We start from the raw sequence: 72,089 nt of genomic DNA on the forward strand, positions 1-72,089 counted from the left end.
TATATGTTCAGAAACTTTGCTCTTTACAGTATATTCTGATATACTCTGAATAAAGCTCCTCTTACTTCTGAGTTAATATAGCCCTTTCCTGCAGGGGGCACTCCAGCTACCTGCAACATACTACATGTATTTGATGTAATGAATCTGTAAGGCTCTTTTTCACAGTTGTTTTGAAGCCCCAGCTCTTTCTCTCAGCCTTAAAAGGTTTTTGTTTGAAAAGAATTATGTTGTAGTCTGAATGTGTGAATAGAGTATCCGGAAGATCAAATTTGCTTTTATTCAACATGTGGGCATCTTTTGTGTGGATTCGCATGATGTAATCTCTTAATTTATGCCCTTTTCTTGTCCTGCTGGTGAGTGTTATGACTATACAGAGGAGGATAATGATGAAGTTTTTAGTAAACATGTAATCTTAGATTCTCACTTCCCATTCCATTTCCCTTTTTTCAAAAATGAAGAAAACATAATGGATATTTATAGTACTTGAGAGGTGATATCATCAAGGTGATATCATCCACCAACACACCCACTCACTTATCAAACCTGCAGTCTGCAAAAGAGACATGTTTCACACTTGGTGAAATCCTCTGAAACTCTACAGGTGTAATACTTGGTACAAGTGAAATGATTCTTTGAAATGGTTTTCCTGAAACCAACCTGTTAACTAAGTACACCACACTGACTCACACACGCATATAAGTGCCCACTGACTCATGCTGTCCCTGCTAATCTGTAATTCTGTGTAAGTGCAATGGGCAGCGAACAAACAACAGGCTTGACCTGACCCAAAGAAGTGTAGTTTGTCAGTGTACCGAGGTCACACAGTGGGTGATTGTATGGTTGGAAAATAAAACAAAGCTTTCTGAATGAATGTGGGAGCTGGAGAGGGCAGCCTGTCTGTCTGTCTGCCTCTATACTTCTGCCTTTACTCATCCTTCTCTCGAACAGCACTTCCTCTCACCCCATGTATATCTGGATGGCTGTTAGTGGAGATAATGTGGTTGAACTTTTCCGTATTATGTAACTTTGACATCTGTTAACAATTGTCATTTGGATATCTAATGCCTAAAGGGTGACAGGTTATTAAATGCATTAGTGAAAAAGCTTTTAACCCTTTACTGTGGAAATAATGGATTGAAGCTGATAATAAAGGTATTTGTCATCCAGAGTTTATCCTGGACTAAACATCTACCAGATGGATTTGTCAAAGAGATGTTTTTTAATGAATTTTATGTGATAAATTGTCATAAAATCAGTCAGACATCCATGTACTCCTCAGGATGAGTTCTGACAATTTTGGCGATCCTCAGATTTTTCATCTCGCACCACCATCAGGTCAGAATTTCCATTCATCTTCAACCTTCAAAACCAATCAAGTTCCCATCAGCCTCAGCTGTTCCTCGTGAGCAGTGCTAATCAGCAAATGTTAGCATGCTAAACTAAGATGGTGAACAAAAAAACAAAAACAAACATGATTTCTATGATACATAGTTGAAAACTCAGCCCTCTGGTAGTGCTACATTATCCAAGAGACTACTGTGTTTCTATGCAGAACTTCTATGAAGAACTTGAAAGAAAAATCTAAATGGGGAACACAGGGAATGGAAAATATCTTAAGAACCAGCAACTTCTTCCTCTTCACATCTCTATAGACTTAAATATAGCTTTACTATGTCAAAAATATCACTCAGGCTCCTCATAAAACCTGACTGTGTTTGACAGATATTTTTGAAATGCCCTTATCTTAAAGAACAGGTTTGGTGATTTTCTGGATGTCTCTTATTGTCAGCAAATCCAATGAAAAGACCAAAGTGATGATAGGTTTGTCTGTCTGTTAAAGCGTCCTGACTGTGGCTCACAGCCCCCAGCCCATTTGTTCCCTTTGAAAAAAATGGGTCACAAATAAAGTAATTTCCTTCAACAGCCAGGCACTGTCACTGTCATTTTAACACACATTAAAGTGTCTTTTCAGCCATGGATTAATACAAATTTGGTGCACTATTGAGTATTTATGGCAGCAGAGCGGTGTACATGAGGTCGTCTCAAAACTCCCAACAGTCCCCATGTTGATGGTTATGAAGAAACATGTCACCCAGAGCAACGGTGTGGCTCATTATGGGTTTTTTAAAAAAAGTTTTTGGTCAACAAAGTTTTGGTCAACAATGGAGCACTATGGCAGAATAAGATGTATCAGGCTTTACAGAGTCAATATGGGTAAGTAGAATCTATTCATTGTTGTTTGTAGTCTTTCCACTTGAAAGTCAGTGTTAGTCTACATGATATAGAGGCCAAACAGCTACAGTAGCCAAACAATTCAAGCTTTGTAACCTCCGTCGAATCTGTCTGCTAGTAAATTTTCATTGCCTGACCTCACTCAAAACTGTGTGCTTTTTCCTTTGTATTCAAAAAAGCTGTGATGGTGTATTACAGGGCTGACATTTCACCGCTGGCCTTTTTCTATGCTGGCCTTTAAATTTGCTGTTTGTGTGTCTTTGTCCTGTGTCTAACTGTGTGTTAGGTCAGATTAACAAATGGTAAGGCCGGTGGCAGGCTGAATAACAGCATTAACCAGAGGACAATGGGAGCGTGGGACTAAGCCCTTTCACAACCTGTCTGACAGCTTGTAGCGTTGATGTCATCCTCTGACTCAGGCTGTTACCACCGCCGCTGTCACCCTGGACGCTTGGATGCATGACATCACCAAATGACACATATCACTCTCCACTACTGCCACTCTGCTTTCATTTCTCTCCTTTTGCACCCCCCCAACTCCACCTCCTTTGTCTCCAGTCATTTGCATACTCATCAGCTTTCCTGCATTGAAGGCTTCCACTTTGTCAGTCTGTGAACAAGGAGGGGAAGAGCATGAAAGGACATCATTAGTTTTCCAAGGAGACTTAGATAAAGGGAGAGAAAATAGGAGGACAAAGACTGTTGGCTCATGTGATTAAAAAAAGGAGTTGGTGATATTGGCTGGAGTTGGCAGAATAACAAAAATATGTTTTTCAGTGAAAACCATGTATCTCTAAATTTGGTGAGTTTCAAGAATTAAGCACACCTTTATGGGCTGAGACTGTTCTCCTATTAAAAACCTATTGCATTATCTACACTGTCACTGTCAACACTGTCTCATGAAAAGCATATGTTTTGGAAATAACAGTTTTTTACAGGACAGAGATAAAATACAGCCCATTGTGAGCTTTGGTTTGTTAAAAGGTTTAGCTCCCATTCACACACCAGGAAAATGAGACACAAACAATAACTGATCATAAATGTTGACCATCAACCATGGAAACAGTAGCTGGACCAAAAAACTCCCCACTTGAGTCTAGCTTTTTCCGGAGCTTTCAACCACATTTCACAGTTTTCATCTGCAGTTTGCTCAGTTGTCATCATGTGACCTAAGCATTGTCGGTTTGGTTATGAGATTACAGGTAATGGCACGTATGTGGATAGATTATGCCTCCAGTCTCTGGCCTTTGAACTCTGCTGATGAAGACCATGAGATGCAGATGAAAGTGCCACAAAAAAGCTAGTAAGTGGACACACAGTTGAGATTTTTACAATAAAAATATCAGTTATATTAGTGCAAAGCTTAACAAAGCTATACAGTGACACTTTGCTCTAATTGCCCCTATTTAACACTCATAAGTAGAATGCAGACATTTCATGAATGGTTTAAAAACAGCTACATTACAGTGTAGTATGACGAATTTAATAAATGTTCATACAAAGCTTATGAATACTAAACGGGGATTTAAAATTAAGTGTAATAATCAATGGTTAAAGCTATGAAAGGCAACTTTACACTTTCTAGTCCAAACACTCTGAACAGGGGTAATAGCCTTAAAATTCACACTGTAATACTCTGAAATCTTGGATGGTCAGTAAATACATAATATACCAACCAATTTACCAATCAAGTCAATTTGTGACACTTCACAGTCATCCAAAGCAAACTGAAGGCATGAGAGAAATGTTGAATATCTGGTGTGTCTGTTGTTTGGTTACAGCAGCCAGTTTGTATTTCACCCCTAGTTTAGCCTACGTTTCATCAGTTCGTCAGATCCTGTTCATCACTTCCTGTTTGCATGAACGTGTACATGCCACACTCCAGAATATGATATATAATAAACTACAGCATGCGTCACTGTCAGTTTCACTGAAGATGGCCTGACGGGTTTATAGTCACACAATCTCCACTACTACAACCACTTGTCATACAGGTCCAGCATACACTATGTAAAGCAGCTGTAATGATGTCAGTCTGATGTTATCACAATGATGTTTAGATCAAGGAAGAAATTCCACTGCATGCAAATGAATTTTCATATATGTCAAGTGAATAACAAGTTAAGGTTAGGTTAGGTCACCTCAAGTTTACAAAGTTTAGAATTGAAAAAGCTTGTGAAGTCTCAAAAAAAAAAAAAAAAAAAAAAAAAAAAAATATATATATATATATATATATATATATATATATATATATATATATATATATATATATATATAGTATATATAAATAAAAAAACTTTCATTAATTGAATCCAAGTTAAATGTCTGTTTACTATTAACTGATCAGATGTGTTATTCAACAGCCAATTCAGGAAAAGTTTTACAGTTGCTATTCTATACACCTGATGTCTGGAAAGTCTTTCCAGGCAAAATCATTCTCTGTCACACAGGAAGTGAAGCGTTTTACATTTCTGACAGCTGCAACAGCTTGTGTCGAATAAAACAGGGAGGTGTTAGCATGAGACGCATTAGCCGTTGAGATAAGCAGAGAAACTCACTCACTCTCGTTCCACAACTTTTTTCATTAAAGATGCTAAAATCTCATCGTTTCACATTTAAACAAAGCCAGATGATTGTGTATGGGTGTTTGAGCAAGAGGTGTGTGATTCAAGGCTTGTTTTACACAGTCTCTCATTAATTTACAGTATTATTATTATTGCAGATAAAGTCCAGAGCAGTCTGTTCCCAAAGCACGGAGACAGCTGCCAGCGGAGGGTAAACCTCAGCCTCCTCTGGGACAGCCGCGCAGAGCTAAAAGGCCCTGGCTCCCACACAGCCATGCAGCAGGTGACCCCCTGTCCTAGAAACAGTTGCTATTTAGACGTGATTAGCAACGGGTGCAGAGAGAGTCATTGTTATTTATATTGTGTTATCCCTGTGTTTGTTTCAGAGGTTGAGGGCAGCAAGTACTTCTGATAACTTGCGCTCTACTTGAGGGTCATGGCTGAGAGGTTTGGTTTATAACCTCTGAGAAGCCGTTTAATAAACAGACACTCACAGTGGTGGGTGATGGGTATAAATATCAGGGGTGGGGGGACGACATCATCTAATACCCTCAGTCGTGTAAATCCATCCATGTGTATGATATGCTTCCATTCTGGGATAAGGTCAGAATTAAATTGGGCCTCCACTGCAGGCAGAATGACAATATTTGCTATTCTTGAGATCATTATCTCACATTTCATCAGAAGCATGAGTAAACCAAAATTGCGAGTGCTCGCACAGCCATTGTACATATACATCAAGCACTACAGTATATCAAGATTAGGGAAGTTCATCATTGACTTTATGCACTATATGCGCAAGTGTATACGTGAGCAAGTGAGAGCAAATGTTTAAATTTTTTCATCTTTAACTAAACAATATTTGGTTGTTGCTAAGTGACCGTGAGGATGAGTCACCCCTCCTCAGGCGAAGGGACATGCCAACTTGAATGAATAATACTGAGCAGACGAGCCCAACTCAGAGAAAATAGGGTTGTTATGAGTTCAGTGATGGAGCTGTTATTGTTAGGTGTAAACCATACCTCTCTTGGTAATCTGTCACAGTGACTGGCCTCCTCTCCAAGGCAACACTTAAAGACACATTTGTGCTTTTAGCAGGTAATTTTTTTCTTTAATTTTCACTGCCTACAATCATAAGCTAATATCAGTGGTTCTATGCCCTCAGTGGAAACTCCCCTTAGGGTTTTGAGATGGTTTTGGAGGAGGTGGGTATCACAAGTTTCTGAAATGTGTTAAAAATGTATGCCATAATTATAATGTGACTTTCTTAACACATGGGCACATTGATGTCAGTCATTTTTGTGGTTTTAGAACCTCTTGGGATTCTTTTAAAATGCAATTTAATTTGTTCCTGTAATGCAAAGATCTGCTCTCTCTCTCTCTCTCTGGTTTGTTTTATCCCTCATTTGATAACCACATTTCTGTTCATTTTCATTTTGTGTTATAGAAAAAATAGATTTTGCTAGATTGTCCTGTAGACTTTCAAGTTAAATTCAAATGAAACCAGATATTTCTCATGAAAATTGGCAAGTGCTTGCTGCTGAAATTTCACAGTTGCAGTCAAAACACAAATACTGAAAGATGTTAAAATGGCAGTTGAAACCACAGCGCTGAAAGACATTCAAGAGTAGAAACTAAAAGGAGATAGCAGATGAAGTTTCAGCTTAACTGTTAACACTAAAAGCTGAATAGTAGAACCTGAGTCAGAAATCACAAGAGGTGAAGTTTTGGGGCTTTTTTTTGTTGACAGTTAAACGTGAGGACTTGACACCTGAAGTGACCTGAAGTGTAAGCACTGATAGGGGTTGTTTAATTCTGATTTTGTGGCATATTCATTTTGTTGTATTGCTGCCTATCTTGACCAGGACAATCTTGAAAATAAAGGACTTCCTTGTTAAACAAAGGTTAAATAGATTTGTTGTCAGAATTTGATTTGTTGTATAGTGCCATGTAAATATCTTTTAATTGTTATAATAATGAATTAATAGTTTTTTAATGCTCTGTAGTCCAGTATCCAGACATGTGTTGGTGTGCAGGTGTCTTGGTGTCTGGATTTGAAATCTTAGATGCGTTAACCAGTTTACACATTGGGTACAGACACAGATCTTATCGCATCTTCATTTATTACATGACTATTTTAGGGTTTTCTCACCATGTGATGTTTCAAACCTAAACTACACATCAAAGTGTTGAACTCGTGTTTGTCACATGCTGTCAGCTTGTACAAAAGTTTACACAGGAAATGGTCTTTCCAACCAGTAAAATCAAAAAATAAACAAAGGCAGTCGCGGTGTGACAGTATTTCAGGGGGAGGCACCATAATGCATCGACAGACTGGGCTGACAGTTTTTTTTTCTTTCTTGGGCTCTCAAAGCTCAGACAGTTTGTACAATGATAGTCACGCAGCCCCAGCATTAATGATGAACAGAATGTTACTTTGGAAAGCTGTGTCAGTGCTTGGTTGAGATCTCACTCATTCAATTAAATTGCCTAATGAAGCTAATGAAATGGATTTAAAATGACAGTCAGAGAGATAATCATCCCATCAAGTTTCCAGAGGTTGTTTGAAGCTGTCTGTTGTTCTGTGTTACAGACTGAACAGACTTGAAGCAGATAAATATGCAGAAAGTAAAGGGCCATAGGTCGACAGGCTGTTGAATCTTTGGCAGTGTCCGTCCTCGCCATCGCTGGACATGTTGCTTTTCAAGCTGTTGAGTCTGCAGTAGGCCCATCTGTGCCATTCCCTCATAGAAACCATCAGTAGCAACATTTTCCCCATTTCTTAAGTCCTCAGCATTGAAAGAGAGATGAAGTTAATGGCCAGATGGGATGAAGTCCTGGGAGCGAGGGGGGAAGTCTTTTGCATATTAAAGACTAAAAACAGCAATTAGTAAATGGGCTGATTTGTAATTCAAACATAGTCCCCTAGGCCTTCGCTAAATGAATGTATGTATGACAACCGGTTTCCAAGGTTACATAAGGTTGAGCTCTTCCTGTGCTGCTCTAAATGTGACATTGAGGCTGCACCTTGCTGAAGACAGGAAGTGGTTTGGGTCTTTGATCTGGGCCAGCGAATATCGCACCACGATCACTCACATTTTCCATGCTGAGCAACAGCAACAAAAAAAAAAAAAAAAAAAGAAAAAGAAAAAGAAAGGGGGGGCTAACCACTTTGACTGTGTTTTACATCAAAGTTTGACATCTCATATCATGTGTGTGATCTCTAAACAGATACACAACACCACACACTGTCATGTTTTCCATGGGTTGACATTTATAAAGGATATACAGTCAACTCAATCCAGTTCAAGATCTCGCAAAAGGGAGAAAAGGGTTGTAAAATGAGGTTTCCCATCCTGTTGAACATTCAAAATGAATACTAAAAGGCTTATAACATCTATAAAGATTTTATCTGTGGAAATCATTTTTACATCCACCCTCTCACAGTTACCTGTGACAACACGACTGAGAAGTTACTGGTATTTATGTAATTTGGGATCTTTCCATATTTGTTTAAATGTAAAAACACAGATGGTTAAATTGTGTCAGTTCATGTATGATATTTGAACACAGATCAGTTAGACATTGTGGCTAGTTTAACTTGATAATTACATGGTAACAGAATAAGTTTATATTTAGCCAAGCTGTAAAACATGTTATTGACTTTACAACCTTTGTATGCAAGCCCTGTCCTCTAGAATTTCTGTCTCTCTACCACTTACTTGCAACAGTCAATATGTTTTGAAAGAAACACAATGCAAAAAAATAATGGCCTTCCCATCATTAACAGCTGTACTTAGTTGTCTTACAACATACACTTTTGCAAAAGAGTATTCACTTGAAGTCATAGAAGTGTGATGAAACATTTCTAAGGTAAATACTCAAAGCAACTGGTGACATTTTGAGAAAAACATGGAAAAACTAAAGCAACTTTGAGTTACTTTAATGACTTTACCCAAGAACAATCATTACCAAACATAACCAAAGTGCTTTTGTAGCCAAAATCTAATCACACGTGGGATTCAAGATATGAATGGGGGTCTAACCTAAACCTCATCTTACAGTATTCTTGCCAATGGACACAATTCAGGCATTTTTCCCTCATAACATATTCATAAAAACAAGTTCTTAACATGTGAATGTAATTTCTCAGAGACAGGTTTGACAGAAGGTTGTTTTGTTTCAGAAATCTTTCATCTACAGTAATAAGAGCTTCTAGGAACTGGCATCACTTCCAGGTAACTGCGCTTCATTGTTCTTGATCATCATCACTAACATGTCATCATAATAACCATAACCTCCTGATAGAAGCACCCATCTCTGATCAAATCATGTTCACGGTTTTGATGGTGTAAACTTGGTTCTCGGTAATCCTTCTGGTCTTTTGTGACGCAGCCCACTCATTCGCTCTAAGCTGAAAACGAGCTCCTTATTGCTGTAGATCCAAAAACTCTTGGTAAAACACAAGAGAGAGAATATTATGGTGTCAGCTTGACAAACATTTGGCCAGATGAAACCAGCCACACAGGCAGAACTGGTTGAATTTACATAACTGCTCAGGTCACACAGCATCCAGTGTTTGAATTCCCAACAGATCTCTGAAATGTTTGCTCTAAGTGTCTGCTTCTCATTTATCACCTTGTATTTCAAACCTTTCCACATATATATACTTCCTATTCTTATATCATTATCGCCCTTCTCCTGATACTACTCACTTTAGTTACATAATATAATATAAACATCAGTGTTGCAGTGTGTTGATGACTCTACATGTCATCATTATGTTGTGAAAGCCATGTTTCTCCAAAACTTTTTATGAGCCAAGAAAAATTATGCTGTTTCCAGCTTTGTGACAATACAGTTTTCAAAAAATCCAGAGGACTTTCAAATAGTTTATTTAGTGTTGGGATGTTTTTAAACCTATAAAGTCAATGGTGGAAGAACTACTCATCCTTTACTTAAGTCAATGTACCAATACCAATGTAAAAGTACTCTGTTACAAGTAAAAGTCCTGCATTCAAAATCCTACTTGACTAAATGTAGACTCATATTACTAGCTAAATGTATTTCAAGTTCTTCACTGATATATTATTCTCTCTTACTATTAGATTGTTAATAGTGGTGAATCAATGTGTAACCAGCACTTTACTGCTGTAGTTGGTTGAAGTGGAGCTATAGTTTGAACTGCTTTAAAGAGTAGTAGTGTAGGGTAGTGGTTTCCAACCTTAGGGTCAGTAAAAGGGTCACAAAATTAATTAATAGCAAAGGAAAGAAAAAAAAAATTAATATACAAATTGCTATTTATTTTAGTAAGTAAGTAGCCAGTGATCACAGCTGTTTGACAAATGTAGTGGAGTAAAAAGTGAAATATTTCTCTCTGAAATGTTGTGATGTGGAAGTATGAAGTGCCATAAACTGCGCGATAAGTCACGTACTTATCGCACATTACATTACTTAATTCATCAGTTCATCTGAAAACTTCAAACTCACTAGATTTGAAGATACATAGTGTTGACTGGACAGTGATGATGTGTCACTTTATTTCCATATATACAGCCAAAATAACACCTGGGCTCTGAAGATTTTGTTTTTATTCTTCAAACTAAATAATAATTTCACATTTACCTTTTGGATTGTACTGAATTTTCAAATCATTTTGCCAACTTCATTAAAAATCACTGTGGTCAAACAAACACCTTTCTGAGTCTCCTCTAAAGACACAAGGTACTTATTCATTTACCCTTTATCACACAGTGAAACAGGAGTCACTGGGAATCCAATCTGAATAGGCTTTGATCAGCTGTGTCCATTTAAAAATAACTGTACAGGGGGCTAATAATAGGAGCAATAATACATGCCCTGCATTGTTTCAGGTTGCCAATGAGGATAAATAGAGAGCTCAGATTATATTTGGGGTTTGAAGCCAGCGAGACCCTTTCACCGCAACATGGGTCCTGTCATATGGGACTGTGCAGTCAGCCAACTTGGCACTTGCTTAATAGCACTCCTGCCAAAGACACCTACTTATTACCACCAATAATGTTACCTCCACATCCAGCACACAGGTCACTTGTGTTGTCCTACACAAACAAGAATCTCTCTCATCACAGGCTAGATTTAACTACTACTAATAACAATGACTGATACTGTCAGGTATGTTTCATGGGTCCGTCATACACGTTTGGTTAATATTTAAGTCAGAATGAATCATAATCAGTGTAAAACACACTGGTACTACCTTTAAGTGTGGTGTGAAATATTAACATACTGCTGTAAGTGTGTGTACATCAACAAAAAATAAAGTCAAACTTCTCCAAAATAGATGCATACAGTGTGTACCCTTGCTGTGGCTTTGGATTGTTCATCTCTGTACACTCCTTGCAAGCAATTTAAGTGGTAACTGTAAATTTAAGGGAAACTAGAAAGATCTCATAAAAGCAATAATAGAACAGGGAAACTGAAGGAATATGAAAATGTAGAAGTGGTTTGTTTGTTCATGAAGGTGCAGACATCATCGAGCAAACTCAGCAGGCTTTTGAATGAGTCATTTGGAAAAAAAAAAACTGACCAGAAAGATGAAGATGAAGATATTTAGACAAAGGTGATGAGAATTTACGAGAAATCAAGATGCTTCAATACGAGGAAATTGCAGTATTGTAGACGAGCTACTGCAGGAAGACAAGCTGGTTGATTTGTATTTATTACCTCTGCAGAGATAGGGATGTTTTTCAGTCCTGGGTGTTTGTCTGTCTCTTTGTCTAGTAATACGCAGGATTCATTTTTATTGTGGATCCTGATTTTGATGCAGGTCTGGATTAAGATGCTGATTAGCAGCCTGGTGGCCTGTGAGATGTGGCTGCAGCATCCTCAACATTTGATGTAATTCATACACCTCTCCCTCCATAGGAATTACTATATTTTACAATGATGAAAATAGTGAATAATATGTGGAAAACGAGGACAAGGCCGAATAATGATGGGTAAACATTTATCTATTATGTAGATACAAGGAGATGAAAAAAGAGATGCGATATTACAAACGACAATGAACAACAGTGTCTACATACAACTCACACTGTTTGTGTAAACCGTAAACAAGAATACAATAGTGAAAGGCTGCTGGAAACAACACAAAGATAAAGCCGTGAAGAACGATCAACAAAGACAAGAAGATCAAGGAGTCCTGTAGCAGATGGTCTGGTCTCCACACAGCCCTGAACTCAACATCACTGACACTGAGACAACCTCAATCTACTGAACTGTGGCAAGTTCTCCAAGATGCCTGGGACAACCTACCTGAAAGTACTTTTTTTCTGTTTATAGCAGAATTAATGTGTGAATTAATTGAGAAATAAAAACTATTCCTGGCATTATTTTATTTTTGGAAAGCATCCTCACTTTACTTTCAGTGCCTAGAACTTTTTCACAGTACTGGATGTGATCTTCGATCGATTGGAAAGCACTGACCTGCACCAATTGAATTACATAATTTACTGCCATGAGCAATGCTGAATATGGCCGTTTAACTCATATCATATTATCTAATAACCACCACGTCTCTCTACACTGTGTAGGCTGGAGTCAGTGCATGCTTTGTGTTTGTATGTGTGTGTTTTGCAGCATCTGCTTTTATGGCCTTAATCTAAGATCGATCTAAGTCGATAAAAATAAATAAATAAAGCATATAGATGGACAGTGACTGACACATTATTTTAAATATCAGACACGTGTCCAAGATGCTTTTACTTCACTTTTTCCTGCCACTGCAGCACAAAGCAGCTCCACTCTGCTCATCTGAGACTCCAATTTACTGTACAATAAGAGTTTACGAGCGGCACGTGAAGGCACCGTGGCTTCTTCCTCGAACCTCCTGGAGAGACTTTTGATTGGCTGCTAGTGACATCATCCCTGCTCGTACATGGGACTGAAGGCCGTTCAAGCGACACCCCCCCCACCCCAACTCCACCTCCCCCTCCCTCCCTCCCTCCCCTCCATCCACCCCCCCAACTCCCCACTCCTCCTCCTCCTCCCCCACCACCACCAGCCACAGAGGCAGACGAGCTCGGCCAAATCCCTCCCATCGCAGGGCCGGACCTCACTGTACAAAGAGGATCAAATTTAATATTAATGAAGTCGCGCATTGGCTCAGAGTCGCGTCAATCCCGCTGCGCGACTTCTGTAGGCTGGCAGACTTCCTTCAATATTATTTCTGGGGGAGCAGGGTAAAAGTACTAAAAAATGTTGCCGATCCACAACACTGGGATGGACTGAATGGAGGCAACGTTGTCAGCGAGCGGAGATAATAAATCCGTCTACAGTCAACCGCGACACACACCGGTAAGCAGAAATCCAAGGCAAGTTTGGTAATTAGTGTCCAAGGCACAAGTTGTTGTTGAAATGCACAGTCATAGAGATTCCACGCGATTCTATAATTAATGAAGAGGAATATCAAATTGCTGCAACCATTTTGAGCTGGTTAGTGTTTATTATAGCTATGTTATTATTATTTTTACGACATGACTTAAGTGTTGTATCAAAGCGTTTATCTTTATTTTATCCCACCGTGGAGACAAAGTTGCAGCTTTATTTCTTACATTTTTTGTAATTCATGATGGTGTGAAATTGTATTTCCTTCAGTGTTCAAGCTCATCTGTTCCGTTCGTCTCGTCCTGAAAAGCCATATCACATTCTCGGCACGTTCTCATGCCGGTTTCCTCAATGAATTTGGCCATGAATGATTTCTGCTTTTGCTGAACCTGCACCGTGCTTAAAGAACGGCGATGGCCGGGACAGGCAATGCTCGGCGGGTGTCTTTACGTAATGTGCCACGATGACATGCTTTTAAAACGCTCAGGCTGGTGATCAAGAGGAAATGCCACCCCTGATTTTTTTTTTTTTTTTTTGTACCCCGACTTTCCATTTGGGGGAGAGACCAAACTGCGGCGTAGCGTTGATGCAGTATTTTATCTTTTCCCCCCTCTTGTTGTACAAGCTTAGGATCAGACAGACCAGAGTTGGGGGGAGGTGAAAAATTCAACATCACACACATGTACAGTATCTGGAGGATGATTCATATTAACTACACTCAGGGTGATTCAGTTACACCAGACTCTGTGATGATTTCACTGTTTATTATTAGTGGCCAGTTTGTCACACCTAAATTTTACCACCAACTTGGGTGTAGCCCTGCAGGTGTTGACACTACTAATATTTGGCTTCAGCAGCAGTTTTCTAGTTTGCATGTTGATCAAACAGACAAGAGGTCGGCCTGTGTGCTCTCTACTTGTTCATTCACAGCCTCGATCTGAGTTAGAGAGCGCAGAATTCATTCAACTAAACTGGTTTTTGCAAAGATTTTCTCCCTCGCCTCAAGTTTCGGTTTGTCCCCGTCTCCCTCCCCCCACAGGGCGGCTTGTTGAGTTCTCCGTAAAGGTCCAGCCCTCGGCCTCCCCATGCCTCCATCTCCCCTTGACGACAGAATTGTGGTGGCGCTGCCAAGGCCGATCCGACCTCAGGAACTCCAACTGCGCCTGGACACCAGCTACCTGGACTCCATCGCCACCAGCAGCAACAGCAAGACAGTAATCAGCACCACCGTGGTGAAGATCCGGGCGACGGCCAATCTTGTAACGTATATGCCCTCATCCAAGGGCTCCACGCGCTCATTGTCGTGTGGATGCAGCAGTGCCAGCTGCTGCTCTGTGACTACCTATGAGAAGGACAGCCAGAGCCTCAGCCACAGCCAGGTGAGCGCCAGCAGCCCCAACCTCAGCTATGCCGGGCCCCCCACCCCGATGGTCAGCAACCATGAAGCATTAAGCGCCCCGAGTCTCACCCCGGGCACTCCAAAGGCCGTACCCACCGTGAGGGTCATCCATCCCAACGAGCTGGCCAAGCGGATGACCTGCTGCCCGATGGGACACCCCGTAGGGCCCATCCCTGTCATCATTGATTGCCGGCCCTTTATGGAGTACAACAAGAGCCACATCCGGGGGGCGGTGCACATCAACTGCTCCGACAAGATCAGCCGGCGGCGGCTGCAGCAGGGCAAGATCACTGTGCTGGACCTCATCTCCTGCCGCGAGGGCAAGGACTCTTTTAAGGGCATCTTCTCCAAAGAGATTGTGGTTTACGACGAGAGCACCACGGACCCCAACCGGCTGACATCCTCGCAGCCCCTACATGTGGTCCTGGAGTCACTGAGGAGGGAGGGCAAGGACCCGATCATCCTCAAAGGTAACATTTATCAAAGATTGGGGAATGCTTGGATGACTGAAAAAAGGAAAGGCAGCTTTCCAGTGTAAAAGGGGAGAAAAAAACATAATTTCATGGGTTTTAGTTTAACTTTGGAGAGAGTAAATCAGTTTAGACATCTGAAAGCAATGTCTGATTTAGCAGTGGCAGCAGCTTAGTCACTCTGTCTGTATCACCTTCATACATAAACATATGCACACGTCACATTCTATATGACATATTAAGCATTCTGCAGGGAGTGAGAAGCAGCCCTTAGTAAATAAGGCGGCCTGTCGAGATAGCAGTCTCTGGGTCGCTGCCATGTTTTCTATCTTTGGTGTGCGAGTGTGTGTTTGAAGCTGGAGCAGTTTGTCGGGGGGGTGGGGGGGTGGTTGAGGGCTGGGGCTGAGTGTTTTCTGAATGCCTCCCCGTCTCACCGTCTAGCCGTAAGATCACAGCACCTTGATCTCGTCTCTTCTCCCCCCCGTCCTCTGGTCCTCCTGTGTACTCCGTTGGACGAGGCTCCTCTCCGGTCTCTTCATCCTGCATCGGTGTCTGTCTGAAGCTCGCCTCAGTGGGAGGAACAGGAACAGGCCCTTGTTCTTTCTTCCCCTGGTTTAATTCTTGCAAAACGCGAGCCATCCTCTCTTGCTGATGGAATCAAATGGCTCAGCCCCACTTTTATTCACATCACAAGTCCTTTTTTCATATCAGGGAAGGCCAGTATCTCCCATGTGTCCCCATTTATGTGTTTGATTGCAGCATGGATTTCCTCCAATGTGATCAAACATTTTGTGTTTATGATTTAACAGTTGAAATTTCACTAAAGCCTGGACATAACCAGCCCTAAGCACAACATTTGTAATACTTGTAATGATTCCAGTATAGCTAATATTTTCTAATAATCTTTTATGTCTTTCTAAATGTAATGGTGATTAATTCTTCACTTCCTTAACATATCTGAGGTCTCTCTCACTAGGGGAAGTAGGCAGGGGATTATTACTACAAGCAGTAGTGACATATTTGGAACATATATGTAAAGTATGAATACTACTGAATAATTCACTCGTACTCTATTATTTGCTGTTACCAGCAGCTCTTGAGTCATGATTTATTGTAAATATAGTCGTCGTTTGATACCCTGCTTCACTGGAAACACAAAATCTTCCGTCCCTGCCCTGCTGCAGCAAAGAGCAGTGATAGGTTACACTTAATCCGTCAGAATTGCCATAAACAACGTGTCAGTGATGTCGGAAGGTTTAGGGTAAGCACTGGAAACAGCAGGTCTGTGGTGTGAGAGGCCTTGTGTGAGGCCTAGTGAGGCAGAAGAGGTAATTTCTAAGCAGGAACTGAGCCACCAGCTTATGAAAGTGATAGAGACGCTTTTCATGTTTTCCTCTGTGAGTTTAGTCAGAGATAATGACAGACGGTCACACTCGACAGATTTCATCTGACAGCAACGTGCTGCTTCTGGAGGCTCTGTTATTCTCAGTTTACTCTGAAAAGTGTTATTTATCAGCTGAGTTTGACCTGAAAAGAAAGATGCTGGTTCAGTTTGGGGCCAAAACTGGAAGCAGTTTTCACAGTTTGCTGCGTTTTCAGTTTAGTCGCTAGACTAAATGCTAATGTTCTGCAACAATAAAATGGCATACAGTAACTGACAACTTATTGGTATCGGCATATATACCGGCTGATAAAAATACATGAAAATGCAGTGGAAAAGTGCAGAGCTATGTTTGAGGAACATTACATAATGTTAATGTTTGTGCACCAGAGACCACAGTTCACTTTCAGTTGTCCTGCTCAGTACATATCTAAATCTTTGTCTCTGGGATGAGTTTGTAGAAGAAAGAAAGAAGAAAATAATCTGTCTATATATAGCTATCATATTTTTTAAACCCACAGACCACAAGCTGTAAATACTGATATACTGAAATCATATAAAGTTTATGTGGCTAATATGACCTGATGAATAAAAGTGCAAAATTTACTCTTCTAGCTCTGTTTTTACGTTCACCAGCTATTCGCTAACTTTTTGTCATTTGGTGCTGAAGGGGTAGTGTACAGTTGGTTTATCAGAGCTTTTCAAATGCAATTACCTGCCTGCTAATGGCTTTAAACAAAAGCTGTTTGTCAGCTGGAAGCTGTGAAGCTGTGTGTGAACTGTAGGAACCAAAACAATGAGCTAAAAGCAGCTAAAATGCTTTGTAAAGTTAAGACAAACTGTAGGCGTTCAATACATACATACATACATGTCTGTAAAACAATCTTCATTAATACAGCTCTGTCTCTCAGCTCATAATATTTGGAAAAGGAAGAAAAATATCAATATCAGTGGGAATTCCCCCTCCCTGAGTTTGGTGTCACAGCTCCGGTAAATACTTCCCTTTCTTTTATTTGCTCTAGTGTAATTATTACCTAAACCTAACCCTAACCCTACCATAGAGATGGCCCGGACCAGCGTCAGAGTGACATCAGGTTAATGTCTTTGTTCATGTTAAACAGTCGGGCTGTTTTCTGATGAACACGCTGTCCAGTTAACAGGAGATCCCCATCTGCCTGGTTACTAAGGGGAAGTTGTGCGATGACCTCACATGCCGTGATGTTAACTCTTGCAATGTGAACAAGACATGAACTGATACTAGTTGTGTGTGTGTGTGTGTGTGTGAGAGAGAGACACTTTTCACCCCTCCCCACAACTCTTGCGCTGAAGGGAAACTTTGGCTGATGGCATCACTAGCAACAGGTGCAAACCAGTTATTTGGAGAAGTGCAGATGTCCAGTGAGAAGTATATTAAACATTTAGTACATCTATTTACCTGCAGATTAATGAAGGGGATTTCTCATGTTGTTTAGCTAGTGGAAACTGTCTTAGGAGGTATTTTGGCCACGTATCTGGTTCTCAAAACAGAACTGACCTGCACAGACAGTGGTTGTTAATGGAAACAGCGCTGATCCCTCCATACTGATTTCATATCCAAATGGAGACATTCAAATCGCAACCAAATGTAACAGTGTAGTCGTTGGACTTCGAGATTTCTTTACTGTTTTAGTGCCTCAAAGCTCTTTAAAGCCAGTTGTCATTGCCCTTATCAGGTGCGTATGCAAAGCTCAGTTGTCCTACTCAGTCGTAACGCGTGCCATGTGGTGGACAGAAGCATGAGTGCATGTATTTTTAGCATGGATCACACCAGTGGGAATTGAACCCTTAACCCTGGCAGTGTTAGCTCCATGCTCAAGAGACTGACACGAGCCAATTTGCATTCAGAGAGGGAGCCATGGGATTTTAAAAAAAAAAGAAAAATAAAGTAATTAAAAAAATGCTGTTTGACAGTTTTATCCATTTTTAGCAATTCTTAGGATTTTGACTTTTTGTTCAGCCTGTCAGCAAAACTGTATTTATTTCGAGCTTATATCACAGTTTTTCTGTTTGTGTTCACAGGAGGCCTTAGCTGCTTCAGGCAGAGCCACGAGAACCTGTGCGAGCACTCGCTGCATCTTCACGAGGGCCTGGACACGGGCGCAGCTGCCGGCCTGACGGGGGCGCTACCTCACTCTCTGCCCTCCACCCCGGACATCGAGAACGCTGAGCTGACGCCAATCCTGCCCTTCCTCTACCTGGGGAACGAGCACGACGCTCAGGACATCAACCTGCTGCAGCGCTTGAACATCGGCTACATCCTGAACGTGACCACCCACCTGCCGCTCTACCACTACGACACGGGCCTCTTCATCTACAAGCGCCTGCCCGCCACCGACAGCAACAAGCAGAACCTGCGCCAGTACTTCGAGGAGGCGTTTGAATTCATCGGTATGAAAACTGTCAATGTCAAGTTTTGCATTCAGAGTTTGAGCTGCAGACGTGTGAGCGAAGACGGCTTTTTGTCTTGTGACCTTTTGAGACAGCGCTGTCTATGTGAGACTCCTCACCACAGGTTCCACAGAGCTGTGAGCAGTTAAACCAAATACGATACATACGTCCTCAGGCTATTTACTGTCTCGAGGCTGGAAGAGGTTAAACTATGCTTTGCCTCATTGAGGAAAACAAGTAAAAATGAGAGACTAGTGAGAATTCAGTTCACTATAACTAGCAGAAATATGATTGTTTCCTTTTGTTTACTGTCTTGTTTCATTGTCTTGTAACCCGTCAGATTTATCTCTTTAAACTCCAGTTTGAGAACCACTAAGCTAAAACAAGGGTGCAGGAAGGAAGAATCGTAAAGGATCACATTGTGACACTTTATCATTATGAGATGAATTGTATGTGGAGAGGCCAGAGGAATACAACTGCATTTATATTTTTGGAAGTTTATGACAAAATTGAGGCTGTGGAGACATTCCTCTGAAATTATTTTTGATACACATATTTATAAGACAGTTTATGTGTAAAGAACCCATCTAAGCACGTAGTTATGACCTTTATTTAGTCTTAGATTTAAGCATTGTATACAAAACACTCAGCCTGTACTGGTGGCCAGAATATGTTCATCCACCATATTTCTCTTTCAGTTCTGATTCAGACACCTCAGGGTATCTGCCAGTACAATCTGATCCCAATGGTCTCTTTCCCCCAAATTCAAAATGTATATATATCTCACTGTGAGGAACTTATATTTATATATTATATTTTATTTAAGGTGACTTGAAGCCTGGCCCGCCTCAGCTGAATAAATGTTGAACTGAATTTGTGTGACGTCACTGATGGAAAAAACTGTATTTAAAGTAAATAAGTCACATCAGGCTAATTACTCATTAGATAACTGATTACTGAGCAACCTAATAAGGTTAGTATTGAGGCAGATACTGATCTGGTGGATCTAATCTGTGCATCCCTAATGGTAGCTCAATGGTTTGCACAGTGTCTGCATGGCAAGAAGGTCTGGTGTCTGATTCTTGGCCCTGGTCCTCTGTAGAGTCCGTAAGTTATTTTGTAGTTGAACAGTTTTTTTTCTTCTTGCAATCAAAAAAACCAGCTTAGATGAACTTAAGGTTTCGAATGGCAAGTGTTAGTACTGTATGTTTGTCTGGGAATTTGTTTTGCAACAGGGTGCTTTCAGGGTGCTTTTTGGCCAGTGCATTTTGACAGTCTGCTGAAAACTGAGTAGTAGATAGACAGAAATGTTTTGATCCAGTACAGATTCCAAAACTGTATTTTTTTTATACCTTTCTCTAAGGAATGTAGACATGTTTAACAAAAGCACTTGATTATTCTGATTTAAATCAAGAAATATCTGATCAAAGAATGAGTAAACCAGATGGTCGAACTGAGGAGCCAGCTTTTGGCATGTGACAGTTTCTAATACCTGGTGCTACAGCTACATTTTGTTTGGTAGCATTAAAAGATACAGAAGTTTGATAATCAGACCTAGATAGATGCCTGGTTATGAAGGAAGTTTGAATATCTTATCATGTTTGATGGCTGAATTTCCCCATTGGGAACAAAGCATTTATCATATTGTCTTTTAATTGTTTTAATGTCGCTCTCTGCAGAGGAAGCACATCAAGCAGGTATGGGCCTTCTGATCCACTGCCAGGCAGGCGTGTCTCGTTCAGCCACCATCGTGATCGCCTACCTGATGAAGCACACCTGGATGACCATGACAGACGCCTACAAGTTTGTCAAAACCAGGAGGCCCATCATCTCCCCGAACCTCAACTTCATGGGCCAGCTGTTGGAGTTTGAGGAGGACCTCAACAACGGAATAACGCCACGAATCCTCACGCCAAAGCTGATCGGCGTGGAGACCCTCGTCTAAGCCCCCCCACGCCGTCTGGCTCGATGCTCAGACTTGTGCTCACTCTCGCTGTTTTGTTTTTTTTTTTCCAAGAGAGACCAGCTGGTTTGGAGCGTGAGAGAGCGAGAGAGAGAGAGAGAGCGAGCGAGCTGCTGTATTCTTCTTGAATCTCCTCATGCTCATCTTGGACTCTCTGGAGTGCCAAAGCTCTGGGTCAGCGGTGATGAGAAATGCCAAAAATCCCTACTGTTTGGACCTGGCCGATGTCCCGGAGGAGAAGATGAGATAGAGATAGAGAGATAGAGAGAGAGAGAGAGAGAGAAAGAGGAAGCGGTCAGTGGGAAGATTTCCATTTGTGACCACAGAGGAATGAATATGAGGGAAAAGAAAATCAGTTTGGAGAAGATATTCTATGTGCTTAGGGGCAATTACTGACAAAAGAAACTCGTAAAGCTCACACTGTGGCACGGAGTTTATGTTTGCAGACTCAGGCGGGGTTGGCCACGGCAGTGCCTGTCTCAAAAAAAAAAAACAAACACAAAAAAAAACATGAAGACATGTTTGGTGTGTTAATGTTGTTGTTCTATTTTTATACAGGGGTTTATGGGGGTGACCATGACGAGCCCACAGCGGCTCACTGTGCAATAATTTCAGAGTGGAATGCAACTGAGACCTTGATCTTATGTATGTGTATATATGGGTAATGAATACGAAACATTTCCAGCTCGTTGCTGAAATACCATTTTGATGTTAATGTAATTACTGTTGTTCAGTTCTATACGTTTCTGTTTATGGTGCAGACAGTTACGCTGTAATATTTGGCGCAGATGAGTGTACACAAGATTGAAAAAAAAAGTTTTTTTTGTTTTTTTGAGTGCAGCTTATGGGTTTATGTCAGTCAAACCACAGATTCATATTTCATGTATTTGCTTTAGTATTTTTGTTTTTTGCCATTCCTGCATCCACATATGCATATATTTTAGCAATATATATATAAATATATATATTTCCAGACAGCCATAAGAGCTTTTTTTATGCATGGCTGCTGGCAGAGGACAGAACACTTTGAAATAATCAGTGGATATTGTAAAACAGGGCTACTGGTGATGTTTAATGTAACAGAGCAGAGGAATTTCACTGCCTGCTTCTGTCTCCTCTGTTCTTTTTGCTCCAATTCATCCATGAGCCAGCTCTATTGTAATGTACTTCACTGTTTTGCCGTCCCTATGTAGCTACATGTTATGTTTTATCAATGCCCTACATTTTGAACTATGATTTAGACCATTCTAAAGTAGCAGAGTTGAGGTACACACTTCAAACGAACATACACCACCTCCCATGGGTTGCCGTTTAGTTTGACAGTACAGTAGAGCAGTGTGACCCTCATCTTAATTTTTTCCAACTCCCTGTCGCTGACACTAAGCTACAGTTCAGTGAGCTCCTCTGCCTTACGAAGGTGAGAGCTGCCATCACATGCTGTTCTAGTGCCTCTATCAATGCCTTAATTCATGTGTGTCACCAGTGGGCCTGCGCAGGGCACACCATCACGTGCAGACGAATGCAGATCAAACTGAGGTCGAATTTTTTTTAGCGCCCCAGACAAAAGCAACCCGCTCCTGTTTGTCTCCTTGTGACGTACGGGTTTAACTTTTAAAAAGATTATTTCTGCATATTCCTGATAAATATGCAGATTTTTACACAACTGTGTTTCAAAGATGCTGAAAAGCCTTGAGGTGAAAATGCTCATTATGTAACTCTGATCTTGTGGTGGCATTTGAAGGAGAAACTGTGCACCACCGTGAATTGTAAATCAACACGGCACTAAACAGTAGTGTAGTTAAGAGTATATGCACACACACAAAGTTTACCCTCATTCTGTCGCATCTGAATATACTCATTTTTGTTCATGTTACAACAAATATATATAGATAAGAGGAGGAAAGGCTTGAAAAAATTGCAACTTGCTAGTGTTACTTCTTTATGCCTTCATTCTTCTCCAAATCATAATTTTTTAATTGTTGGTGAATAGAATCTAAATTTTGAATATAAGCCTTGTTAATTTTTACACATTTTGGAAAGTACCTAGGTAGGATGCATGTGTTTTAAGGTGTAGTTCACTTGTCTGTTCAACCTCTTGTATACAACTGAGCACACACTATAAACACGTCATTGAGATGACTGTGTGCATTCTATTTTTAAAAATGAGCATTTAATCATAGGAAATAATGCTGATCTAAATATTAGGGATCAGCGTTGCTGTCTGAATCTCCAAAACTTTCCCTTTGAGCTAAGAGGAACAGCCTTGTTATAGCCTGAAAACAATGTGTTTTTGAACTAATTGGTTTTGATTTGATAAACCTAAGGGCTGATTAACTTTTTCCAGGATGTAAAAGAGCGTGCAGTCCCTAAAACACAAAATTTAGACCAAAAAACAAGACGTTACAAGGTCTTCAGCCAGTATTTTATTGTTCTCACTGACTTGAAGCAGCTTCCTCATAAATGATGGTTCCTTTTCTGTTTATGTTCACATGTCCTTCTGTTTTCTGTTCAGCTCTCCATTGTTTGCATGAAAATAAAGGCATAAAACAAAGCACAGGGCTAACAATATCATTGTCAGAGAACCAAAACCACCATTTCTTTTGCAATACACCCTCTGTGAACAATCTTAAATACTGAACCCAAAAGTTTGTATCATGAGTCTCTATCAGTATGACAAGCAGAGATTGTAGGGCGTTTTCAGAGCAAAATGAAAACAAATACACAGTGCACTCAGTAAGGCTTTACAACACCAACGTTCACAACAATAAGCTTCAAAAATCCCTCGTGAAAAATTCATGCTATGCAAAATGAAATTGTAACAGGTTGTTTTCTTTACCCAACTGTCATGAAATCATTCTGTGAGGTCTCTGCGAACATTTTGAGCATGAATAACAAGTTTGCGGCCTCAGACTGAAGTGAGGTTTAAGTGTGACTTATCGACAAAGAAGTTGAAAAAAAAATGTGTTACGATGTGTCCTCACTTGTATTTTTGTTGCTGTTGTCATTGGTGTCTACTGGTGCTCCACAATATATTTGAATATGATAAAAAAAAAGGTATATAATAACCATTTACCACACGTTTGTAGCTTGTGCATTTATATACAGTGAATACCATTTGCAAAAAAAACAACAAAAAAAAAAACAGAGTGCTTATCATCTGAGCCAATGTTATATAAGAATAATGTACCTTTTCGTCCCATCTGCCGGTTCCTACAACCGCAGCGGCACATGGCTTTTGTATGTAATGATCTATTTGACTGAACAATGTAACCGTCGTACTGTACATTACTCTCTCTGGTTGGAAAAGAAGCATGCTGTGTGCTCCTGGTCTGTGAGGGACACTCGCAGTCATTATGGTGCTGTCTGTCTTTCCCACACTGCTCTTTCTGTAGAGGTCACAGCCTGATCGACAGATCCGAGAGGAATCTGGGTTCGTTCCCTTCTACTTGGAAACACGGTTCTGTATTAGAACAATATCAAGCTGTCATGTTTGATGTGCACTCTTTACGACTAGACTTGTTTAAGAGTCTCTGCTTTGGGCTCAGAGGCTCCGGTGGAAATGGGCTTTGCTCTACAAGTCTCTGTATCTTTCTTTGTGTCTGTAGTCAACGGTCAAGTATATACAGTATATAAATATATATAAATATATATATATCTATTTTCTTTGTATGCATATATTCATTACTATTTTTGCACTGACCTATGGACAGATGGATTTATTTTTTTTCCACAAAGGGTGCTATTATAACGGAGGCCTTCTCCCACACCTTTTTGCATGACTTGCTCAAAATTCCTCAACTAGTCTGTCATCTCTCCTACTCTTCTCCTACTGCTCCTTGAACTGTTGCAATTGAAGCACTGTAATTTTGTAATCCCTACTTGTGAGCTTTGAAATAAACAGGGAGGCTTCAAGTTTGGTTTGGCGTCCTGGAAGTTTATTTTCTCCTGGTTTCTTCCTATGCCGAGGCACTCCTTTCTTTAGCTGCTTTTAAAATAGAGGAGAAATATGTTTCTAATTTGTTTAAGCCTTCTGACATGTAGTTAACAAATAGTACCTTTAAAGCTGCTATAGTTAATATTTTTATATTAAGAAAGGCTTAAATGCATATGTTAAATGTGAAAGGGGTCGCTAAAAGTGCTGAACCTACAGAGGATTATCACTCAACTCTTCAGTTCCCCTCAGCTCTATGGAGCATTATAGCGTCTTTCAGATCATTGTTATGGTTTTTCAGCCTATAACTTCAGTGAATTGGTCCACAGCTTTCCCTCTTTCTTTTTCAATGAAAACGCTTGAAAATCATAACATACCTGCTCAGCAACAAACAGCAGACATTCAAAGTTAGTGACTAGCTGGTGAACATAGTGGAGAATTTTGCAGCTAAAGAGACAGATAACAAGTTTCCCTTAGGAGTTAGTGAAGATCAAAACAGAGTTAAAAGGGGGGGGGGGGGGATATTGGATTCACAAACATGACTCAAAATGAAAGGTTTCTTCCTAACTACTGGATGTGCAAATAAGGAATGGTTAGCAAGTTTATCATATTAAAAGTTGATGATATGTCAGTGTTGTGTTTTTATGCTTCCCCCAAAAAGAAGAAAAAAAAAAGAAAATCAGTAACTGCAAGTTTAAATTCTAAAGTCTGAGACGGTTTAGTCTCTAGTCTAAATCAGAAGTTACTGAGAAAGGCTCAGCAGAATTTGTTAAACTCTAGGTGAGATCTTCAACTTGCTTGTTTTGTCTGACCAAAACTCCAAAACCCAACTGATATAAAACAGGAAAAAACAGTGTGAGGAAATATTTCACCAGAAAAATAACAATTAAATCTGTCAGTTGATTAGTACACTGCCCCAGCTACACAAGAGACAAGGTACCTTCAAAACATTTGCGTGTAATGATCCAGAAATTAAAAGAGAAACGACAGATTGAGGGATAAACAAGGAGAGAAATTTTTCATGTGACCAAGGCCCCATGATACAGTCGAAGCCAGGAAACAGCAGAAGCTCAGAAACTTAATTATTGGGATCAATAACAACAAAACAAGCCTTACAGTGTGTATTTTAAGAGACAGCCTCTATCAGCCTCTTGACATTTGAGCATCCAGTGGAGTACACAGCCAGAGTTGTGAATTATCTGTGCTCCCCTCCATTGAACCATGTGTCACATAGCTGCAGGAGTTATGGGCCTATATTTACTCCAACTTTGCAGGCGTCTATCGCCTCATGGCTAGGGAAGGGGGGCAGAGGGGGTTGGCCTGAGGGTCAAGATCTCTCCATAGGAACAGGCACAAAAATAGTTTTTAGCGTTGTTTCTAATTACGAGTGATGAGTGCCCCGCCTCATTAATCCTTTCCTATCAGCACTGGGCAGGCGGGCAGCACCAGAATAGCCCTGATCTTTGTGCTGCTGCACGCCGCTCTCCAGCAAACCCTGCATGGACGTATTAGGCAAAGCGGGCCTGAGAGGAGGCCCTACCTTTTCTACACGCACACACAAACAGGTGCGCGCACACACACATATAATCAAGTGTGTACATACTTTGCTGAGGAGGCGGTGAAATAAAGCAGGGGATCTCTGCGCCTGAGGACTGCTGCACTGGTTACCATCAAACTTGTTCCCTTTGTCACAAGAAGATGCACTCGCATGACATTCTACAAGGCTTCACTAAATGTCACTAAAACAGCACTCTGCACTTACAACTTGTGCATAAAATAATGCCTCTAATGTTAAGCAGACCTTAAACAGACATGTGGGTTAATGAGAGGAAAATGGGAACATAAATAAAAGCAGGAAAGAAAGCAGAGAGCAAATGCTTAACAGGAAACCTAAAGGTGCTCTTGAAGAGGACTGATTGCTCCAATGAATGGTATAACGTCATACTGAGTTACATGATTTTATAGCTATTTTTTCAGTATGTTAATGTTTTGATTGATCATTTCATTATGTGATAGAATAATATTTCTGTTACACAAAATTACATATTTTGTTTTACTTTCACCCATTTTTCTTTGTTCATGAAATGCTCACAATCGATGTCAACCTGTGATGAGCGGGTCACAAGTAAACATTAAGTCATTTAAGGGGTCACAAGCAGAAAGTTGGTTCATATGCATGACTAAATTAAGAGTTTTATGTGTTTTCTCCTTGCCTTGTCTAAGAGCGCCCAAGGATCATATCTTCTCTCTGTAAAATAAAAGTATAATTCTGTGATGTAGATGAGTCAGGGTGAGTTGCACCTTTCATCTGGACATCTATGTCCACATACTTTGTGTAGTTTTGGACAAAAAGCAAAAAGTTTGTGTGCGTTTCTGCATCGAATGCAGAGAAAGACATACAGTAAATCAACAATGCAGCTGACTGTGATGATACACTGGAATGTAAATAAATCACAATATAAAACGTCTAACCTGGTATATTCACTGTCTGTGATATTTTCTTCCATACTTGAAATTTTTTTTTACTCAAATCCTGATTGAATCAGAGAGTAGAATTACAGAACTCTGGGAATTCAGGAATGAACAATATTTCACTGCTACAACTTTCACACAGCCAAAATGTCTTTGGACAATGGATGTCGTGGAGGTCAGCGTAGTCTGGAACAAAATTCTGTTTAGTTGAAACTACCTATTTGCTTCCAACCAAGCAAAAGTTTGAAAAAGGCCTTCTGCTGTTTTAAAGTCAACCTTTAAATAACCCTGTACACAAAGCCAGGTCTATCAAAAAAAAAAAAAAAAAAAGAGTTTGGAGTGGAAAAACACTGACGTGCACAGAGCACTGACCACAACCCCATCCAACACCTCTGGGATGAACTGCTACTCTGACTGTGAGCCAGACTTTATCATCCTACATCAGTACACGACCTTACTAATGCTCCCTGCAGCCAGGTTCCAAAATCTCCTGGAAATCCTTCAGAGAAGAGAGAGAGAGTAGAGGGTGTTCACAAGCAGTGGTTTTGGAATTAGATGTCCAACAATCACATTTGGGTGTCATGTTTGGATGTCCACATAGTGTGATGTAGTAGTCATGTATTAGTCAGGGTGAGCTGTATCTACTGTCCCACTCACTGTAATGTATTCCTAATGTAAATGAGTTCTGCTGTGATTCTCTGCAGTCAGCTCTTAGTTAGTGAGTATGAATTATCCTCCTGCATCACAGAGAGAGGGCAGAGATGACAACATTAGAGGATGGAGAAACAAGCAGAGCAGCGAAGGATGGAGAGGGAGAGATAGAAAAAGAGAGTAGAAGAGGTCACGGCCCATTTCACACAGCGCACCAAGGAGATTACAGGAGGTCTCTGGGCATGACACAGGCGCCATGGTGATGTCCCTGCAAATAAGCAGATGCAAAATATGCCACCTACAGTGGAGCCGGGGACGAGGAAGGACAAGGAGCTCGGAGGGAGAACACAAATGAAGAAACATTTTATTCTGCAAGATTGAAATGATACGAATCAAACGACGATGGCGCGGGAGACGAGATAAAAACGCCCCTGTCATTCAGAGCTGCTGAGTCCGCAAGCTCGCCGAGTGCGCTCAGTGGTGGGTTTGTTATCGCTTGTGGCACACATTGGACTTTTAAAGTGTCACGTCTCGTTACATATTAGCCTCACACTGACCACTGCGCGAGAGACCGGGCCAGGGCTCAGTGTGGTGACACCAAACCATATGTCGCATCATCTCTGTTGGGAGCTGCTGTGGCCATGTTTGGGATTTATTTGGTGGCTTGAAGTGAAGCTCCCCCTCCACCAAAGAGTCACAATTATCCATTTATCATTCATCAACAACTCTAATTTGCCTCATGACTCATATACGTACAGTGATGGTATAATGTATTACTGGACACTTGAGACCGCAGATCCTAAATGTAGACACATACAGGCTTCGATTTAAATAACAGCTTACCCATACACATACCAGTATCATTGAGTCAGATATTCTAAAATCCAATTACACCCCAATTACATTCAGATATGACTAATGTAAGGGAAGTCTACGCATCAACTGACCTGTGAGATGATGATGAGAGATATTTCTAATCAACCTAATGACCTAATGGGCTTCTGTCACGCCCTTATTTGGTCTTGTACATGAATCCAGGCATTTTGCAAAAATACAAGGACGAAATAAAAACAAAATTAAAACACATATTAAAGTTAATTCTTGAGCTTGGAGATAATTTAACAAAACAATCCCTGTTCAAGGTTTTCCTGGAACTTGACTTGTTTGTTTGACTGACTCCATATGATGATTAAACCGATGTAACACAGTGCAAAAAGTTCCAAGTCCTAAAAACAAAACGGATGAAAACATGTTGTGATGAAAGTCATGTGATACAACTGAAAGCTCTGGTGAAAAAATGTCAGGTAAGTGGACCTTGAGTTGCAATGGTTTTGTCATTAGCGCCTGCTGGAACGGAACGAGATGTAATAATGTGAAGCTGTGATTTTTAAAATGGGGACCTGCAGATGACAGGATTCTGAGGAGAACCGTGACCTCATAACGGAGCAACAGAACACTCTGGAGTGCTGTGACATCGTGGAAAACTCTGGTTAGTAAACAGTTTGGAACTGGGCTGACACCAAACAAAACAATGGGAGTTGTCTGAGGATGATTGTTACCTCATAAAGTAATGACTTCATAAACTTTATCTTGGTGGTATTGTTTCACGATGACTTGAAGAATTTTGACCTTTTCATGATACGGCTATTGTGTGCTACTATAGAGGGTTAGAAAACAGCTTAAAACAAGTCCCACCTCTTCCAACAATATTCATCACACTACACTTCAAATATAAAATCTATGTTAAACATTTACAAATTATGTTTTTTTCCCACTTTGATATTGAGATTAAACTGAAAGTAGAACACAGAGTTGGAATATGAAAGTCTCTCTCTCCCCCTCTCTTTGTTAAATGCTGTTTCAAAGCCTCCTGTACACTGCCAGGAATTAAAATCTCACGGGGAAATGCATTCATTCATTCTTTCTTTGGTCAAATTCAAATGAATAAAAATAATTCAGTCTAAAGAATGCTGGAATCAGTCTATAAAATTTTAGTTTTCAGTTGAAGGATGTTAACTTTTAAATGCTAAACACGTGAAATTTTGCCCAAAAATACAGAGGGCATGTTATGTCTACAGTAGCTACAGTTCTGCACAGCTGTGTCCTATTTTGACTTTTTTCCCCCCCTTGCAGTGGAACCTCAAAGAGAGCAAGTTATGTTGGTTTTTGAAATACTGTTTCATTGCATAGATAACATCATGGTTACTGCAGCACAAAGCAGATCGTGCCCCAAAATCTAAAGCCACACCAGTGAATTTGGGGTAAATGTGTGTAGCTGAGCTTTCCCTTTTTTCCTCCTCCTACACTGCTACTCCTCTCTTTCTTCTGCTCCAGATAAGTTCTTTTAATTGCTGGCCTTGTTTTGCTATATCGCCACAATTCACACATGCGCGCACACACACGAAGAGCGGTTGTTTCGAGCTGGTCACCACCAGCCTCGGGGGGGGGGGTTGTTTAAAGGCTTTTGAGTTGAGTCATGTCACCAGATTACAAATAGTACATGAACATCACAAACTAAGAAACATTTTTATTTTAAGAAATTTGTCACACTCATATCTGTACCCACCCACTTAACCAAGGACTTCCTGATTTCTACTTATGCCTTGTGGGAAATACAATGAAGCAGCTTCCTAGACTACAAGTTAAATATTTTAATACACTTTTTTCCAAGTATTTAAAAAAGAATTTTTGATGGTATTTCCCTAAGTCACAAAAAATGCCCAAATGAAAAATTTTAAGTCAAATGTATCATTTTCTGCTACAGTAAATTCAGACTTTTAATTTCACTACACTTTGTTTTTTTCCTCCTTTGGATGCCCCAGGCAACTTCCTGTTCTGCCACTGCTCATCTAAACTAACCGAGTGGGGGATTTGAACCCTCACTGTCTGCACTGCAGGTATCATGAAAGCTGTCTGGTCCTGCTTGCCCACCCTCCTAACTCCCCTTACCGCTGTAGAGGGAAAGCAGCCCCCTATTTCTCCTTCCTCCTCATCTTTCCATCTTCTTTTTTTTTACCCTGGGAAACTCCCCCCCCCCACAGTCTTCATGACACATTCAACCCACCTATTGTATTGCACTGTGGGGGGCCCGGCAAGCCAAAACAATAATTTAGACCCTATTTTACTGGAGCACTTATCTGCTAAGTGCTCGCACAAGTAGTCAAAGCCACGCATTGTTGTAATGTTGGCGGATTTTGACGGATGATCGAGTCTCACGTTCGGTTTACAGTCACTTTCACACAAAGGTGCTTCAACAGCTGTCAGATCGATATGTTTTATTCATCAAAACAGTCTTACACATACGTGAGCTTTGAATGCTGTTTTACTCCTGAATTACACAACCTTTTGGTGTTAAAAAATACATGACGGTACGTCACATTTTCCCAGAGTCAGAGTCAAATCCTTTGTGCTCTTTTATGCTCACTGACTGCAGTGAGGAAGTTTCAGCTCTAAGCTTGTGAATGGTTCACTGTTCAGGCCGATGGAGATGCTGTACAGAAGCACCAGGCAAACTTGTTTGTCAAGAAATATTACACCATATAACTCACTCCACAACCACAGAGTGTGTGTACCAATTAAACAAATATAACTTGCTAATTAGTGAGCTTCACAGGTGTATATAGATGTATTTAACAATCAACAGAGCCAGGCTAGCTGTTTCCCCTTCACTTTTGGTCTTAATGCTAAGCTAAACTACCTGCCTTCAGGATCTAATTCCATTAATCTAACACACAGACATGACACAGACATGACAATCCTCTCATCTCACTCTCGGCGAGAAAGCAGATGAACATCCCAAAATTTTGAACTATTCCTTTATTTATTAAGATGAGTAATATAGTTGATACAAAATGAGACAACACAGTACATCCCCCTTATTAAGCGGCAAAGCTGAAATCATAATGAAAAAGCTTTGAATTCCCCCAGTTTTGCTTTGTTCATCACTAACTGACTTATCTTTGAGTGTTATGTTGCTCCTGTGGTGGTGTTATTTTTAACACCACCTTTTGGCATTAAAAGATACTCAACAGTACATCACAATTTTCCCTGGTGGGAGTCCAATCTTTTATGCTCTTTTATGCTCACTGCACTGAGAAAATTTCAACTCTTAGCTTGTGAATGTTTCGCTATTCAGGCGACAGACAGTAGGCTCAAGTTCAAGAAACTAAGTATTAATAGAGCCTGACCTTTTAGTCCAGCATGTGTGGGTGTATACATGTATACGCATGTATATCAGTACATGCATATGAGTGGGAGCATGCACGCACACACATACACGCATGCAATAGTTCATAACAACTCGCAGTAACTCAGCTTGTCACTAACTGTTCTGTGTGTAGACAGTGAGCTAAGGTGCAAAGTTGAGCTCATATTAGTATCCTTGACTTTCTCAGCCTCGGAGGTTTCATATGCAGCGAGTGTAACTCAATAGGTCCATCAATTACCTCTGTTTCCTAGGTGTCTTCACAAACAACAGCTGCAGAGTTTAATAAACTAGCCATGCAACTCAATCACATGGGCTAAAATATCATGAAGCCTGAAAACCAGCAGGATGATGAAAGTAGGCTCTTCTTGTTGTCAACACTACCCATCTATCTATTTGATACAAATCCCCTTTAAAATAAATGTGATACTGGCTGAAAACGTATCACTATTCTCAACTCTTTTGATATTTTGATCAGGGCTACCCCTGTTTTCAGAATGACATGCTGTAACGTGGTATGTCGCTCGGCATCGAGGCATGCTGTCGCTGTATTAAGTTGCCGCAGGCTTCATTTTTGGTTGTGGGACAGAGGTAAATTTTTTCCATGGTAACTAGAACCTCATTCAAAACTCTGTCCTTGAATAGATATGTGAGCGACTCTCTTCTTTTAGATTGAATTTGAGTCCCTGGTTCACTCTCGCATGCGCCTGCTCAGGTCTTTATATACTTTTATTTATCTGCGTGGATGAAAACAAAACGTAAAAATAAAGAAACAGCTATGTAGGAGAGGACAGGAAGCCATCTGGGATTACAGAGGGTGCTCCCGAATGACTAAAGACGCTAAATGTGAAATCACAAGTAGAAAAAGCAAGCAGGAGAACATGAGTGCAAAAAAAATGGAAATGGAAAATAATTATGAGGGAAAGTGTGACTGTATATGTTCCAGTTTGTGGACAGTAAGTACAAGGGGGGCGGTGAGGATGAGTGGGGGGGGTGGGATTCCAGGGGGTTTTTCTCTAGATGAAGCATGACAACTTAAAGATGAGAATGACTAATGCAAAATAACGATTTTGTGAAAAAAAGGTGTGAAATGCAGATGCCCTAGCAATGAAATTAAAGAGGAGACCGCAGAACACGTTAAAAAGTCAGTGAAAAGACCAAAGGCGACAAGGTGTTCATCCATCTCTCAGTATTCTGTGGGTTGCAGCACCAAGCCCATTGGTTCCTGCTGAATACACATAGTAAATCTTCAAAAATGGGTCACGAACATCTAGGTTAATTTTTTTTTTTTAAAAAGACAGGGTGCTGTAGTTTTAAGCAAACTTTACTCAAACAGGAGTAAAAATTTGATTTGTCTGCAGGCTATTTAGGGCAATATTGAATATCTACAGCAGCAGGACGGTGGATGTAGGGTCCAATAGTGATTGACATGGGAACAAATAGGAGAGTTCTCTGATGCTAGCAGGGTGATCAATGTTCAGATTAGCAGGATTTCTTGAGATAGCAAAATTATGTTAACACTATAGGGACAGAATTTTGACAGAGAGGAAAAGAAAAACTGGTGATGCTCATCAATCACATCTAAAATATAATGAAGGCCATTATGTTCACTGTCAGTGTAGCAGGAGAGCCTCAGGTGTTTTCTATCTGTCTGGGTATGTTCAGCATTTTCCTTTTGCACGCCATGAGAAACACGCGTGAAACGAAACATGCAGTTCATGTTACGGATGATGTTGTTTGACTGAAATTCATTTTGGCTTGTATTGTTGGAGGTTTCCCTGGGATCCTAACCGATCTATAAAACTGAAATAGATTCACGCAGGGAGAGGGGGAGACACTGAAACCATAGCGAAATAAACAACAGAGGGGTTTTTTGAGGGCTCCAGACTAACTCACGGCCATGTAGTGGCCATGTAGTACAGTCTGAACTGTCTTCACCTTACTGTGACTCCCTCACAACAGCAGCACAACACAAGCTCACACACAGCGCAAAGATGGATGACACAGAAAAAGCACACTACACTCTTCATATACACAAAATAAAGGCATCTAATGAGATGTAATTTGCTTTTTGATAATACACCATCATCAACTGCTCCTGCAATACTTCATAATCGCCCACATATGTAGTGGCACAAAGTCTGTGAGAGCTGATCTTTAAGTGGTACCTGCTCCAAGAGTGACTTTTGGAGCAGCCTTTGTTCCTTTAGGTTCTCTCTCTCTCTCTTTTTTTAAATTTTTTTTTTTAGAATGGAAACATCAGTGGAGCTGAATCAGGACTTTTATAAATAGCACAGATAACATAACAGAGCTTCTCTCTGCTCAAGCTCCCTGCAGCAACACATACTGTACGAGGCATGGAGGAAGAGACTGCTGCACTCTGGTGGACAGAAAAAGGATCTATGATCGGGGTCTTTATTTCCACTGACGGTGCATGTTTGACTTTACAATGTATCAAAAACACCAAGTCCACAGATTACATCTCATAATTCTGCTGTTGTATAACTGTAACCCCTGGTGTGTATTTCCACTGAAACCGTCTCATCAGTGTGTCCTGGAAGAACACACTAAGACATGTTTGCTCACTGCCTCTCAGCTCAGTACAAATGTAGTTCCGAGAAAACACCCATAGAGACTCAGATTCCTCTGAAGACTTTGTTCTCACACATAGGAACACACAGACTCTCATCTGAATTAATTAGATCACAGCTGCTGAGTGACAATCTCACATCTCCACCTCTGATCTTTTTCATGTGTTTTATGTGGTTTGTTTACCTCCATCGTGTAGTGAATAGCTCCTCATATTGTAAGATACAACATATTTACGTTTACAAAACAGATCGTAAATATCAATCTGGAAAACAAAATGACAATATTCAAGAAACAGTCTTGGATAATATTTAACCACTGTATGCATCACTATATTTAATACTTTTACATTTACTCAACTGTTTTTTAAAGTAATATTGTCATGATTTGTTCATTAGATTATATTGCAGGTCTTTTACCATTATGTATAACAGAGTTTAAGCTTTAGTCTACAGATGATTTAGACAAAATGTCAAATATTAGTGTCTAGAAAATGTTATATATATATATTTCTGACATTTAACAAAAAACATAATAAAAAAAGCTCTTTTGTTGTTATAGCAAGATTAGGGCTGCAACTAATAATCATTTACTCAATAATCTTTTAATCAATGATGCTCATCACAATTTCCAAGATAACACAAAAAAAGAAAACATTTTTTTTTTGTCTTATCTACAGTTAAAAACCCACAGATATGCAGTTTACTATCAAGTAAGACAAAGAAGAAAAATGAAATCATCACATTTGGGGTGACACCAATGAATGTTTGACATTTTTGCTTGAAATAGGATTTAAAATTATTAATAAATTATAAAAAAAATGCCAATCAAACTGATTAATATAGTATGCTCTGAATGAGACAGTTTGTTATTTTAACATGATTCTTTCTTGCAATATTGAGAAAGATATGAAATTTTTTAAAAGGATGGTAGTTCTGCACTGCTGCAACTCATTCCTGTAATTCAAACTGTTACATAATTTTACATTGTTGACTTGTTGTGATGTCCTTCCAGTTCATACACTAAGTTTCACTAAATTGTGTCATCTATCTCAGCAGTTGTTTGACTGACACTAATGATGCTGCTGCTGATGCTTGTTGTTGTCGTTGCTGTGCGTGCTGCACGAGTCTACCTCAGCTGTCCAAACCACACCGTCCGACTCTGGACGAGACACAACTTGACCGGAGTTGAATCACCTGTCTGAGCGGTTTCTCTGTCTCCTCCTCTGTCTCGATTTGTATGTCGCAGCAGTTGTACCAGCCTTCTGCTCTGATTAATGCATGTTTATGAGATGCCGCATTAAAGCTGTCACTGTCCAGATACTCCCCCCCTCCCTCCCTCTGTTATGTGTGTGTCTCTCTGTCTCCTTGTTGACTTATTTTCTCTCAGGAGTGCTCCATTGATATGACAGGACAAGGTAAGACAGGCCCGGGGCATGGCAGGACAGGGGGGCGCAGCAACGGGCAATAAAAGTGTCATTTTTCACCTCCTTTATAAACAGATCGTAATGTTGAGATGAGCCATTGCCTATTATGGGCTCCATCCAGCCTGTGACATCAGTAAACAAAGTGGGACAGCTCTCCGCGAGCGCCTGGCCCGAGCCAATGAGGAGAGTGTTTTAACAAGCCGGCGTGGGATGTTGGGAGTCTGGACTAGCTCGTCCCATGGTAACCCAGGTAGACAATGTACTTGTTATGGTTGAGCCTGGGAACAGACTCGGGCCTAACACTTATCAAGCTGTCTTGTGAGGTACAAACTTTGGATCATGAATATTATAGAGGTTATGGGGTTATGGGACAGCTTTATTACTTTGACAAACACCATTTCTCAGGAGGGTCTGAGGTGGGAGGACAAGACAGCCATATGCCTGCCTCTTTTGCTTTGCAAAACAGGCTGTTGAACTTTTTAACTCCCAAGCCTGACTTTTGCTTCACCTTTATCCCGCACTGCTTGACCCATGCTGTTGCTGCAAATGAGCATCTATCTTTAGATGCTATAATTCAGCGAGGCCGCCTCAGAATCGCGACAGGATTGCTGCAGGAATTTAGGGAAACGTGTCTGATGTGAGTCAGATGGCTGTATGAGCTTTGTCAGACATGTCTCCCATGCTGTTCCTACATGACCTGCCTGTGTGATGCTTTTTTCCCTCCTTTTTTTAACATGCTGATAAAAACCAAAAGTCCATGTCACTGAAGTTGTGAGACTCACAAGAGCTCGCCTGCCCTTTGGACAGTGATGCAGATTTTTGTCATAATGCAGGTGGCTGTCTTCAAGAGGAAGGACGGACAGAGGGGACAGGGGAGTGAAAGAAGAGATGCAGAGACACCTCCCCTCCATATGTTCAATATGCTTCTGGTCCATATGCATGCAGCTCGTGTGCTCCTGTTTTTCTCTCAATTCACACAGGCAGCAGTGGTGCATTGTGAATTTATACACCTCTCATGCTGACTGAATGCTTTGCAATGATGATGAGGTAAGAAAGGAACATGGCGCCCTCTTGTGCACAAAGGAAGCACTGCACTGACACTGCACATGACTGTCTGATGTTTGCAAGATTAATACCAACATGCATACTTGTTCCTTTACACTCCGTCATGTCAGGAATTAGAAGTTTAGAATAATGATGAGAAACTGGTAATTGTAAGCTTCTCATTCTAGTTCTATATTTACATTACACATTTTTGTAAAAACTTGAAATCATAATATTTATAAACAGTATATAAACATTTAATAAACGGTTTATACCAGATTATAGTGTAGTTGTAAGCAGATATAAGTGTTTATCAATATATTTGTTAACAACTATAACTCCTGATGGCATCAATGCATGGAGGCTGCTGTATATATAACTGTTGACAAATACTGTAAATTAATAAACACTTAGAAATATCCTTGTATCTGCACATGACTAAATTCATGTGTTATAAGCAATTTACTAAATATTTGTATACTGCTTGCTAAATGCTAAATAGGTATTACCTTTTTAGTTTTGCTGTTTGACATTGATTTTATTTTGATCATTTAATTTGATCAAGATTTGTTAACTATATAGCTAGTAAGTTTTTATTTCAGTGTCATACCAAATGTTTGACCCTTTCCAAATCAGCAAGACCACCAACACTAATACACTACTACTACCAATACAGCAAGACATCTACGAGCCAGTGAAAGAAAAATGTAATTCATAAAGTTGTATATACACACAGAAAAGCTGCAAGCCTGAAGTTTTTGGCTTTTTTCTTCATCTGTAATGTTTCCTAAATGAACAGCTAAACTAAACTACATTTTGTGGTCATACATAAGAGCTAAGAATACTGCTACTGTGATCAAAAAGCAACAAGAAAAGATGCATTTTATATTATCTACAGTGCTTTGCAATGTGCCTGCAACATACTAATGCAGTTGCTTACAATAAAGTCTTAAATGAAGCAAAGCTGTGAATCTATTAATCCAAAAGAGAGGGCAGACATCAGCTCTGTTGTGTAAGAAAGTCTTTTTTTTTCTTCCTCTTCAGTCTGTAATGACAGAGATGTATGGCACTGTTGAGAAATGACTGGACAGGATGGAAAACAGGATTGTGAAGGCTCCCAGGGTGATTCTATGAGGGTGTGGATACTTCTGGCTTAAAGCTACCACAGAAGCCTACATAAATTTAACTTCATTTGGATATCAGAGCTCAAACATTCAACAAGTCCAGAAAGTTCGACTGCCGTGAAAGCTACTTATTTTACAGCAGGGAGGTGTTAGAGGATGTGACTCTTCACACCCTTCATTTGAAAATCGCAGTTGCTTTCACACCAGATCCTGAACAGTGAGTAGGCGTGGAAAAACTGGAAAGTCTCAGTACTCTGATGGATTGAGTTGAAATCTATAGCTTCAACAATATTTAGGTTTGATGAATCCTCCCATATATATGGTGTCAGAGCCAGGAAATGTGGTGCTGTCTTAAAGGACCAGGTACACCCTAAAAGGCACAAACACTTCCCCCTTGTGATTTTCCAGTCTTTACAATCTTCTTTGTCTATCTTTCTCTAGCTCATTCCAGTTCTCGTTTTCCTGTGTTTTGGTCTTAGCATACAGTTAATCTTTTATCTTTTTTCCAACGAGTAACTTTTCCCATTTTTCTCTGGCATAAATCTATGCCAAGGGCAGGGAGTGTGTATGTCTTTTGTCCGTTTTGGTGATCCATAGTTTTTTCTCTTTGAGGTATACTGTAGGTTGTTTATAAATATTTATATACATTTATAAGAGAGTTCCCATAACCACATAAAAGAGTCACAAATCGTAGTAGAATGAAGTTAGGCAGTTGTTTTGTGCTGAAAAATTAAACATAAATGTGGCGACATTGATCTGTTTTGAGGGTGATAAGCAACATACTGTCTTAATATAAGTCAGCTTTACACTTTTTGTATACCAGTTATGTTGTTACCTCAAAGTTCTTTAAACATATTTCAAAGAGCCAGACTGCATAAAATAAAAATCAGTAGTAGTAGTCTGGATATGTTCTTCACTTTCAGATGGAAAGTAGTTATTCTCCTTTAGACAGTGGTGATTTAGCTCCACACTGATTGGACTGCCACTAAATGGATCTGTAAGGCTCAGACTCAACATAATGTTGAACTGGCACTGACATGCACTTTCCCCAACTCTCTCACAGTCATTAAACTGTGCTTTGTTCCTGGTGTCTCGCTTGCTTTATTCTTTCATTTCATGCCTCTCCTTAGGTTTCCCACTCCCTCTCCCTCTCTACATCTCCAGGACTCTCGGTGGGCTTGTAAAGGAGCTTTAATAGAGAGGAATATAAATCTGCAAGTGACAAACTCCAGTTGTGGCAGAGCGGAGGCCGGTGTGTACACTGTGAACTGCTGCGCAGTAAAACCAGGACCTCCAAGGCTCCTGTGCCCCCTGCGATTCCCACTGGCACTGCCGTGAGACCCCACAACCTCTCAGCCTGAACCCCAAACACACAGCCGAGAGCCTCTGGGCTTTTTTTGAGGTCTAGACTAGAAGATGAACAGTCACTGGGCTAATGTGCCTGAAGGACTTTGGCTGTAGAGTGACCAGTTTAAGGAGCTTAGGCTGGCAGTCGAGTCGATGCAGTCTTTAAAATCTGTTTTGCAGACAAACTTTTATTAGATTTATTACTTAGTCTATCTACATAATATTTCAATTTCCTTTTATTCTCTAGAATTTATTAAATGCTGTTGGCAAAGATTTTTAAGGCATGGATTACATTATTCCATACAGAGATTTTTTATTTAAATTTAAATGTCTCGCAAGACCTTGATGATCTTTAACAGGTCCAGTAACAGGCTCACAGCCAGACTCAAAGACTCAAAGGACTACAATAGAGCTATAAAGAAAAGTCAGAAGCAAACAGACTAAAAGTTACAGTCCTTTAGATTTCAGTCCTGATGGATTTCAGTGACACGTAAATACTAGTCGCACCATCAAGGTTTAACTCTACAGGTTCCAGAATTATGGCAGACTCCGCCACTAACCAAGTAAACGACTATACAGAGAGGTAATCAGTACAAACACATTTAATTAATTTAATATTGTTCAGCAAAAACATCTACAAAGTTGCAGCTTCTCAAATGAGAAGATTTGCTTTCTTTTTTTGGTCATGTCTGATATTGTCTGATACTGTATGATGTATGATATTATTCATTATGAATAATTGAATAAATAACTGGCAGATTAAGTGATAATGAAAAAAATAGTTAGTTGCAGCCTAATTTTGCTTTTGATACTCTAAGTGTATAGGTGCCAAAAACTCCACAGATTACAATGATTAGTTGGATTACTGTCTTGTATAATATCATACACCATCAGAATTGTAATATTGTTAGGAAATTATTCTGTGCAAACCTAAATGAACTAAATCTAATCCATCATAAATCTTGAGGGCAATTCTTCACATAAAATATTGCTTCATTTTCAAACAACACTGGGTGTTCTGGATAAGATAAATATGCAGTACATCTGGATTTGGCGCAAACAAGAGACTCAGAGGCAGAAAAAATGAAAACAGGACTGAAAGACTTTTCCCCATTTGCCCCCGGGGAAAAAAGATATTTGGCCGAATACTAAACATCTTTATTGGCGAAGTTTGCTGACACACATAAGGAATCCGACTCCAGTTGTCAGTAGCTTTTCATAGATATATAATTATACACAGTGCTGAGAACAGATATAAAGTAAGAATATCTGGGACTTTACACATATCTGGAATAGATTCCAACAAGAACCTTCTCTCTTTGATTAGGATGCGAGAAATATAATTTCCATGATTTTATGGATGAATAAATTGAACCTTGAACCTCCTGTGGGTCTTTTATTCGGCCTTCCAGCTTGTAAAAGGAAAAAGAAACTGCTAATAAGAGCAAACTGGTTCCTTCAAAATGATGACGGTAATTATGAGGAGAAGGATGAAAAGAAGTGACAGAAAATGAGGACTGCCAAGAGTGATCTAACTTTACACTGAGGTGTAAAAAGGCCCATATCAAAGTGTGTAGGAGCTTGTTAAAGCTTAAAACCAGAGATTCTGTGTCTCTGATGCACTGTGACAGGATGTTAATGTAATGATGATGACGAAAAGGGGAGATACAATTAAAAAATCTAGATAATTCCAATATAGAGAATTTACAAAGTGTCCATGGGGTGGCACTGCAAAGTTTCCAACAGAGAGCACGCTGTACAGCACGGTAACACTTCCTCGTCTTAAAATGGAAGATAAACCGACTTTTAACTGTTAAAACAACAGATCGGGCTCACTAGCTGCTGAACTGGAGGCTGCAAATGTCCTTTGGATTCCTGTTAGAATAATGGAATGATAGATTTAACAGGCCCAGTTCCCAAATTAATAATTCTGTTCCACATTGCAGAGCGTATCGAATCTGTCAGATAGTTTTAACAGCTTTTGACTCCACCTTTTTCCATTTTGCTTGAGTTGAATTTGGCTCCCCGTTTTCCATTCCCCAGCAGCTGTGTTTTGAGTCATTTACAGCTCAGCTGACATCGCTGCTCCATATAATGGATCGGAGGACAATGAAATCATTTTCTGAGAGACGCCTTTGGGGAAATGGATGGATTCAGTGAATACAACAGCTGATAATATTTGACTTTCACTTCATATTGTGTTGAAAATCTAGACAGAGATTTAGTGGAGTGGATGATCACATCTTCATTACTTAATTTACGGGCATGGTGAAAGAAAGTGTTGAATTCCTGCAAGCTGTCAACACTGAGTTGAGTCACCTTCATCAGGCATCCAGTGAAATTAAAAGAAAGTTATAGCAACTGACAAATGGCAGTAAACTAGAATAAAATCAAACTTTATTCGCTTGTTGGCTACATATCTGATGCATGGCACCACGGATGAATTTTCCATATTAAATTCATTATCAAAAATAAAAAATTGAGTTGTGCAGTAACTTCAGCTTTGGCTAAAAATTTGCGAATGTTATATAAATTAAACTTTTGGGTATTTGTTATACTACACAACGAATAACAAGCAAATCTGATCAAAATATGGCAAATATATCAGATAGACCAGAACCTTTTATGTGACATTTGCTGCACTGTTTACATTATTTAACAAGTGTCCTTTTCAATGGTAACTAGTCCTATTTTATTATAAACAAATGTCAAAGTAATTTTAAGTGAAATTTGAAGTATAATTTATGTGAACCTTTTATCAATATATCTTATTTTATTTTGTGAAACACAGTCTACTTAAACAGCCTTCTACAATAGCAAATACATGATGTGGTTGTTAATTAACTGATTATAAATTACCACAGCAGTAATCTAATGTAGGAATAAGGTACCATAATAACATGATTATTTACCATTGATAAATCCTCCTACAAATACTACAGTTTTATATTATGTTGTCAGCAGCTTCAGTGTAAAACTTCCAGGAAATATTCACCCACTGTGAAATAACTGGGTCTCCATGCTTGATCACACTGGGTGGCAGGGCTGGCACCGCACTGGAAAGCATTACTCCTGCACAGTGTTAATGGACTTACTTAACTCCTGGGTCCTGACTTGTGTTTTCCAATGAATTAAAGTGTCAGGAGCCACAAATCAGTGTCTGGGATAGGTCATGTGGGTACTAGAAGAGGAGTGTGGGCTTGGTGGGCTCGGCGCTCTTTCTTAATGGTTTGTTCCCTGGACGCATGAAACCAGAGCCTTAAACCCGACCTGTTGTTACTGAGGCCCCATTTGTACTCCCATCTACCCGTAACGCGCACACACATGCACCCGCAACCACACATGCATGCCATTACACGCTCACACACACACACACTCAGTGCTGCCATCTCTCCCTAAGACAAATCCACTCCCACACACACACAAAAACACACTCTAACTTCCCATCCCCTCTGTGCTTTGGCAGGCCTGTAACATTTACTCAGCTAAATGAATTAAGTAATCGCACAATCCCGCAGCCTCTGCATTACAGAGGAATTTCCATATTACAGCATCTGATACTCCCTGTTCACAGCTCTCCTACGCCACTAATGCAAGTCCCTGGCCAGGCGGGCCGTAACTGGATAGCCGATGGGATTCTGCTGCAGCAGATGCAGTGAAGTACAGTGTGTGTGTGTGTGTGTGTGTGTGTGTGTGTGTGTGTGTGTGTGTGTGTGCTGGAGAAGAAGAGGAGGGGTGGTGGAAGTGGTGTTGGTGGTCACCTATGCTATATGGGTCCTGCTTTTTTTTTTTATTAGAGGCTCATTAAGACAGCAAATAACTCACTACTCCGTTTACATTTAAGTAACAAGCCACCTGAGGCTGTGGCTTGCAGTGATTTAGAATAGCTATGATGCATTGTTGGGTTGACGCAACCCAGAGAAAAAGCTGTGCTAAAATTTCACTAAACCACAGCGACTTTGCTTTTCAACAATCACATTTAAGATATAATCCTTAAAAGTTTTTCACCGATTTAACATTGTACTCCAGAGATATTGTCTGCATTATTCCACGCATTCTTCTTTCTTGTGAAAACCTGGTGCCTACATTACCCATAATGCAACTCCAAGTGCCTTGTAAACAAATTTCAATGTGTAAAATCAGTGGATTTCACTTTCAGTTCATTTGGGGACACTTGAAAACAAGCTACTTGTGTCGACCATGAGAATGGCGGACTCCGCCGCTGACAATGCAGACTATACAAAGACTAACCAGTACGTGCAAATACATTATAAGTTATAGCAAATAAATGTTTAAAAAAAAAACAAACCTAAAGCTAAATAAAGCTGTAAACAGTATCATAAATTGGCTTTGATATAACAATAAGTTTAAGGATTATAATATGGTATTTAATATTATAAACAAACTAATAAACATGTAACATTTTACCTTCCAACAAATCCATTTAACTCTTAAAAACAAACAAAACTAAATTAAAAACTGCAACTTATCTCATAACATGTACATGCGACTGTGGCTGTGGCTGAAAGTGTATCTGGTGATTTCTGGTCATTAACATCCATGTAAATGAACATGATGCAGCTATCAGACTTTATTAAAACTAGCAATGCTGAATTACAACCAATAGCTAAATTCCCAACCCTCTCTTCCCATAGTCCCCCTGCCTGCCCGCCTCCTGCCCCATGTGGCAGGCTAATTAACCAGTTGGTAGGCCCAGCAAGGACAGAGGGCCACACACACACAGCTGCCTCGACCTTCTGCAGAGCCAGGGGGGCTTCGGCTTGGCGATATCTACTAGCACATTTGGACGAGCTCAGAGGGAAGAGGTGGAAAGGTTGAGTCAGAGTTGAAGCTGACTGCTGTTAAGCTGTCAAAATGAGGCTGCTGGCAAACAAAAGCGCTTGCATCTGCATGAGATATGCTTTTTTGTTTTCAGGAATGCAGAAAAAAGTAATTCTGAAATTCCTAGGTGACTCCTCAAGTATTTTTGGCATGCTTAAACTTAATGTTAACCATGTTCAAGTGCCCAGGGGATGTGAATTTCACCCAACACCTGAAATGCAACGTGTTTTTTTTTTTCTACATAAGAGTTTAAAAGGCACCAGCCAGCGCTGCAGTCAGGTGTCACACAGAGAGCTGAGAGAGAGAGAGAGAGAGAGAGAGAAAGAGAGAGAGAGAGAGAGAGAGAGAGAGAGAGAGAGAGAGAGAGAGAGAAAAGTCACCCAGTCAGCATACACTTTTACTCACCCTTTAAATCTCTCTCTTTTCCTCTCTGCTGCTCCTGGAGTCGCGTTTCAGGAGCTCTCTGTGATTGTAATCAAGAGTGTTTTTACATTTATGGCTTTTTTCAAAAAATGCAGGGGGGCCCTGACATTTTGGTCATAGCATTGGTAACAGAAATATGACTAAAGCTCATTGATGTTTCTCACCAGCGAACATAAAAACTCTTTCATGTGTGTCACTTGTGTCTCATTAAAACTACAGTTACTCACAAAGGGTACCCATTTTTATTCCCAAGGAATAAAGACGAGGGGGGATGATTTGACATTTGTGGCAATTATGTACAGGATGAAACACATACCGTATGTGGATTATCTATGCAGTGGTGGAGCAAGCATGTAGGTCCCTGACTGAGGCAGAAGTACCACAATGTAAAAATGCAACCATTACATCACAAGTAAATCATGATGAAAACCTATAAGCAGAGTGCCCTTTTTCACAGTGTTGATTATCATTTACTGTATATTTCTTTACTGCATTTTATTGTTGTAGCTGGTGAAACTGGAGCTAAATTGAACTACTTTATGTATTACTGCATAGGGTTTGGGGTTAGGGTGGAAAATGCACCATACCTCATAAGATTACATGTTCTGGAAGAAAATTCAACTATAATAGAGCTGTAAATAAAATATGTAATAGAGAGCAACGTACAATATTTCCCTCTGAATGAAGAGGGGTATAAGTATAAAGTGGCATAAACTCAAGTAAAATACCTCAAAATAATACACTAATACAGTAATCAATTACTTATATTCATATATATAGATTCACTAACAGTGAAAGTATCATAACCAGGCCTTATGTGGTAAACCTCCTCCACAATGTGCAGCTACATCTGCATTACACCAGCACTGTCCAATATAACACAGTGCTGTATGAACTACTGACAGATGCAGTTGCTCTTTATATCCACTAGGAGTCAGTTTTTCTTGTGATTTTTATTTCTCTCTAATTGTTACTGGTCCTGGAGACTTTTTGATGGCTTCTACCACATCATTGTTTGTCCATGATGACGACGATAATGACAGTGATGGTGATAATCAGATAGGAAGAGAAGGATCGAACATGACACATTACACAGTTTTGGTTGTACAATAAAAGCTTCTGTCTGAATAAGGTTAAATCTTCACTGTGTTTGAGGAATTAACAGTTGACTTATCATGACTTTAATGCACTCTGCTCTGACATTGTGTCTGACTTCCTGTGTCTCATTGTTGATGACCCTACAGCACGTTAATAACACTCTGATAGTGATCTTGACCTCAGTGACTGCAGTTGGAGACTGGACAAACAAGGTAATAATCAAGAGCAGTAAACAACACACTGTCTTCCTAAGGACAATCATAATCATAAGAGGAAGTCTGGCTGCTTCCAAGGAAACAAAATACGTGATGATGGAGCAAAACTACAGAGAGTTCACTCCTCAGTAAGTATTTGCTACAGTGTTTCCAAGTATTTTTACAAGCTTTGATGGTGATATGAATTACATTTATTTATTTATTTTTTTTTTTTTTACAATGGGTGTGCTCCTTTTTCTGTAAGATCACTTGTTGGGTCAGTTATTTTTACAGTGCTGTGGTGCAGTAATGTCAACAGAGGCATACATGAGTAACGTGGATGTTTGTGTCATAATAAATAATTCATACAGGCTATCAGTTTCCTTATTTTATGCTGAATTAGTAAGTCAAGATAACGAATGTTGAATAGATTTCACAAATGACATGGGTAGTATGACAATACTACAGAAAATTATCTGTAGTGGAGCACAACAGGATATTTGAATTTAGCGTCTGAGTCTAAAGTTACTTTAGACTGGTATTCTGCTACATTTCAGAGGGAAAAGTCATACTTTTAAAAGCTGCAAAGATGGGCAGAAAATGAATCAGCAGCTATGCTGATGATTGATTAACTGTTTGTCATTTTTCCAAGTAAAAAATAACTTGACATTACCCAGTTCCAGTTTCTCAACAGTGAGAATTTGTTGCTTTATTTGCCTTATGTGATGATAAACTAAAAACATAGATGGTGGTTGTTGGTTGGATAGGAAAAAACGATGTCAAATTAAGTTTTAGGAAATTGTGATCATCATTTTTCTGACCTCTGATAGAGCAAATGATTCACTGAGTAATTGAATTAGCTGCAGCCCTTTACTGTACTTTTTACTCTGCTACATTTGACAGAAATTAGTTTCTTTTCTGACTGCAAACACTTATGAGTAAATAAAATATGACCCACTGTTATATAGGAAACTTTGCAATAGCAGACCTTTACTTTTGAGCATTTAATATATGTAATAAAAATATGGGACAACACAAAAAAAATTAATCTGCATTAATAGAAAACCTAAGAAAAGGAGGCAAAATGTCATGTCACTTCATTTCTCTGACATATCTCACCTCTAACACACGTACTGCACATACACCCACGGGCTATTTTCATCTATTGAAGTGAAAGGAAGCAAATAACAGTGCATTAGCACAGGCTGCACACAGACAAAGGTGCTTGGATTATTTTGGCAAGCAGTGAGTTTATTATTTTGTTTTATGGGGCTGGGAGGCGGGGGAGATTGTTTTGCGGTGCTGCCTGTGATACGGCGGCTCTGTTTGTGAGCTTGTGAGAAAGGAAGCACCAGTAAGATCAATACATCCTCTACGTAGATTTCCAGCAGAGTGTGACGTGTGTGTGGGGAAATGAGCTGGGCCGAGGATACTTTGCTTGTTATGGATTTGACATGAACTTGGCCCCCGGCCTCTCAGAATGTGATGGATGTATTATTTAATCTTCCTGTCTTTGTTAACCTCCTTTTGGCCAAAGGCACGGTGATTCTCTCTCCCTGAGTGGATGAAACAACATCTCCAGTTTGGCCTTTGGATTTTGATGAAGTATAATAATGGCCATAATAATAGAGCCTCTCCACAAGGACCTTTCCCACTGCGGACACACTAATGTGCTGTATTTTAAGCATACGAGAGTCAATGGCACAACACACTTTTAAATGAACACATGAGGCGAGGTATCACTGAGGACAACAGCTGCATCGATGGGGCCTTGACACCTTATCAGCTCCAACATTCAGGGTTGGACATCTACGTAAAAACCAGTGAAATCTTAGAATATTATTTTAGAGTGAGGACATTCTACAAAGTAAGGTCATTCTGGTTAGGGTAAAGTTAAGGTTATAAGGGTTGAAGTTCTGCATTTCAGTTTAGATTGGAGCAGAATTTCTCAACTTTTGAAAGCAAAATATACTGACAAATGATAGGCAATACAGTGTCTCTGAAGCTGAAATTTTGAATAAAAATCACTTGATCACACTCGATAAGCAGACTGAGATCCTGGAAGATTTCTAACATTTATCTACAATGAAACACAGGCTTGTCATTATTTCCATATAATCAAGGTGGAGTTTTCATACACTCACAAATAGCTATTTTTATCTATCAAGTCACTGTTTGTTCAACAAATGTCAGAAAATACAGAAAAAAATCCAACCACAGGTTCAAAGACCCAAAAGGTCAAGTCTGCAAATTGCATGTTTTGTCTAACTACCAGTCCAACACACAAAGATATATAATTTACAGTGATATAAAAGAGAGGGAAAAGCAGTAAATCCTCACAATTTGAAAAGCAGGATTATGCTGTAGAGAAAGTGTCACATGTTTCTTCAATTTGTGACTTTAAGTATTCGTATCAGTAATCAAAGTTATTGTGGGGTTGCGGTGATGTCGCGATGTAAAGACATTGTTAAAACACTGTAAGTACATGGATGGTTAATGGTTAATAATGCAGAAAAGGATGCGTGTGTACATGCGTGCTTAAGAGTTTGTGTGTCTCTGCTAAAAATAAATAACTTGCCAGTAGCTTCAGACAATGACAGGGCAATATACTTTGGAGAAGACGTCAGAGCTCCTGGACCGGATTCGGACACAAAGACAAAGAGACGAATTTAGACTTTTCATTTGTAGCCCCGAGTGGGAATGATATTTGTCACCTTTGAGTCAGAGATATTACAGCAAACACAGACAAGCACTGAAAAAAAAAAGAAACAAACATATGGAGAAATGGAGTGGCTTGGCTTGGGGGAAAAAAAATGCACACAAGAGGGATTCAGACATCAGTGGGTTTGTAGGAAAATATATGCAGTTTTGAGGTCAGCTCTATGAGGAGAGCAGAGGCTCACACATCATCAACAGCTGCTTTAACTGCAAGTTAATATTTACATGGTGAAGTATAAATGACTGAACATTTTACATTTACACACATTTAAATTTGATGGATTTACTGCTCTCACTGAATTTTGTGTCAGGCTCTGTCTAAGTAAAGGCTGGACTATGAGCACAGACTAGCTGTTAAGTCCCACATGCACTGTATACATGCCTGTAGCAGAAATGCCAGAATAAATTGTGCACAGTCCTCTATATACAGTTCTCTATAAACAACAACTCCTGACTCCTATTTGTCTCTCCCTACCACACACACATGGACAAAGCCCACTGTCACTTTTAATGTAAAATTTGAACTACTGCTTGAATCAGCACTCTAACCCATGTAGTACTGTGTTGTTCCATCCGCAGTCGCTGGATTTACACACTGTGGAAGAAACTAGAGTGATGGGCTGAACAGATGATCATAGTTCCACACCATTAATGCATGGATGCATGTTGTCTTCACTATGGATAGAAATATGTGGATAAAGACAAGGTTATTTGCCAACTTTTCAAAACACAAATGCCTGCACTAACATTACTCGACAACAAATTTGAAGTCACCCATTTCCTGACTGTAAAAGCAAATCCTAGAGTGTATTTTACAATTAAACAATGTGGACTGTATTCAGATTAATTCAAACAAATTTTTGTCAGCTGTCATTTATTATTCTCATTCAAATTGTCTGCCTACACCCAATGATGTGGGTGCTGTGAAGCGCAGGAATCTTCAATCTAAATTCATACATCAAAATATGCTTTCATTCTAAATGCAGCATTAATCAAAGCCAAACAACTTTTTCTGATTCAACATGTCATGTTCCAGGTAGCCCAACAACCCAATAAACCTTAGCTGTATAAGGCTTTGTAAAAAAGCATAATATAAACTACTAGTTACTTGCTTCATTTCATTTCATACAGAAATCCTCGATGCAATCCCAGGGTTTGTTTGCACCACTTAAGCTCAATGCTTCAAAACACAAATGTTAGATAGGACGCTCAATATGCAGTGCAATGGTGCTTCACAGCGGCTCAGTAACAGCCGCCGTGACCCGCAGCCGGTGAACCAGCTCCGCCACCGACAAAAAGAGCCAAGATCCTTTCAGAACGGAGAACACATGAGCAAAAAGGAAAAAATTCTTCTGGAGAAGCAACGAGGTGAGGGAAATGTTCTGTAAACGTCTGCAGCATGACGCTATAAATACTGCACCGAGTTGGGGGCTATTAATGAGAGCCTCCGTCACAATTCTTGTTGTCTCAAAAGAGGTGGGTGACCTGCTGTCAGCTGTGGTGGGCAATCAAACAAATATAGAGTGTTGGATTAAGAACCCTGAACCTGTTGCCAGTAGGAGTTGGTGTCTCCAGCAGTGGGCAGCCTGTTGTCTGCCGTTCTGTCTTCAGTCTCCTCTGGCTGTTTTTCACCATGTTCCTACATCCATATATCACTCAATTCTTAGATTTGAGCACATGGTAATTCTTACAAAAATACCAAATCCTCACCACCAACAGGCGGAGTGACCCAAAGGTCTGAGGACGTTACGTCTGGCAACCCAGTGAAAGCCCAACTACCCCACAAAACACCCTAAATCGGTTTTCACTTTGCAGTGCCAAACCACACAGAAGGAAAAAAAAAAGCTATATCTTTTAAAATTTGCAATCATAAAACTTGTTTTTTCAGCTCTATTTAAAGCAAGGGTAAGGCTTTAAAGCTCCAATGAGAGTAAGATTAGGGTTAAGGTTAGGGTAAGCTTTAAAAACAACTTGCTAGGTGAAAATTATAACAAAATCCAGCGTTGCAGCTCAGCCAGAGAGGATCAAGCTCCCTAAATCTGGAGCCTCGCCTCCGCAATCAGCTGGACACAAGTGACCGCAAACCAAGCCAGGGCACTAAGAGCCTTCTGGATGTTTTACTGTATGTTCTCCTTGGTCACAGGACAGACCATCAACAAATCAGCCATCCGCGCAGAATTCTAGATAATCACACATTTCTGCTCAACAGGCCATCCAAATTAAAAAGGCATTTGGTTGGAGAAAATGAGCATTGTCTACTGGCCCGGATCTGTTCTGCACATTTCTGGGAAGGTAGTAAATTTCAATACATGCATCATTTTTTCTGGTTCTTTTTGCCCCAAATGATCCATTATATGACAGTGAATCAGGAGCCTGGAGTTGAGTGGTCTCCAATGCCTCTTCACATGCATACCTCAACAGCACAGCCCCCCCCCTGCACAGGATACAGGAGATTTGGATGTGCAGAGCTGTGCTCAGCCCCTGATGTCAGAGATGACTCAATCCAGAGGCTTGTAACTCCAAAACACATCTTGAGGATCCTGAATGAAGGCGAAATGGGAGGAAAGGAGTAGAAGGGATTTGTTTCCATGCCTCCATAAACATGTTTTCTCTATGAGATAAAGGTATTCTCATGTACATGCCAGTCACAAAGCAGAATACAAGAGCAGGCTGTTCCAAAGACTACACGAGGAAGAAAAAATGTAAACATTTTCACCAACAGTGTGTCTCTATTTAAGAGGAGTGTCAACTTTCTTTTGCATCAGACTCTAAAACCCACTTGAGTTAAACACATCGATGTGTTTTCTTTTACCCTCCGTGAGGCTGGACCTCACTACGAGGCTCCCGGGGGAGGTTGAGATTAGCTAGAATGTGATGAGATGGTGACAAATATCCAACACTCCCCCGTATCAACAATCCTGAACGCAACCACAATGGAGGAGAGCGCAGCTCCGATTGGACCGGGAAACAAAACAAAACAAAAAAAAGGAGACGCGGCCAGGAAGCTGGGTATCCATTTCATGCCCCCGTCTGTTTTGCCTGCCACCTGTTAGACATGATCATTACCACAGAGCAAGGGCGTAGGGGGCTAAGCCGGCCACATTTATATCAACAAGCTGGGATAAAACTGTCTAATTATCCCCCACGGCCCCTGGCCTGGCCCCCTGACTCTCCTTGCTGAGCCAATCCCATTTGCCAGCCTGGCCTGCAGCCAAACTCTGCAGGCTGGTATGTGAAAGCACATCCTAATGACAGCTCTCTTTCAATCCCAGGTCTTTGTAATTGCCCTGGGTAGCTTATACACATTATGTGGCACCAGTCCAACTCAATAGTTAGAAGGTCAAGGAGAGGTTTAATGGAATAAGTATGTGGCTTTATTGCCGTACCTGGTCTGAATAAATTATCGTCATGTGAAAGTGTTGAGATTTGCGATGACAACTGTGCTCTGTTTTGAAAGAAAATATAGGTTTGGTGCTTGAGAGTCATACTGAATAAGGATGGTGGTCTTGAACACAGCAGTAACACAGCTCTTGTACAGTTTTGATGCAGGGGAAAGAACTGTCATTTTCTTAAACTTTCAAAAAACATCCAAGCAAGTTTGCCACTTGTGAGCAAATGCTTAAGTCAGGGGGAGCTAAGCTTTGATGATCGCCAGTGATTGAGAGCAAATGTAGACTAAATGTAAGCAATTTGCACCTGTGCAAAGCTGACTATTATCATAACAGTTTTGATGGCTACAGAGGGGAATGTGGTGGGTGGGACGGGGCATCCAGATCCCCGTGGGAGGTAGCATTAAGGTCTTAATTAGGACGCAGGGGGAAAGATTCAAAGTACTGCAAGATGACGAGGGACACAGCAATGGGAAACCAGAGCTGATCGCCTTTCCTAGTTCAAGGCTAATTGCTGAAAAGGGATATGACATGGATGTGTGGGGAAACACGGATGGTATGTAATAAGATGACGTGAGGTCATCTCTAAAAGCTGTTGACTAATTCTGTATATCTTTGGTAGCTTGTAGGTCTGTGTTATTAAGACATCATGAACACGATAAGGCCATAAATATCACTAACATTACATACACAAATTTCAATGTATTTAAGCTTTTAATAGCTTCTCCTTATAAGGTAAATGACTATTGCATCCTCTTTTGGCCTAAAAGGCATTTTGTACAAGCACTTTGTATAACACTACATACTATATGATCTTTCTCAAATGAAGTCTCTGAATAGATGTCCTCTATACAATTGGCAACAGAACTGTCACTCAGCAAAGGCTGCCACAGTGGACTGTTCACTTCCTGGAATCTATTTGTCCTCAAGATCTCTGATTAAGTGGCAGCTGTAGCAGATATGATTACTACAACTGGGCACAAACTGGAAGCTGACCTGAGGTCCTGGCTGCACTTACAGTCCAATCACAAAACAGAAAATTAACAGTGTTAAAAATCAAACAAAATGTCTGCTTTGGAAATTTTAATGCACTTTTTTTCAGCTTGAAAACTTCTGCAGCTTATTAAGACCTGCACTTAAATGTTATTGTTAGGCGATCTCTAGCAGCCATAGTAATAATCACATCAGCAAAGGAAGTCAGGTGATATAGTGTATAGAGTGACAAAGTCCACATTAGGAGCTTGTGGTGGATGGATGAGTTGACAAAACAAAAAAAGGACTTTCTACTCAGCAGACTGCTGTTCCTGCGTGAAGCGGTTTTATCTGTTCCACAACCTTAATGTTGTAACCATGACGATGAATATCCCCTAATTTTAAGGAAGTACTTATTTCAAACCAAGCAACAACCTTTTCCCTGAGCCTAACCACGTAGTTTTTGTGACTAAACCTACCCAAACCATGACACAGCTTTGACCATATGTTGATTATTGTTACAATGATGATGGGTAACAGAGCTATTTGATCGTTAGTGAGATTTTTAAAGAGATAATTCAGTCCTCCAACTGATGACTTCCCACTTAACTAAAACATCAGTTTCTAAGTGCTTTTTAAACCATTAAACCTAACCATTTATGTGGAAAACTACACCCATCTTACAGAATTGGTGCGAATGAATAGCCAATGTATCATATCCTCAGTATATTTCTGTTATTTGTCAAAACTTATTGTGGTATTATTGGTGGGAAATACTGGAATCTCGGCATTCGGGAAGTGAATAATTAAAATTTGAAAGCAGAACATGAAACGCTTTCCCAGAAAGTAGCCACTGATGAGTCAGTAAAGAAAAACATGCATTCCCACAAAGGAAAGAGAATATTCAGCAGAAGAGTGCAGTAGTCTGCTGACATTATGTTACATGATTTCTGGGTAATAAAGTCCTTTGAGTGTCTAAACTCCCAAAGTCAGTTCGCTAGTGGTCAAACTTGCTTTGTGTGCCCCAGCTAATCCATACTTTCAAGACACCCCATTGTAGCTATATGTGGTTAAATGTTAATGTGCCTATTGACTGGTGGAAAACAGAGATCTCTGTGATGATTTAACTAATGCTGCCGACTTCAGATTTTTTCTGGACTGACCATTTTCTCACTTGCTGCCGTGCATGAAAAGTTTGCATCTCACTCTAGGGTTTCGTTGGTCTTGTTACAGGCATAAGTGTTTCCAGACCAGATATGGGGTCTGATTCAGATTGGAAGTGATGCTATTCTTTGCTGCAGCCACATTTTGTGACATAGACCTATATGAGATATATATTTTTATGTAGCGTTTGCCTATAGTTCAGCTGTTAGATGAAGAAGAAAAACCTGCTCACAATGGGATATGGCTTTGAGAAATCTGCAAATGTTCACTCATACATGCCAGTTAGGACAACTAAGTGGTGTACACATTTGTTATGGTTAACACATTTCAAAGTAAATGGAGCGTTATTTTTATTAAAAGGGCCACTGCAGAGAATTTCTATGAAATAAAATAACTTTCCCTAATTGCCCTATCAAGTGAATTCTTTTCACTGACATCATTTTCAGACATTTCTTCCAGATACAATCCTTTCGGGCCAAATTTGTGTGAAGTAAGGCGAACTGCTGTTCTAAAGATCATCAGAAATGATTCCCCTGGCAGTGTCCAAACTTTATAGAGTGGTATAAGGCAAGCCTGCCCTAATAAAAATACAGGTGCTTTACTTCCTCTTGCAAAGACTTTTGCAGACTTCTGTTCAATTACAGTTAAATGGTGATATATCATTTATTTATTCTTTGACTGATCTGGCTGAGGAGACGTCAGCTTTGGACAGACAGTGTTGGGACATTCACTCCAGGTCTCCTCCTTGCTATTTGGGAATGATTTGCCAATCTTCTCCAAACATTAAAATGCTAGCTCATACATCTCCCTTGTGAAAAACAATGATCCCCAGCTTTGAAGCAGCTGAAAGTGCACAGGGATAAAAACTCTATACAATTTCCACATGAAATGGGAAGACAGGGGCCCACCGGGAGACAGTAAATTGAAACTAAGGCTGTGCCTGATGGACCACAGGATATGCCTGCAAAATTTAGACATATCAAAATGGCAAAAAAGTCTGTTAGTGCCCATTCATATAAACTGAAAGGCTTGTAATGTTCTCAGGCCCTTGGAGGATACTTGCAAGGCTGAGGAAAGACTACAGGAAGAGCAGAATGGTTTTGACATAACTTTATTTTAGTGCACTACAGGTTTTCTCTCCTCCCTGCAGTTTAATGTTGTATTCCACTGGGTCCCGGAAGGAAGCAGCCCAGTAAATCCCTACTGCTCAACTTAAAAAGGAAATGGTATCTGAAGACAGGTGAAAAACTGAAAGATAAATACATCCAGGCCTCTCGCCTGTAGTGTTTCTCTCCAGAGGGTCATCACCCAGCTACACAATATAATGGCGGAGGCGTTTGGTTTAAATTTAGCCCGAGAGGAAGCTGTAATGATGAAATAACACTTGCTCAGTTTTAAAAACGTAATTCATTTTGATTAAAAACTCGCCTTACATGTTGTAGACCGCAGGCTGTTTTTTAGATAACCTCCGTCAGGTGAAGCCAGTATCTGGGTTTTTGGGCCAATTTGCAGCATGTAATTGGGAGAAAGTAACTGGGAACATCTGAAAACCACACAAGAGATACTCTTGGGGGTTTGTGGGGTGGTAGGCAAATTAGGAAGTCTTCACTTAGCTGGGTATAATGAAGTGAGCCGATGTGCACCCCTGTAAGGTTTAACATTTTAGCGTCTTATTTGGGAGGAAGGAGGTTTGGGGGGGGGGTTGAAAGGTAAACAATAAGAAGTTCTGCAGCCGCCTCAGCTGCTCCCAGTGTGCTTCAAAGGGGTTTCCATATGTTTTCAAGATTTGAACCAAGCTCCGGTATCAGCATTTAAAGACGTCCAAGTTAGTCCAAGCTACCCCTCCTCCCCCTTTTTTGCCCATTTGTTTTCACTTTACACTGCTCAAACTTTATATGGTACTCTTGTTGCTGGACAGAAACATGAATTCAGAAAAAGCATGGAATTAAAATTATTCATAAATAATAAAATAAAATTGCAAGCCATGCTTTTAGTAGGTCTCTGGAGCAAGAGTTTCTTTCCAGCTCTATGTTATTGTGTTTCTAAGACAGTCTTGCTGTAGGTTAGTAATCACTATCAGGGTGTGTCTGTTAAGGGGATAAAACATCCACCATCTGCTGTGCTTCAAGTGCTTGTCATGGTAAGATGAATAACTGGTGTAGTAGTGTGTAGATGGTATCCAAAACATCACTGAGTGGTTTATGGAGTCATCTACTTAGAGTCCAACTGACAGCGTAATAAATAGATAAAAGTCATGAAATAAACTGTTTCAGGCAAGTTTTATTTATCTAACAGGCAATTCCAACAAGTTGCTTACACACTTACACTTCTGAACTGCATACTCTCTGAAATGTTGCCCATAAAAGGCTCATTTTAATATGATGAAGATGGTATTAAATATTTCTGTACTGTACCAACTTTTGTCACTACAGTGGTGTTCAAACCCATAAAAAGTGAAACATGCAGCGCCTGTCTGTAAGTTACGAAGTGACGACTGCAGAGCAGACCTATGCACAGATGCATCAATAGAATAGTTTCATTGTCATCTTAACTTTAAGCTGAGTTCATTATTCTTTACTTAAAGGTAATCAGTGGGGCTCCCTGCTCTGTGAATTGCACGACACAATATTTACATATCTGCTTTAATCATTGCGGTTCATTTATTTTTACCCTATTAAAATAAACATGCTGGAGTATTACCAGCTGGCTAATAGAACGGGGAATTAAAAAAAACTCCAGTATAAACTCAGAAATAGTGAATTGCTTTGGTATGAGGAATTTCTACCCAAATACAGTTTGCAACTCCACTGCATGAGAGAGTGAGGTATTTAGTCATATATCTTCAAGAGGATGTTATATATCAGCGATTTTGCAAGGGGGGTCAATAGATTACGATTCAGGGGTCTCACAGAACAGGAGGGATCCTAAAATCTTACAAAAGTTCAAAATAACATTATGACAATATATATATATTTAACATGCTGAAGGACAAAAGGAGGCCTGCCATAATCTGTGAACAAGATGTAAACCAAATGTTCAGAAAAGCATAAAAAGCGCCATGAAACCCAAGTGTTTCAATGTCCAAACATGCCATGACCGCGGACCATCTGTTTTTCCCTCGTTACATGGGGAAGCCAATGGAGAGGTCCACAGCGATGCATAACCTCAATAAATATCGCAGATCCGCAGAGACACCCCCCAATTTGTCCACTGGTGATTCATCTGGGAACTAATAGTAGAAGACAATAACCAGTGAGGAGGACCATCTGAAAGACATCAGTAAACATGTGTGTAAATCACACTGACCCAAAGCGATGGTAGGAAAAGTCTGTCTCCACAAAATCATCTTGTGGTTAGATGAGTACAGGGCTGACGGCAGGACGATGTCAAGGCTATTCCCAGATACTTGATGTTTTGGTCTGTATGAATTATGAGTGCTTGTCCTTTCAGTGACCTCGCAAGTAATTATGCATTTTTCAAACAAGCAAACCATTCGTTTACACAAAAGTACAGCAGGCGTAATGACTGTTTCTGGGCGGCTGAAGCTCGCACAGCTGTACTTCCCTGTAGCTGAATTCACCTGTTACACACCTGGATTTCTTTATGAATGCTGGATGTAACTTTCTATCAGTTTTTGTCAGAGTTTGTGGGTCAAAAAATGCTACATCTCATTTTTTCCTTCACAAAAGGACATAGGTTCAATGATTTATATAAGATCCATGGAGATACGCGTTTGTTAAACGTAAAATCTGAGTTTAAATATGGTATAATATTGAATCCTGAAGCGAGTTACAGTACCTCAGTTTTGGCATCGATAACTACAACTGTCATAACTTTTCCACCCACGGCAGCTTGACCTGCCAGATGATAGCAGAGAGGACAAAAGGCCATTGGCAGCTTTACTGTTATTTATTGAAAATGGCAACTGAAATTAGTTTGACAGGACTGATGGGCTGTGCTATGGAAAGATAGAAATGTATAAATGACATTGCTGTGACCCCAGCAATAAACAGGTTTCCTGTTTACAAACAATCAAGGAAGAGGCTACATCTTAACAGCTTATATAGACATTTTCAGTATTCTGAAACAAAGCAGAATGCTGAAAACTGGTAAAAAAAACTGTTGACTGTTTAGAGATGAATTTGTACAGCAACCCTTGAATTTCTGTGTTATTATGTTTTTTTGAACCACCCACCACTTTTTGATAGACATCTGCCAGCTCTGACTGATTCCAATGACAAACAACACCTAGTAGAATCTCATGGCGACTGAGGCTAAAGCTAACACCACATGCCAGAGGCAAGAAATCAACATTCTCTCAAGGTGAGGTTGTCGAGGACATGTTATCTGAGCAAAAAGAAGCACCTAAAGAGGATTTCAAGATGTACAGCGAGTACAACAAGAAGAGTACAACCGAAAAACATACTTAGACAAACACAGAGGTTTGTATTTTCAAACAATATGTTTCAAGAGAGGACTTTGAGATTGTTGGTTTGGCAAATGTTAACGGTATCTTGGGTGACAAGTTCGGCTGCAGTGTTAAGTTTCCTGAATCCGACAACACGGCCGCTAATGTTACCCTAAACTCTGACAAAATTGGCTCCCACACAGTGAATGTGTTGGTCCTGAATGCTGCTTTTTGTTATGTAACGTGTAGCACCACATAACTATGTAGTTTGCTAATGAGATGCTGTTTATCTTTGGAGATAATGCTGGGTTATTACTGTAAGTACTAAGCTGGTTAGCTGGACATGCTAAGTTTGCAGGTTATGTTATTCAAATCAACACACTGTGTAATCTGTTTCTCACACTTTAGCTGGTTTTAGATTTCAAAAGACACCACCTTCAAAACACGTATTAATGAGTATCACTTTTTCTACAGCCTACCCAGGTCAACATGTGGAGACAGGCTTGCCTTACCTTGTTAAACTATGATTAGACCATTCCTATTTGGGGCATGGGTTCAGCGAACGGTTAATTTCTATATGCAAAGTTAATACTCTGTTTACTTTTAAGGTCTACATCTGGATTTTGAGCAGGAATGTTTAACTCAAAATGTATATAAAAGGGGGCAATGGGTGTTATTTTTTTAAATCAGAGTTTATGATTAATGCCAATGAGGGATAGATGTGAGTAATTTCAGCCTACACTCACTCCTTCAGCAGCAGACATATTAACACTGAGCTGTAAACACCCATGAACATGAAAACCGTCATGCCCGTATATCAAAATCCATCTAATCCATATGCAGTGACAATTTTATTGTGCTCATAAAATGCTCGCAACTGCCCTTAAGCACATTGTATTTTCAGCAGGCGTTTTAAAAAGGCTTAAATTACACTCAAACAGCATCAAGATGAATGGATTGGCAGCACTAATGTGAGTGCATTTTTTTTTCTTTTCGAGACAGGGAATTTTCCTCCCTGCAGCCGTGCCAAGAGCAGGAGGGGAAAATCAACTCCATTCAACTATTTGTCAACTCCCTTTAGAAACATTTAATAGTAATAAAATTTATGGCTCCAGTTTCCAAAGGATACTGCCAGTGAAGTTCATCTCTAAGAAAGTGGTTGTAAATGCTACCATTGTTTCAGATTTTGATTTATGATTCAACCTTTTGCTGAGGGTTTAATATATAAATATTGAAGCCTGTAGTCAGAGTATGAATATAATGTATGCATTTATGTATCTGTCATCTATCTATCTATCTGCTACTCTGCCTGTCTATTCAGTCAATTCCATACTGTCCATAAGGAATAAAGGTTGGGGAAGATGCACTCTCCTGTCTGTACGATGAGCAATGACAGTACCAGACAACTTTCAGGAATCCACTGAAGCAGCGCTTCCAAAATCGAGTTGCCATATGGCAGCGGTGCTTAAATGTTGCCTCGAGACAGGTTACAGCATGAACTCATATGTCATGTCTGTCAGCTACACTGAATTGCTATTAAAACTTTGATAAAACCTCCATCCATTGGGTTAATACAAGGGGATGAACAGAACAATTGAGACCGGAGTCATCATTTTGGGATTTTAGGAACAAAGTCGAGTCATTTCAGGCTGCGTGTGATTTCCTCATTCTCTCCGTTTCAATTTCAACTTTTGGGCTCTTCTCTACATTATTCCATTACTGTATAACTCATGAGATATTATAAAATATGTTAGTCATACCATGGATCACAGTTCAAAGTGTAAACCTTTTATTGGACAGTGTAGAATTGCCTATAATAAGGTCATTAAAACATGGCGTAGTGGATTGTGAATCCGACAGTATGAAGGGGAAAAGGGAATCATGGTCAGAGTGAGTTATGGTCCATCAAGGAGCAGTAAAAGCCCATGATGAATTAGTATGCATTTCTATTTTTTCTCTTCCCTTTTTCATCCTGACACAGGGAAGGAAATGCTCTTTGTTTTCTTAAGGATGTGCAATTTTCTTCTCTTCATCCCTTTCAAATCCTCTTGCCGAATCCTCAAGCCATCAAATAGACGATTTAAAAGGCCTTTGGTGGCAGTAATGGCTCCCTGCAGAAGCTTCCTCATGATGCAGAGTGGCGACTCTGTAAGGTCGGGGAGGAAAACCAATTTGGAAAAGAAAAAAAAAGGAGAGGATATTCCAAAAACGTTGGCAAAACTTCCGCAATTTAGTTTCATATGGAGCATCAATCAAGCCTCTTGCTCTCTTTGCTGTAATTACTGGGAAATGTTATAAATTTTGTGCAGATTCTGAAAACATTGAGGGATAAACTCTTCTTTCGTAAGAGGAGAGAGTGAGTCACTTGATAAGATAAATTCCTTGTCCACATTTAGACATGATGAAGTACTAAATTTGCTTTGGATTACTGCGTTTAATTCATAGCTCTAGTCTGAAAAAGAGACATGAAATTTAGCAAAATAAAGATTTTAAAAGGTCAGAGGAGTTTCTTGCACCAACACAAAACATTTTGTGTTTACAATTACGTTTAGGTAAATGCAAGACACTTAAATCACCTCTTGGTTCTGCTGAATGGAGTGAGGAGAAAAAGAGCTGAAACATCATCCACACCCTCACAATGCACATGTGCGCACATGTGTAGATTACATTATGCTCTGGGTCCTTCCACAGAAAACCTGTGTAATTTATGGGGAAATAAATCTATCCCCTTCCTGACAATTAAACCCCAACTCTAAAGGGTGGCACAAAAGAAAAGCTCTCATTTCAGAAAAAGAAAAAAAAAAGAAAAGGAAGAAACAGAGTGAGCCATAGCTCCGTCCTAAATCACTCACCATAACACCACTGGGCTCTCTGACTTTTCTCCAGAGTTTTTTAACTGTCAGTATTGAACACTGAATAGGCGCAACTCTGCATGACAACTATGTATCAGCATCAACATTAAAGCATGCATCTGTCATATCCCTGGTGAATGAGGGGGTTATTTGTGAGCCAAGTTCAGATGCTGATGGTGCTCAGCTGACAGGTGGCTGAAGTGATGATGGAGATGTGGAAGCCATATGCAAAACAGAACATCGTGACACTGTACACCGAACAGCTTTATAATGACTCTAGGATTAAGTTTATAGATGTTAAGCGATGTTTTTAACGGATAACAGCAGGGTTTTTGCATGTTACCACAAATCACACACACACACACAACTGAATTAACACATTCAAATATACATTACTTTGCTGCCAACTATTTTCCAAAACATACGGAGAGGTTTTGAATTTCTGATTCCATTATTCCTATTTTCCAAACAGCATGTTGCTTCTGTTTTTGTAAGTAAAGTATGAAAATGTACTTTTAGAGGCTTGAAATGTACTTATGACATAAAAAAAATCTCTTGCTGTGAACACCATGTCATATTTATTTTTTAGCAAAATTACATTATGCTTAAATGATAGTGCAGCTGAAAATGCAGGGGCGTTCATGTATGGAGTTCACATTATCTTCTCCACAAAGTTTGCTAGATGCTTGTGCTCTGATACTGCAGCTTGTCAAATAAATGGCGCAGAACTGAAACAATTAGTCAATTAATCAGTTAGTTAATGGATGGAAAATTAAAGGTACCCTGTGGAGTTTCTGACAACTGGTAGCAATATGGAGCAATGTTTTTACAATAAGGTCCCTGTTCTGTCTTGAAGGCGCAATTAATTTCTTTGCAGTGGGTTTTACGCTATTCCACTGACTGACAATTGGTGGCAGTAATGTGCCAAAAATACAGCAATATGCCGACAAAGGTAGGGAAGAAGAAGACAGCTAGCAAGTAAACAGAGAGAACAATACTCATTTTAAAATGTTAAAAAATAAACTATTTTATGATTAAATATTTGATATTTTATAAAGACTGAAATATTTGACACACGGTCACAATGGTGTTCTGATACTGACTCTGACATGAACAGAAACCAGTGGGTATCAGAACAGAAAAAAAGTCTTTAAGGTAATGGCAGAATTTGCAAAATACAAGGAAAACCCCAGACAAAGGCTGCATTGTACACTAAAAATGATGGAAATCTACTCCTCTTTCTAAATGTACAGTGTATCCTGCCTTGCTGCTTTCAAAATTGCCACCAGCTGTTAGATTGTATAAGACCGTCATTTGCTGGTACGATTAGTTTGGTGTTACAGTGGTGGACCCTAGTGTGGCCAGAAGGTTATAGGTTAAAATGTATTGAAGTCCATGTATTTCAGTAATCTGGACTGTTTAATCCAGCTGTGAACGGTTGACCAGGTTAAGCTGTATATGCTTCTTTCTGTGGTCTAAGAGGTCCAGTGAGAATTATAGGGTAACAGGCTCATTTTCTGCTCCCACACTACATACTCTCTAAGAGGGAAGGCTCAACAATTAGATGCTTTTGGATTCGTGACCGACTGAATTTCCTGAAATTAAGTCATTACATCCAATAGAGCTTATGAGGTCACACCTGACAGGAAAGCCTGAGGCAAGTGACTCAACAAAAACACAAAAGACCTGAGGCTGTGTTTCCAGCAAACCTAATTACTTTATTTAAGTCTCAAACTTTTTAATTCACTTGGCTGATTCATGTTTAATTTTTCTTGAACTTGAAAGTGACACTGTTATCACTTTAAAGCAACACGCTACATAATGCACTGAAAATATTACATGATGTTATGATGTTGGCTTTCATCGACTTGCATTAACTTCCTTAGATTCAAATTAAAATGGATGTGAGACATCAATCAGTGTTTTTTCAGACGCTGCCCACGGTACATCTGTGCAGCTGAAATACACATTGTTTTCTGAAATATGTAATATCCTACAACACCTAAATGTGGATGAAAAGGAAGTCTGTCGGTACATCTAATACTTCAAAGAGCTTGTCAGTGGAAAAAGTCATTTTCTCAGGTGGTCGACACTAACGCACATATGAAAGGATTCTTTTGGCGCATGCTTATTCTGACTTTGCCAAAACGTCAGATTTATGCTCTTAACTAATCCCTGTGTGAATTCTGTACCACAGAATCCAAACAGCCGGAGAAGTGTTGCTCCTGGCCAGCGGAGGGTCATTTACTTAATGGTGAATGAATCTCTAATCCTGTGTAAACGTCAGGTCCGTGTAGCGAGAGCTCCTGCAGACAGAGAGGTTTTTGCTGCCTGAGCTTTCAGCCAAAAAGTCTGAGCTGTTCCTCAAGCTGGAGACAAGGTCAAGGAAATAATGTTTGATCTGTTATGGCACTCTTATAATTATTTGGACCCTGGAGGAGGACCTTTTCTTTGGCTTGGCTACTGCCATCTAATATTTCACTTGAAAGATGTGAAAGCCATATCACTACTTGTGGTGGAGGTACGCTGCTGGAAATTCCTTAATCATCTTGCAAATTTATTCCCCATTCACTGTAATTTTATTAATTACTATTAATTATTAAAAGTCTTCAGAGTGCAAACCATTTGTTGGACTGTTTCTTTTAATTTTAGACCTGAACCTACAATTGTCTGTAACATATAGTGGGATAAGCTGATTCTTTTCTCCTAACTACTGTCAAGATCCTGCTTTTCTGAAATCTTTTTATGCTCAGTGTGAATGATAAACCACTTCCTGGAATCACAGCAGTGTCTGGATTACTTTATCCCATTGAAGTTCAAAAACAAATTATAAAATGTTCTGAATTTCCACTCAGGAGGTTTAAATCAGGTCTGCAAATTACAACAGTATGAGCAAAAGATTTTTAAAAATAAATGTGCATTTTTCCAAATTCAACTCATGGCAATTCAACAAAAATATCTTGTATTGGTTTGCTATGGTTACAGGTAATGATTGTTGTCAAGTAATCAACTATTCATTTGCTTTATGTAACATCAAAACTTTATGAAAAATACCAAGAGTTCAGAGGAACATCTCTAAATGTTTTTTTTTTTTTTTTTTTTTTTTTTTTTTTGGGGGGGGGGTGTAATCCATTAATCAAATTATCATCTATGCTTTGTCACTTCTTTTAGTTCAGTTAAATTTTAAGATTTATACAGTAACTTATTCACAGCTGATTTTGATTCTTTACAGGATTTAAACTCAGCCCTGTCTCTTACAAAATGCACGGTATCAGCAACAGACTTTAAAATTTACGCTTAACATACTCCTCAGTATCTCTCTTGCCATATCATTTCCACACTTCAGCAGAAAATGCAGAAGTCTGTCCAGGACAAATAGTTTATGATAATGTCTGAAATCTTTTATCATGTTAAATCCTCAAAGAGAAGAAGGCCGAGCCGTGACCCTAACAGGAGTGTCAGAGGAATTCAAAAGTGCTGTTAAAACAGTATATATATTCATAAAAGCAGGGGTAAAAGTGAAGCCAGTGTTTTTTTATTCAATAAATCTCCCCACAACAGGAGGAACCAGAGAAAAAGTGTCTCGCTTATGATCCAGTGAACCCTTTATAAGTGACGACTTATACAAGAGTTCAGCTGCTCTATAAGATGACTCGTTCAGTTGGAAGAGCGAACACGCGTGTCTCTTTGAATGGGAGGAAGTGGAGGAGGCCTGGGAGTCTTCAGTGGGTACTGAACTCTGAGGTGGGCGAACGTCTCCCTGCCACGATCGTTGAGATTTAATTGTTCTGAATGCAGCTGGTGGTGAGTTACTGCCTGTGCAGACAGAAGAATGACAGCATGGCAGGTTTACAAGGAAGAGGAGAGGATGGTAAAATGAAAGCCTGGCCAGAAAATCATCTGCAGGGACAGTCTGACATGTCTTTGAAACACTTCCTGTTCCTCACTTACAGCACATACACACTGTCTGCCTCACACTCACAGTCACGCACCCCCATTACTGTCTCATACTTCAGATGTGTGATTTAGCCACTACATTAACATTTGACATGATTCTTTTTAAATACAGACAGGCCGATTACGTTTAAATGATCAATTTCACCTATTTGGTAGGAAACATGCTTGTACATTAAAACTAGTCTTGTCTAGAGTGTTGTTTCACACTGTTTTGTCAGTAATGGTGTCTAGCGATGCAGATAGCTCTGGTGTTATTTGTGTTATTTGTTCAGGTTTTGAAATGCCTTGATTTCAATACTGTTCTGCTTGTTGTGTTCACAGCACTGAATAATTACATTTAAAAAACAACAGGAACATCACAGCCCAAAATGAGTGTTCATGTTACTCTGGATAATACAAATGTCTTGTTGTAATCAGTTTTCATCTGAACTATTTTCTACTCAAGAAATAGTCCCTGAATGTAAACGTTTGACTGTGTGCTTGTCCGTGAATGGCCATACGCCACTAGAGTTAAGTGATGCAATGTGTTTTTTTGATATATACCTGTTTTCAGTGAAGTATGTATATACATGTAAAAAAAGAAGAAGAAGAAGAAAGTGTTTCAGTGTTGCGGCGTGGTCCATGTAATGGACACCCATGCCACAAGAAAAAGAGTCAGTGGTTTGTTCCACCAGAGATAACTGACAAGTTTATCTCTCCAACTGTGAAATATCATCGTGGTCACCTTTCTTTGACAAAACTAATTGAAGGGATCCCTATCAAAACTGTTTGTTAAATGTTAAATGCTATCGGTCCATATATCATTATCAGATTTTTTAAAATCTTAAATATCGGGGTGATATCATCTGATAGCCAAAGGTTCAGGCGCGTACCACATGGGATCTGTTCGACTCCGGATCTGGCCAGACCCGTGCTGCACTGTCACTCCCCCACTCTCTCTCTTCTCACTGTCCTGACTGACAAAAATCCCCAAAAAACAACTTAAAAAAAAAAAAAATGAAATGAAATATCAACATTTTGCCAGCTCTCACAACTCCAGTATAGGTTGGGTCATACGTCATCTGCTGCTGCATAGCTTAAAGTATACCAATATATCATATTTGTGAGTTTATTTTGCCGGTCAAGTCTTATAAGTCAAATAAATTCACTGCAGTCGTAGTAGGGTAGTGGAGAAAAAGAATAAAAAGCACTGCTGTATTGAGTAAATATATATTGTCGTGTTCCACTACCTAGACTCGACCACCTGCCTATATTTGGAGACATTGTTACGTAGTGTTTAAATTTGGAGCAGTTGTAAGGAAGTGATTATCTGTCTGCGCAAGTGATGCATGAGACAGGGATTACAAGTTTCTACCATCCATTTCAGCTCAGAAAAATACACTTCATAAACTCACTAGAGGAAAAAGTGAACATCATGACTGTGCAATATGCCATCACTCATCACAAATGGCTCACTATGTTCTTTCTCTCTGTCTTTTTCTCCGTTTCTCCTTTTCTCTGTTGCTCCCTCGCTCTCTCTCGAATGCCGTGCATTCCTCTTTGTTTGCTCATACTGAGCCCTCCCTGTGGATCCCGGGCCTGACTTTCCCAAAGCCGATATTAATATCACAGGCCATTGTAATGGAGTTATTTTCATGGAAGCCCCGGAGGAAGTCACGTGGCTATGATTAGTCCCCCGAGGTCCCGGAGTCTCCATTAAGCTCGTTGTTTTAACTCACATAACCATCAATGAAGTGGAAAAGCTGAGGAAGTAGCTATCACTCTGGGCCGGCTGGGGTGTTTTCTGAGCACCTATTTTGTTAATGGGGCCAGAATATTTTCCCTCTCTCTCTTTTTTGGGGGGGAGGAATTATTCTTAAACTGTGGCTCGCAGAAAGAGCCTACACATGTGTGCGTTTACATTGACCCACCACCATTAAGATTGATAGCGATGGGATCTGGTGGTTAACACACTGTTTAAGCCCGGAGAAAAAAAAAAAAAAAAAAGGGAGGGGGGGAAAAAACAACATGAGGAAAAGCACAAGGACTCACACACACTCACCAACTACACGCAAGGGTGAACTCCAATGCATCTGCCATCAGGAAGACAACTTGAGTTAAGATGGAAAAAAAAGCACCCTGGAATACATTTACTCTGTCAGGTTACTACTTAAACACACATGACTGAGAAAAGCAGACACTGCCACATCCATGCTTCCTCTCATAATTCTGTTCACCTCTCTTCTTGACCTAAAAGCCACTGGGCCACTCTACCACTGGGCCACTTCCAAGGAAACAGGAAGAACTGGGCCAGTGAGGTAGTTGACAGCTTTCAGATGGGCTATTGGTGATATCTACCATGTTCAGAGGCTTACTGTGAGGAAGTGAAGGCTGTTCCCACTCAAACAGCTCAAACAAAATGTAATTACCTAGACATGAGCTTCATAGGACTGACCTTCAGCAATAAAAAAGGAACTTGCCTGAATTATGAGTTTGGATTTTTCTGGCATATTATTGACAATATCATGCACTTCTCTTCTGACTCGGAAAATATATAACAGCCATTTTTTATCAATGGAAACATCAGACTGCGAAATAAACGGATCACAATTTCAGGCCGGGGGGATTTCTGCCTGGCCTTCCACTTAAGAAGCTGATATAATGAATAAAAAACTCTACCTGCTGTATTAGATATATCACAATTTTACTTTGGATTTCTGACAGTATATCTATACCTATGAGTTTTGACAGGTCGAAGAGGGGTCATGAAATAGCTCAAACATCCATTAACACTTCAGGAAACACGCATGGCTGAGAAAACAGGAACTGGTTGTCAAATAAGAGCCCACTGCCCGCTGTAAAATGAACATGCTGCGCCCTGAATCGTGAATGTTACCCAGCAGGCCTTGGCCTTCATAGATGCTCACCCTGCTGTCTTCACCCGCTACCCTGAACCACACTACTGCTGTGTTTCCAAAACACATTTCCATTTTACTTGTCATTGCAACTTGGATCACAGGGCAGGTTTTTTTTTTTTTTTTTTTTTTTTAAATAAAACTCACTTGCCAGCAAATAAATCAGGTGATTTTATTGTTATTTCTTTTTTCTATTTTGGAAAATGTAAATACCAAGTTGGTCACATCACTGTGCAAGTGGAAGATGGCTAAGACCTTTCCATTCAGTCACATCTGCATGTCGTCCAAAATGATGTAAGCAAGTTCCCATCACTTTTCCTTATTAATGTCAGCTCCATGTTGGGTGCTGAGCTACATAAACACCCACACACATGTTAATAATGCACACGCAGCAAGACTCTATGTGGGCCCCATTTGACCTGCGTGTGTTAAACTGACACATATATAATACGCCATCTACCCCCCCACCCCATGCTTCCAATGCAGCTCAGTCCTGACCGGACCGGTTTGGGGGGGGGGATGGAAGATCCACATGGAGTTTGTGACACCACAGCCCCTCTGCTTTTCCCTAGTCACCGAGACCAGAGGAGGCCGACCGGCCCCGCTGCACATTAACTGGAACAGGTGCAGTGAGCGGGGGCTTGTTTTTCTTCATTGGCTCCTCAGGAAATCATAAAGCAAATATATTGCTGGAGGACGGTTTTTGGGGTGCCCTGTGAGCAAACTGAGAGGGGAAATGGATCAACGAGCGGCCACCGGGGACAGTAAATCAACAGGCTAAAAGGAGAGCTGAATGTACTGTGGAGGCCCCGGGAGCCCAGCCCAAGGCCAGGGCCTCTGTCAGTCAGAGCCTGGTGTTAATGTCAAAGCCAGCTGGACCTGGCAGCACACGCCTATAAGGAAATGATTGAGCTGTCTGTGTCAATCGGCAGTGTACCACTAGAGGCCATCATGTCACAGGCCAGCGTTTTGGGGAACTTCAAGGTTGGTTTTTTTTCGCCCAAATTTCTCTTTCATATTTTTCTGTGGCCTTGACATGGGGGAGAGGATCAGATTTTGTTGCCTGCTCAAGAGGCATCCCAGAAGCTGTTTTTTTAAGCCATATTTTTATGACACCAATATAAAAATGACTCTTCTTTCAGAATAAAAAGTTGAGACAAAAATCATGCCTGGTGAGATTTATGTATTTCCGTGTCAAGAGCATTTTCCAGGAGAGCAACGCTGCCGTTGAAAATGTAGCCTTTCCACACACTCTTTGGAGTAATGGGTCATCACTAATCGATTTGTCCTGCCTGTTTAAGCTCCAGTGAGATCTCCCTGTCCCCCTCTGTCAAATGCCTCAGTGCACACAAATTTCTCACTGGCTGGAAAACACTCTCTTTCTCCCTGCTACCGCACTTGATTCAATCATCGTCAATCAGGAACATATGGCGTCTCTCGCCCCGGCAACTTCCCTGCCCTGCCCACTGCTTCCACCACTGCCACCGCTGTCACCGTATCAAGTGCCACACACACACACACACACTCTCTGAGCCGTTTTCTTTCGCCTAGTTTACAAATTAGAGCAGCTGAGGTTTACTGCTACTTCATAAAGACCGCCGCTGCCATGGGAGGCCCCCGTTCAGGCTGGTTACCTTGTGAATGGGGCATTATTATATGGCCTGGAGACACGAGCTGGTCCAGCCCAATTTTTCTGATCGAGGGTTTCAACACATCATATAGGGAAACAGCTGTACTACAAATTAGTACGTTCTCTGTGACATTGACAAATGTGCTGCTTGGACTCTGTAGAGGCCTGACAGTTTCCAAAGCCCTCTGCTCTTGCCCACCTTCCCAGCACAGACACCTTAACCACCAAACACACACATTTGCACACATCTTGAACCTATGCACTTGCCAGAAGAGGCAGGGTAATAGAGGCTCTTGTGTGTGATCACTCTGCTTAATCATCTATCTGTCATTCTACTTGGCTGTTGCCAAAGTGCATATGCACAGCGTTGTGCAACACAATATCTATTGTTGAGAGACAGCTGTCAGGTATCAAGTGACTGACTATGAATTAAACTTAACTTCATTGGCTGATTGATTTAAAAGCTTGTTGAAAACCAAACCTAACAGTGTTTGTGAGAGCGTAAATTCATACTTGATTACTTTTGACTATGTGGGCACCCATTTTCATTGTCCGTGATAACATGTGGTTTGAGATACTCTACCCCTAGTGTAAGGGAACTACCTAAAGAGCAGTTTTATTGTGTTTTTATGGGGCTACTGTGTCTTCAGACTGAAAACACCTGAAATTGATGGGGGCGTGTTATTGCAGGTACTGGTGAGACAGCAAAATAACATCCAGGAAGTCCACTTCAAGTTATAAATCCATGAGTTTGACCACTTATCAGGTGTTCCACAACAGTCTATACTACTACTACAAGGACGGGTTTTACAAGAACGTGAAGTTATTACTGGCACAATCATTTGATCCTCCGTTGTGACAATCGTCACGTTGCAGACCACCCTTTGTTTTTACCCTCCTCCTCGCTTTAGCACCCTTGTTACATCAACGTGATGGTGGTCTTAAGGCGAATGTTTGCTCGGTTTGTATAAATCATCATTCAGCCACATCTAAGGGCAAGTAGCTGTTCTGTATGTCACACATGTATGTGGGTTTAAAAGCTGCTGTCACCATAATTGTTCAAATAGAGATAACGGTGCACATTTTTGGAAAATCCCTCATCAAAAGGTGTTTGAGGTGTTGCACTCGGTTTTGCATGCAAAAAGCGACTAAAGTAGTTGTGTGAGGAATGAAAAAACGACAGTTTGAGAAGTTTACTGCATACTGGCAGAAGGAGGGCACAAAAATTAAAAGAAAGTTGCCCAAAGTACTACACTGAAAAGATGTGACACTGTCAGATGATCTGATAAGGACTTAGTGTGAAACATACTACAGCCCTTAAAGGCAGAACATACATCAACACAGTAACCGTTCAATCTAAGAAGTGGAAAAACACAACAGCACTACTGGGAAGTGCTTAACAAGAAGCGTTTTTCACTTTATGCATTCTAGGTAGCTGAGTACTTCCACTTTAGGTATTACAGGTACTTACAATTATGTGGTGGGACTCAAAACACTAGTTCAGTTTGTTAACAGTCATACTGTAATTCTTTACAAGTGAGATCCCACATGTCAGTGATTTGAAGTCCTGCAGTCAAGAGTAACATGTGGTTTAGGAGAGAGTGATTATACCAACGCTCACTAGGTATTTTGCAACTTAAACGAAAAACTTGAGAGAAGTGAGAAGTGAAACTACTTTTGGGGTTGAGCTGCTGGAGCAGCTGGAAGGCTGCATGTTCCAAGGTTCATGTAACAGGAAAATAAAAACGGCACTTCCCCATTTTTATACTATATGTAATTTCATACTTAATACAAATAAATGAACCTCTGTCTGCTACAGAGGTGGATGGTGGAAGTGTAATCTATAACAGCGTCCGTAATGATGGCTCTCACTGTTTTTAAAATGTTTCCCTTAACACTCTGAGGCTTCCTGTGTCTGTGACAAAACAGAATCACTTTTAAGGTCATTTAACTGGTG

At 40.1% G+C, this 72,089-nt stretch overlaps 1 protein-coding gene across 2 annotated transcripts; it reads left to right on the forward strand.

The window, feature by feature from the left end:
* The first annotated feature begins 12,917 nt into the window (after positions 1-12,917).
* On the forward strand, positions 12,918-24,720 carry dusp10 (dual specificity phosphatase 10). Of its 2 annotated transcripts, none has more exons than XM_018661737.2 (4): positions 12,918-13,150; positions 14,203-15,032; positions 18,472-18,840; positions 20,520-24,720. In XM_018661737.2, the coding sequence occupies exons 2-4, from the start codon at positions 14,249-14,251 to the stop codon at positions 20,783-20,785; spliced, it is 1,419 nt and encodes a 472-aa protein (XP_018517253.1). In that variant the 5' UTR covers positions 12,918-13,150; positions 14,203-14,248; the 3' UTR covers positions 20,786-24,720. The 2 variants fall into 2 exon arrangements, with proteins under 2 accessions (XP_018517253.1, XP_018517252.1); XM_018661736.2 differs by having other exon boundaries at positions 12,920-13,133.
* The last annotated feature ends 47,369 nt before the right edge of the window (positions 24,721-72,089 follow it).

This window comes from Lates calcarifer, linkage group LG7_1 (assembly GCF_001640805.2).
Source record: "Lates calcarifer isolate ASB-BC8 linkage group LG7_1, TLL_Latcal_v3, whole genome shotgun sequence".
Classification (NCBI taxonomy): domain Eukaryota; kingdom Metazoa; phylum Chordata; class Actinopteri; family Centropomidae; genus Lates; species Lates calcarifer.

Excerpts from the sequence above, each read along its gene's own strand:
- dusp10 (XM_018661737.2), top strand. The coding sequence starts at position 14,249 with ATGCCTCCATCTCCCCTTGACGACAGAATTGTGGTGGCGCTGCCAAGG. Across the intron at positions 15,033-18,471 it reads GGACCCGATCATCCTCAAAG|GAGGCCTTAGCTGCTTCAGG; the intron begins GTAACATTTATC and ends TTGTGTTCACAG. Across the intron at positions 18,841-20,519 it reads GGAGGCGTTTGAATTCATCG|AGGAAGCACATCAAGCAGGT; the intron begins GTATGAAAACTG and ends CGCTCTCTGCAG.